Genomic DNA, 72,089 nt, shown 5'->3' on the forward strand with positions numbered 1-72,089 from the left:
ACAGAAATAGACAGATCTAATGAGGTGACAATGGAACAAGCAGAAATGAAGATATTGTGATTAAGCTGAAAATTCCTTCCATACTAATAATGCAAGATTACCTAGGAAATGTGTATGCCAGCTTTTTTATAATAATCAATAGTTGTGGCTGAGAGGGAAAATGAAACTCCAATTATCTATCCATAAATGACATAAAAATTCTGTTTTAATCAGATTTTTAGTCTGAAATATTTTGGAGTGAATTAGCTACTTAGCTTCAAATGAAACACACAGTAGTGCAATTTTGTTATGGACTTCTAATATTTTATTATATCTTGATATGAAATGTAATGAAGCTGCTATTAGGATGTTAATTTGGTACTTGGATTGGAATGTGTGCTTGATTTTCACATTGCTTCAGAGTGAACACCCCCCTCCCCTCACCTTCTCTAAAAAGAAAAAAAAAAGGACAAAACATTTTTTATCTCTCTATGACAGGGCCTGAAATGATGATTTGATCTTTCAAATATAGAAGCTTTCCTCTATGGCATTTCTTCTGCTTCCAGTGTTTGTTTTCACTCCTTAGATCCCAGAAGAGAATTTCATTTTGATGTATAGATACTCTTCTGATAGTGTTATTCAGTTGAATAGAGGTTGGGTTTTTTTTAGTTTACCCATTGACATTTATTGTATTTTCACAATTCATGAGCCAGAAGGGTAGATATTTATTTTTGAAATGGAAAAATCCATGCTGAAGTACATTTGTATGCTGAAAGATTTTGCACTGAAGATGAACAATGCCATGTGAAAAAATATTGCCAGATCATTCATTGTATGAAATGCTTTTTAGATAGCACTGATCTTTCAAAACTATAAACAAATGGGCAGCACTTTGAATTCTGGCGCACACACACACAAACACACACACAAACTTGAAATTTAGTCAATTAAGACCTACCATTTGATCTAATTTGAAAAAAAAATAAGACTAACATAGGCCTATATATAAGAAAAGAAAATGGTGTGATACAAGGGGTGTCAAACTCGCATCATCACGGTGTTGTCATGTGACATATCACAACTTTTTCCCTCTTTGCTAAACCAGGAGTGACCAGCACATCCAGCTCGCGGGCTGCAAGTTTGACAGTCCTGGTGTGGTATATTCCATTCTTTCCCATCTGTTGCCAACAGACTAGTTCTGAGTCCCAGCAGCTTATGACCCCAGAGGGCTCGATCTATCCTGGGATATGCATTTTTAGTTTTCCCAGCCATAACAAAATAAATAAAACAAAACAAAATAAAATCACTCTGTGTTTTTTTGTTTTGTTTTGTTTTAAATGATTTTAAATCTAGAGATGAAAATACATAAGGAAATCCTTGATGTCACAATCAACGTTAGCACCTCCATGGGTAGACATGATCAACCAGGCCAAGCCACTCACCAGATAGTCTTCTGCTTCTTTCCCCTCTCCTGGGTCATCATATCAACTTCCCAGTATGTAATTCACACAATATGAAGCAAGGGCAAGGGGATTAGTTTACCAGGAAAAGTTAGTTTCTTTCTAGATAACTCTGGATTTGACTGGGACATAATCCCACTTACTCTGAGTTATGTAAATGCATCATTTGGAGCAGCGTTTCTCAAAGTTGGTAATTTTCAGATGTATGGATCAGGGGTGGGTTGCTGCCGGTTTTACTACTGGTTCTCAACCCCCACAAGGGTACGTACACTCTTCAATGTAAATTATTCTGTGCACATGCGCAAAACAATTTACAGTTCACTGCACATGTGCAGTCACTGAAATCCAATATGGTGGTAACCCAGTGGCGGTGTGGGAACCGGTTTGGGGGTGTGGCAGGCCTGGGTCACTGCCAGTTCTGCAACCCAGGCCTGACTTCCACTATCGGTTCGGCTGAACCGAACCAAACTGGTAACAACCCACCTCTGGTGTGGACTTCAATTCCCAGAATTCCTCAGCCACACAAATTAAAGTTGTCAAGTTTGAGAAACACTGATTTAAATGTTTTTCCACATAAATGGGTAATGGGAATAATCAGTTTGGATTAGGGTGGGATAATCAGAAAACAAGGTAGGCCAATATATCTAATTCTACTATCATCCAGTTTGGAATTGTCAAGGAAATACAAACCTAGGCAGCATTTGGCCTGGTAGGTTATAATATGATGAACTGACTTAAGAACCAATGATGGAAGAAACGTTGGGAGGTTTCATTTAGCAGAGTTCAATGCCTTAATATTCCACTGGAACTCGACATACAATGAATAGTTTGTTAGTGTACAGAACCACTAGAGAGATACAAGTGTCTATTTTCCTTCCCAAAAATAAAACTTGAAAGAAATGGCTCTGTGGTATTATGGTCCTGGGTAGTTTATGTGCGGCAATTCAGTTTTGCAAAATAGTGAAGAACCAAATCATAGAAATCATGCTGGGGGGAAAACACACAAACACACAAATACTTTTTCTTTATATATAAAAGGATAAATAGAGCATTTATTAACACTTTTTTAGCAGCAACAAAAGTGACACAGTCCACATCTTTTCACAGCAAAAGCTATGGCCACATTTTACATCACTTTGAGGCACAAAGCAAAATATATAATTGACTTTTTTTTCCCTCCAGATAAAAGTAGGGGTAAGTTTAGTACAAGAAGAAAAGGAGGGGGAGGGTGGGAAGGAGGACAAAGGAGGAGGAGATCCTTGAGTTGTATATTGCAGTAGCAGGGCCTTAAAATACTAGCACAATACAAGGAGCAGATCAAAAAACCTGAAATGGCTTTTTAAAATACAACACTAATCATTTCATTGGAGCTGGAAATGGATACCTTTTTAGAGCATTTAAGTGGTCTAGTAGCAGAATGAAATTTTATTGTTGATTAGTCTTGCCTGTTTTGCTTTTGTAAAATGTATTAACCCAAACTGTCTCAAGGATCTACTACAAGCTCAGTAGTGACAGTAACAAAGATTAAAAGATCATGCACTTAACAGTACATGGCACTTATTGCTTGGTACACTAACATTACAATTCTGATTGAAGAACTTTCTAAGAATTACAAGGCCTTGATTGGGAGCTCCTCATCCAATGGAGCTCATTTTCTCGGGCTTCCCTAGTCACTTCAATGGGAATGGCAGGTCCACACGCACATAACAAATGCACATATTCTGACTTGCTCCTCAAATGTAGCAAATGCAAGCCTGCACATGCAAAAGCTTGGTGGGCCTCCTAGAGATCTTCCATGGTCTCTGGTTTTCTGGACAAGACACAAAACTGCAATCCATACCCCACTGAAGCCAATGCCCAACCTCCCGTGGATTTTGAGATATTAGAATTGCACTGTAAAAGTTACCCTCTTCTTCAGCTGAGCCCCCGTGGTTTGCCACTTTGGGCTCACTATGGAAATGGCTGCTCCTACTCTGTGGTCCATTATAGTTCTATTGGTTTGCAAGACAAATACATCTTATTTTAAAATTCAGAAATCTTTAAAATAGCACTATTTTCTATAATTATACAGCATCTTCAATAAACTATGATTTTATTTATAGAATTGTGGCACAACCTCTGAAAATATGAAAAACTATCCAGAAATAAAGAAATAATTATTTTCTTTTCCCTTTCTTGCATTTACTTTAAGAGCCTTTCAAATAAATACTTGTTTGTTCTAGGGCTATGTGTCTTTGGATTTCTCTGGGTGAACATAAGACTTATGGCCAGTAATTTATACAAACAATAACTATAAGAAATACTCTTTCATCTTGCTTATTTATTCTACATGGAAGGTCAGACTAAATATAATATTTTTTTAACTGGGTGACAGCTATCAGGAAGACCCTGACACAAACATCTGATGTAATGGCCTGCAAATAACAAAAATGAAAAGTTTGTGCCTAAATGCTCAATAAAAGCAACCAATTAACAAAAATAAAATAGCCTGACAGTATATAATCACAATAAACAAATATTATATTTTAGATTGCTCTGTAAAGTCCCAATTTTACTCTCTTTAAGGGACTTGAACTGGGGCTAAAATAAACGTCTTACTCAATAAGAAATCCTTGATTTTGACCAAACATACATTTCTTACATTGTACCAAGTAAACCTCCACACAATCAATGTTTTATTCTCTTTCAATACAATATGTAAGTGCATTTTTAAAATGATCAAGAAGTTTTGGCTTTCTAAACTGAACATTTGATGTCCCAACTTGGATGGTAGTTGTGCTTTTCCTTAGTTTTGAGTTTTCCACTCATTTTATACTGCAAATAACTAGTTTCCTGTGCTGTTTTGACCAGATAACCCTTAAAACTCTATAGAATGGAGACACCCAAATGGAAGTGATGAAATGTCACAAACTCATACAGATTGCACTTGAATAGTAGTATTTCTTGGTTTTTATAGTAAGACCTTCATGTCTGATATGTGTTTACATGTTTATGTCACATTTGTGTCCGTGGGTGTGGTGCACGCGAGCGTAAACAATCACAATGAATAAATCACAAACACTACAAAATATACCCAACATAGGCCTGTTATGAATAATCCTCTCCTTCCTTGTAACGATATGAGTCTTGTGCTTCTTCTTGTACAAATTCTTCTCTCTTCTCCCAGCCATCTGGCCAGCCACCATTAATCTGGGTCGTAGCACCGTAAGATTTAGTGGTACCATAATTTACATAATTCTGAGTAATGTCCCCTGTTTCTTCATCAAGTTCATCTTCGTGAATGAAGCCACATTTTTCTTCACTGGTCTGTTCAGGGTCTGCCCATGGTTGCTTTTCTCCTGAAGCAAATATTCCGTAGAATACGACTCCACAATAATGGACCAAAGCAGCAATAAGAAAGACATACTGCCATTCTTCGCGTGTCTAGGACAAAAAAGATGGGGCCATCAGAATAGCATAGAAAGTTCAGGTCACACTATCAAAATAGTTGTGAAGAATTATTTTGGCTTACAATGATTTTTAAAGGAAGTATGGAACTATATTTAACTATTGTACATAGGAAGAAGAAAATGTACTGTAAGGGGTAACAGGAAAAGCTAGCTTGAAAAACTTGAAAGTCTTAAGAGAAAATAAGGATAAAATTGTAGCTATATTTTAAAATAGAATGCCCAAGGAATGTTATCCTTATTTCTTATCTTATTCACCAGCATGGATTTTAATTAACATCATAAGGTGAAAAAGCTAGTAAGAATTCACTTTTATTGTGGAATATAACATGTGAATTTACACCATTTATTCTTGTTACATGTGATAATGAATTTGATCAGATTGCATATGAATACAATTTTTTTCAAGGCGAATAATAACCAAAAGTAATTTTGGAAACTGTAATATAGCAAAACTTACTTTGTTTTTTGTCATTGCTCCAACAATTATCGGACATACCATCCCAGACAATGTTCCAACTCCATTTGAAATCCCCATCAAGATACTGGCATATCTCGGAGCAATATCTAAATGATTGACATTGAATCCTGTAATATAAAATCATTCTTATTAACAGAGTGATAGAAAATATAATACTTCACTAAACATTTGTTTTACTTATTATTGTTAGAACAGTATTCATAGTAAACCTTGAGATAACATTAAATTCATTTGGATCCATATTCTTATGTTATATTCTTTCCAACTCAGTGAAATGTTGGAAATAAATTATATACATGAACTCAGGATCTGTATATATATATCCATAAGATAACACTGCAAAAATTAAAAGATCGGGACCAAGGCTGGCATAGTGTGAGAAGCTGGAAAAAGAAAGATAGGAAATGATAGGGATGGATCTGCAGAAAACATCTCAGAGACATGTAAATGAGAGACGTAGTCACATAGTGGCTAGAAATGCCATTATGTAAGATCCATTATAAAGCCATTTCTCCACAAGATCCAGAGTGGAATATACACGGCTCACTCTATGCTTCTTGATACAAAATATATCCAGATGCAACATGAGGTAAAACAGAAATACACAATACAGTGAGTTATTCATAAAGAAATGAAATAAAGAAATAAGGTTACTTCCATGGTTAGTATCTGTAATGTTCCATGAGTTTTCCTTAATTTGCTTTTTCTTTCTTTTTTTCCAAACCTAACAGAATTCTACAAAGTAATATGCAAAGGGATTCAGGATGTGTCAGCACAATTATTCTCTGCAGTTGAACGAATGGTTTCATATGATGGAAGAAGTTGGCCAAAGATTCATACAATGGAAGAAGTTGGCCAAAGAAAAATTTGTCTGACAAATAGTCCAGACCTGCAGAGATACTGCAGCTTGAGAATTTGGTGACTGCTCTATTCTAAGCCCACCTTATTCCTTCCTGTCAGCCACATGCACCAATATGTGCAACCCAGCACATGCCTTCCTGCAGATATAGGCACAAAGAGACACAGTGATGCATACTCAGTTACAACATATTGCCTCATCCAATTAGAACATGTTTTCCTCATGCAGAGGAAAATACAGGTATCTTCTATGACCATTGCTACCATAGTAAAAGAGTTGGAAGAATTCCAGAAGTTAAGCTTTGTATATATTATCTTGTTCGTTATAATGGACTATATTATAGATAAAGAAATTAACTTACCAGATATAGCAAAACCACTGAACCCCACAGCAAGAACAAGGAAGGAAATGGCCACACCTTTACTATGGGAATATCCAACTACTAAGAGAAGAGTTGCTTCCATTCCAAAGCCTTAAAGGGGAAAAAATGATAGTATTTATTGTTTTTTCAGAAAATTTACTACAGCTAGGAAGCAGCATCTAGCCAGACCTAGCTTATTTCAAAAAGTTAACAGAGTAAATTTGCTTAGCACTTAGAGGAGACACTTCAGTAAATAATAAAGTTGTAGAATAGATTGGAAAGTCAAAAGGTGTTGGAAGACAATGATGGTAAACTACTTCTATATTGTTGCCAGGAAAAGTATATATACAATATATACAACCATTAAAATGAACTTAAAAGGTAAAAATAGGACAGAATAGAATAGAATTCTTTATTGGCCAAGTGTAATTGGACACATAAGGAATTTGTCTTTGGTGCATATGCTCTCAGCGTACATATAGAAAAATAAAATAGAATACATTCATCAAGAATCATAAGATACTTAAAAAATAAAATAAAATGCATAGCAGTCAAAAAAAATCATAAAAACCCTACATTCTCATCAAAACTGCCAAGGCAAGCTATTGTATATAACTAGGCAGTAAACCCCACACTTGTTCACACTGATGATGTTATTTAGCTGGGTAATGAAATGTCTGCAAGCAATCAGCCAAGCTCAGAAAACCCCAAAGATCCCCACAGTTCAGCCCCTATATATATGCTCTTCTGTTAATTAGTCAGATCCATCCATCCACAAGATACCTTACTGAATACTACACTGAGCTGCATTAGATTAAATTATCTTTATGATGTCTTCTACTTCTATGATTCTGTGTCCATGAATTCACCACAAGTGGAATGTTATTTGCCTTACTCTAACCCTAACCCTAACTCTTTCTCCAGGATATTAATGAACAGCAGAGATGACTGACTTCCATGATCCAAATATCAATCAAAGATTCTTGAAACTCTTTTTCTTGTTGAGTCGCTTGGTCATGTCCATCTCTTTCCAACCCCATGGACCACAACACGCTAATCCCCACCCCCATTCTCCACTGTCTCGCAGAGTTTACCCATATTCAGGCTTTGGTTGTTTTGGTTATGCTGGTACTTCTATTTTACAACAGTTAGAAGCAAATCAATTTTGTGCTCTATCAGCTTATAGCACGGGTGTCAAACTCGATGCATCACATTGCCTTCATGTGATGTATCATAATGTTTTCCCCTTCACGGAGATGGAGTGGGTGCGGCCTGTGTGTGATGCATCTGGCCCGCGGGCTGTCAGTTTGACGCCCCTGACTTATATGAACCTGTGGTGAATTTGATATTTTATACAGTGCAGCACCTGTAGGACATTCCAACAAGCCCTTTAATAACAAGTAAACTTACCTCCACAGTTCATTATCTTCCTGACAGTTGTGGTTGAAAGAATTTGCCTGCTTCTTAGAAAGTCTGCAATTTGTCCCCCAATAGGCACAATAATGGTCATCACTAAATGTGGCACTGCAGACAGCATTCCCACCTAAAACCAGAAATTTTAATAAATGAGTTCTAATAGAATAAACTGATTGTTGGGGGTGGGGGGTGAGCAGATGAGTAAGTTTACAACAGTTCATTTAGTGACCGTTCAAAGTTACAACAGCCCTGACAAATGTGACTTACGATTATTTTACACACATATGACTGTGGCAGCATCCCCATCGTCATGTGCTCAAAATTCAACTGCTTGGCAACTGACTCATATTTATGACAGTTGCAATGTCCTTGGGTCATGCAATCAACTTTTACAACCTTATGACAAGCAAAATCAATGCAAAAGCCAGATTCATTTAACCACCGTGTTACCTACTTAACAACTGCAGTGATTCACTTAACAACTGTGTCAAGAAAGATTGTAAAATGGGGCAAAAACTCACTTAACCATTGTCTCACTTAGCAACAAAAATTTTGGACTTGGTTGTAAGTTGAGGACTACCTATACTGCTAATGTTCAAATGCCTTGGACTATATAGATCATAATTCCCAGCCCGCATGGATCCTGGCACCAGCTTGAGGAAGGCTGGCTTTATAAACTTTAAAGGTACATTATCTTGATCATTTCTAATAAAATAAATGTCACCAGTGTGGATATAAATTAGACTTTTTTGCTTCTAGTGAGTGTATCTTTGACAGTACAAAATAATATTTATAGCAACATTCCCAGCTGCACACATTTTCTTAATAAATTAGCAGCACATAATAGTGTCCTAGACCAAATATAAATTAGAACCCTTTCAGAATATCTGAGCTTGGCATTTCAATGTTGATAAGATTGCAGATTGTTATTTAGGCCTTGTATCCCTGAAGATCAATTTAGCAAAATATTTAATATTTACCTCTATCGTTGCTATTCCCAATATGTCCAAAAGATGAATTTGGTGTTGATGGAACTAAGAAAGGATTCATGATAGTAGGCAAGAAACTGAAGAAAAATATTTCTGCAGAGGAATTGGAGCAGCCTCTGTTCTGCCCCTTAGCAGACTTTAAGGCTGCAATTGCAGCATTCCAAGTAGCATTAGGTACCTGGATCTAGATAGTTGACAGTTGAGAAATAATGAGGGAAATTAAATATTCTGCAGAGGTTGAAAATGGAAGTAGGAGGAACTTCCAATTGGAATCTTGCAATTGACAAAGGTGATTATTTAAGGATAGAGTTAAAAGAGCTAAGGTTCAGGAGGATAGCAATAGTACTTAAACTTATATACTCATCACGGTGCTTTACAGCCCTCTCTAAGTAGTTCACAGAGTCAGCATATTACCCCCCAACAATCTGGGTCTTTATTTTACTGACCTCAAAAAGATGGAAAGCAGAGTCAACCTTGAGCTGGTCAGAATCAAACTGCTGGCAGTCAGCAGAATTAGTCTGCAATGCTGCATTCTACCGGGAAGCACTGCACCACCATGGCTCGGGGATCAATTATTGGTATCAGTAGAATCCAGTAATTGAGGAGCCGAGGTGGCGCAATGGTTAAATGCAGCACTGCAGGCTACTTCAGCTGACTGCAGTTCTGCAGTTCGGCTGTTCAAATCTCACTGGCTCAGGGTTGACTCAGCCTTCCATCCGTCCGAGGTGGGTAAAATGAGGACCTGGATTGTTGTTAGGGGCAATATGCCGACTCTGTAAACCTCTTAGAGAGGGCTATGAAGCGGTATATAAGTCTAACTGCTATTGCTATTGCTATTCATCAAAACAATTAAAACACCATAGTGGCATTCTTTATTGTAAGCTCTATCCTTTTCACAAGGTATAGAATAACAGAATAACTGTTGTGATCTGCCGGTGGTCTGTGGAGCTTGCAGCATCATCAAATATTAAGGAGGTTGAGGCGGGGAATATGGGTCACTCCTGGAGTCTGGGAAAGGCTTCGACGAGGGCTCTGCATTGGAGCGAGAGAGGGGGCCAAAGCCATCTATAGTAATGTGCTGTCTCTGGAGTCTGACATCAATTAGGCAGAAGAACAGTGTGAGCCTGTTCCCAGTGTGTGCATGTGCAGAGCTGCCAGAAGCCAAGAACAGTTAAGACAAAAGAGATGACTCAGGAGTAAGGCTTGGAGATGATTGCCCCCTCCCATAAGTCATAAAAGAGGAGCAAACAGACATCAGCCTTTGCAGGAAGCAATTAGTTCATTCTGGTCAGTTCAAACTCCGAGAAGCTCCATTTGACTATGTGCTCCATTTGGCCTTGCAAAACTAATTGGCAATTACGTGTCTGACAGCGTTTCAAGGGAGATAAAGGTGGGTGCTTATCAGCATTACCCTGAAAGACTGTGGCAGACATCTGCTGGACTCTTCACAGACTCTTTGTGAATCATTACGGGCTGTGAATGGCCATAATTCACAGCCATTAAAATAAAAGAGAGTTTCAGGAGACTAAGCGTGTGATTTATGCTTTATCAGGAAGCTTAGGTCAGAACAATAACAGAGTTGGAATGGACCTTGGAGTCTTCTAGTCCCAGCCCTGCTCAAATAGGATACCCTTTACCATTTCAAACAGATGGTTGTCCAATCTCTTTAAAACCTGCACTATTAGAGCATCCACAAGTTTTGGACCACCCAACCTCTATAGATTACATGACATGTGATGAGAGATAGAGCTTGAGACAACATGACTTTTATGATTTGATCATCCAACATACCAATGTATGCTTTCCTGAGTAGGCCATAAACTGAAAGGGCAAAATACATAGCTTCGTACTGATGGGTGAATACATTGCAAGCTAATGCAAAAGATGGTGCAATGTGATTTAATACTTGAAATGTATTATAGACTGGAAAAAGTCTTAGATAAATTAGGCATAAGTGTTACTTAAAAATGTAAACATCTGCTGTAAACATCTGTAAATTGATCTAATCTTACATGCTATTTCTGACCTAGTAGTGTATGTAAGAAATACCACTCTGCTTTCTACAGTATTCAGTGAGACCTGTCAGAGTAAGCTAGGCTAGAAGGCAGAATATGGAAATCCTGCAATTAATAGGCTACAATTATGAACCAGCTCAGTCTAATACAATAGAAAAGCAGGAACTGGATTTTCTACATAATTCCTAGGGACTGTAACTTTAAACTTTTGAACATGACTATATATAACATTGTAAAGAGTGTCACCTGGGCAAAAGTTATGTCACCGCTAATCCTTTGAACCATGAGTATCATCATTGCAAAAAACAAAACAAAACAACAACAAAAAAGAAGAGGGAAATCCAAAGCCCTTCATATAGTTTAAAAGTAATTTTTCAAGGATTAATCCCAAAGCTGTTATCTATGAACATAACATAACAGAAATCTAGTATTCTACTTATCAATTAAATACACATTTTTTCTTTCTTTACAGATGATATTCTTCTACTTGAAGAATAATGCTTCCAAACATTAAAGAATCATAAAAAGAGGACACATGGTTCATCAACTTTCTAATCAGCATGTAGTATCTATCTATCTATCTATCTATCTATCTATCTATCTATCTATCTATCTATCTATCTATCTATCTATCTATCTATCTATCTAACTATCTATCTATCTATCTATCTATCTATCTATCTATCTATCTATCTATCTATCTATCTATCTATCTATCTAATCAGCCACCTGGGTACATTCATCTCCATGAAGTTGCAAAGTTCTGAATTTCTATTTTAATTACTGGGATTGGATAATGCATGCTCATAATCACTCTTTGTGCTACTCTCTTTGAGGAAAGCAAAATACACACACACACACACACACACACACAACACTACACTATACTACACTACACTACACTATAGTTACCCACTTTTTTTCTAAAATTTTCTCTGGCTTCTATGAGAATCAGAAATACTGTTACAAATACAGATCATGCTTAAGGATAATACTTTGCTTCACAGAAAGCTGGCTTCTTGCTTATTTATTTTTACTTATAAGAATCTTTTTTTAATGATGGGCTAGGAAGCTTGGTGCGTATTAAGGAAGGTCCATATATTTTATGTTGAGACTCCAAAAACCTTTACAATAATCCAGTTCAAGTTTCTTTTAAAATAACATAGATTACCTTACTTATTTCAAATCCAAACACCTCTTCAAAGTAAGCAGGTTGACTAATAAGGAGCAAATAAAAAGTCCAACTTCTACAGAAGTTTGCAACAATGATTGCATAGACAGGCATAGAAGTAAAAAATTTTCTCCATGGAGTCTTGAATTTCTGTAAATAAAAACAGCAGCTGGTTATTTCTTGGACATATTGGAGACTTCAAATAAGACGGTGTGCTTATTCTGCGTTCTTATTCTGCACACTTCCACATTTCTGCTTTCTCACTAGCATGTGTGAAAAACAAACAGAAACTGAAAATTTCGAGAGACAAGGGATTACAGCACCTTGAACTACAAGCAATATGATACTTCTTGAAAAATTATGTTCCAATTACTTCCCACTCTTTAAAACTAGATTTCATGGTTTATTGCCTATATTTTTTGTCATTATTGTTCTTCAGCGCAATCACATATGTATGTACACAGCACAAACACACTGTTGTGTTATTGTTAATATAATTTTTATTTTCATTTATGTATTAAATATGTGAAGGAAAACACAATGAAAAACAAAAGAAAACCAGGGAAAGAAATAGAATACATATTCTTCTGACTTATTTTGCTGGCCTTTGACAATAATAAAGATTTGAGTTGAGTTGAGTTGAGTTGAGTTGAGTTGAGTTGATATATATGTATATGTATATGTATATGTATATGTATATGTATATGTATATGTATATGTATATGTATATGTATACAAATACATAGATATGCATACACATACATACATATGTATATACATACACACACACACACATATATATATATATATATACATATACATATACATACATACATACATACATACATACAATCACATAAATAGCAACAGAATTCCTCACTTATCTATGTTATTATTTACTTTTAACATTATTCTTGGTGTTACATGAACTTTATCCTGAATTGAGGACTTGAGTGAAAATCCAAAAGATGAGATTTAATATAGCAATTGAATTTAAAAAAAAACCTATAACAAGATTAAGTGCTACATAGATCAGAGGAAACCTTCTTCATTTTTAGTATAGTCCCTGATTTAGCTGGCAGCTTATTGTTTTTCTTGAGATCTGCACAGAAACACACACAGTAGTAAAATCCTTACTTCCATTGCTCCTAGAAGATTAGCACTCTCTCCAATACTTTCTTCTATGTATCTGCGCTCCTCATCTGTAATTGTAGGATGCGTTGCAGGGCTCTCATATGACACCAAAAACCAAAACATATACCAGACAATACCAAAACTTCCTGTTGGACATAATAAGATGACAAATTGAAATGGGATTGAAATGGAAACCTCCTACACAAGAAGCAAATATTGGCTTTTTAAAAAATCACCTGCTTGAAGTTACCTTTTTATCTAAACAGACACTCTCTAAACCACCCTCTAAGTTTACAAATATGGTTTAATTCTATTTCAAATGTATTTAAACCCCAAGGGACTAAGAAAATATGCAATCCCCAGTTATCCTACTACTCTGCTAGAATCACGTATGGGGTACAGTTGCCAAATCTGATGTAACCCTATAAAAGCAGGGATGTAAATTCTTCCTGATCACACCTTCTCCCACCCCCCCAAAAACCACCCTCTTCTTCTGTTAAGTTAAGCAAATGTGTCATATGTTCATTTCTTTACCATCACTTCCCAACATAAGCTGAATAGTTTTAGGCCTTTTTAGAAGATTCCATGAAATGTAATTGGTTCAAGCCACAGCAGCCCAGCTGAACAATACCACCTTAAAAAACTGAATAAAAATTCCTATCCAATTTGATGGATTCCTTGCACAAAATGAAAAAGAATGCATAGAATGAAGGACAATGGGATGAGCGCTATCTTTCAGGTCTTATCTATTTTGGCCTGACACTTGAATCTTATAGTGGAAATGGAGAAGAATCATAACTGTGGCAGAACCATGGGAGAAAAAGAAAATCAATCTGATCCTTGACATATCATCTACATATGGAAGGAATTAGTTGTGGAGCATTTTTTCATCTCTAGTTTCCTTCTTCAAATCCACATGTTTCATATAATTGCCCCTTTTAAAACAATGTTAATTTAAAAATGGTCAAAACTTTGCAAAATGCTAACATCTCTGAAAACACTTGGAAAATTACTGGAAATATCTCTCCAGAGAACTTAGGAAATATTGCATGAATGAAATTTGAGACATTTGGGAGGGAATGTTCAATTATCATATAACATTTTATGCCTTCCAAAGATGGATTATTCTTTATCCGGAGTTAACTCGAATTTGTAATAGTTACTGACTATAGAAGAAATGTCCTACCTACGATTCTTTTCCCTAAATGCAATTACTATCACAATTTTTCAGTTAAAAACCCACTTGATAGAAAACAGAAAAAGGACATTACAGAAAGGTCTTTTCTGCTCCCCTACAGTTTGTTACTGAGAATTTTCTATGCCTTTTACAATAATTAATTTCATTTCCATAAAAATTATTCTAACTGAAGATCAGGTTCATGGATGGCAATTCAACCTGCCCTGCTTTACACTGAATTAAGCACAACATGATTGAGTCACTGTCCTCATTTAGGCCAAATTTGACATTCTGAATAATTCCACTGTTTGGGGAATTGTATTTCTAGGCAATCTAATTTGTTCATTTTGAATGTTCTTTCTGTCTAAATTCCCCAGAGCTTTTCTCCTCTTGATTCTACTATATTTATATATAGTATTAGAACGCATCCATATTCTGAGTCATAATCTGGGATCCCAAAATTGGCTTTGAGCTGTCAAGCCCATGACCTCCACCCACACTTTCCAGTTTGTTCCAGGGAAAAATCAGAGCAGCATTGAGGATGATGGACCCATAAGCAAGGAGTTACCAAAAATCACCTTTCCTTGTTTCCCTGAATTTCAGAACATTATTAGGTAGAGTGACATGGTTGGATACAATCCTGAATGGATACTTTATCCTTCTTCTAAGACTGCTAGATTATATTTATGGTTCTAACTTTCCCCCATTTCTTTTCTAAAGCAAGATGAGAAGAGAAGATCATACCATACACGTAGAACACAGAAGACCATCCTGTATATTGCACTAAAATCCCAGCCAATGGCATTGCAATGACTGCACCTGCATAGGATCCTAGACAATAATAATAATAATAATAATAATAATAATAATAATAATAACAACAACAACAACAACAACAACAACCACAAGTAAATTATAAACATCTGTTGAAATGACATCAAGTCTGAAATTTAATTCCCATTGGCACCTTGGGCATCTGTAGGGGGTAGTGGCATTTAACATCTCATAATATCATTATGCCAAGCCATGAATTATGTGATGGGAACTTCTTTGTGATGCCTATTGGGTGCCTTTGAAAGACATTTTTTTCTAGTTTCTAAGAAAACTGTTCACTAATATCTTCTGGTTAAAATGACCATATCAATTATTTAAGTCATTCTTTCCTAATCAGTTTTCTTTAAGAAGTTGTACAAGAATTTGAAAATAGATGAAATAACCTCTACAAATAATCTCACAATCTTATTTTAATTTTACCAGATGATTAGTTTATATAACCATCCTATAACTCCAGAAAAAAGTGTACACAATAAACAATAGCCTGGCATACAATTATTTTGGATCCACCTGTCTTTATTTATTGAGCTAGAAAGTTGATGTAGTATTTTAATTATTACTGTTGTTATCAGCCTGAACCCCATCCATTGCTGAATGAAGGTCTCTTGACTGAAGCTGATAGACCATAATCTAACATGGCTGCCCAGTGTAAATTGATAAGTAAATATTTTTTTCCATTTCTCAATCTAGGGCTGGGAGCAATGGCCTCAAAACACTCAGTTGTTTCTATGACTAAAGGAAGAATATAATCTGCATCTTTCTGCATCTTAGCTACATTCCACACTATCTTCAATGTATTAATATTGTGATTTATATGTTATGCTTAGATCCTTTAATTTAATCTCACAGCTACAATGGCTTAACTTAATGTTATTTCCAGACCTGTAAATTAATACACAAAAATGGGGTGAACATATTATTCTTCCACAATTATTAATGCAGACTGATAAATCCAAAATGTGCTTGCCTGAATAAGATGTCTAACATTCAAGAATAAGTTTTCAAGTTCTTAACTTTTGTTCACACAAACAGAACTAGTCTACTCTAAATTGTTCTCTGTGAAAACAAAACTTACTCTAATCAGTGTGTCTGAATATTGATGATGAGTTGCAGAAAATTTATTTCAGTGTATGTTAGAAAAAGGAGAATACTAAACAAGTGAAATAATGGAGATGTCACTTACCACAGAAAGATGTGGTTACTAGTCTACTTCTTTCTAAAGGAGGAGCCCACTTGCTCCATATTCCATGGCAAGCTGGATAAGTTACACCCTGTAAAGAAGGTTATTTGCTTTACAGTTGCTTCAACTGACATACAAATAAAAGGATAAAACAAAAGGGGGGAATGTCTTTATTGATTATTTCTTTATTTAACTTCTACGCCACCCATCTCGCCAAGGTGACTCTTAAGTGGCTTACAATCATTCAATAAAAAACATTGAATAAAACTTTAAAATAATAAAAACCATAAATGTAAAATTCAGTTAATATTCAGTTGACCAAAGTGGAGAAGGGAGCAAAGTGTGAATGGGGAGCAGGTGAGGTCTGTCTAATCTATTAACCACCCCTTGAAGACTCAGCTCTTCAAGCTGTTTTTCAAGGACCAAAGGGTGAGTGCAGAAACGATAAGGCATAACATCTGAGAATATTTGTAGGTAGGTCATACACTGAAAAAGATGGAAGAATGAGGAATGTTGATTATGTGTGACATCCTGGAAATGTATTCATCCTTTTTCAGTGATTTTTCCGGAACTTGAGTCAATGCACTTTGGGAGTTTTTCTCTTCTAATTCATTAATTTTATGTATTCCTCTGCCAACTGTTCAATGGTGGGTTGCAGGCGGTACGCCCTAGTATGGGCATACCGGATCCTGCCTGAAGCACCGAATATTGTTTCAGTATGGTGCTCTGGATGGCTCACCTGCCTTCCCGTGCTCCTTACTGGTGCTTTATTCTGTTGGCGCTTCCGCGCATACACATGTTGTGTACAGCGCCTGCGTGACCTTCCGTGGAGCAGCTGGAGCATCACGGAGGCTTGTGGAAGTGACATTTGATGCTAGAACACATGCGTGCATCATGTGTTTGTGCGTGCGCACCACACACGTGCATGTGGGTAACTCTGGGGCTGTTCCATACCGGTTGGAACGGATTCTGGAACCCACCACTGCAACTGTTATAATAACATGTTTAACTTTGATTCCTCTTTTTTATCTTCTTAATTAGTCAAGTGGATAAGGACAGTCAAACAAAAACAATGTACAAAATTAGATTATGAATGCATGGTGATGTGCAAGATGTTCCTCTTCTCTCTTCATTTCTTCACACTGGGAAGAAAGAAGAAGAGAGCAAAAAACAGGAAGAGAGCAGTCAGCAATGGTAGCTGGCGGAATCAACAGGACCTCTGACACCTCCACTTCCAGTGCAGTGGGCCACTGCATCTTTTTCGCAGAGAGGACGAGTGATCAGAAATAAAGAGTTCACCTTGCTTCGGTACTGCTGTTCCACTACAGCTCTTCTTGAGGCCTCATGCCTTGGCTACCATATTTTGATGGCAAAATCCAGATGTTCTCTAGACATGGCAGCAGGGGTTCTGACAGGTTTTGGAGAACCGGTAGCTGAAATTTTGAGTAGTTCGGAAAACTGGCAAATACCACCTCTGTGGCCCCAGGAGTGGGGTGGGAATGGAGATTTTGCAGTATCCTTCCCCTGCCACACCCACAGAATTGGTAGGGGAAAAAAAGAATTTCACCACTGCATGGCAGCAAATTGCTATACAAAATTCCAACTCTTTGCTGCTATCTAGTGGTCATACAGATTTTTGCAGTCCAAATATGGCTGCCTCACCGTATGTGACCATAGAATTAAAGAGTAGGCATAGCAATAGCATTTAGACTTACAGAACGCTTCACAGTGCTTTCACAGTGCTCTCTAAGTGGTTTACCGAGTCAGCATATTGCCCCAACAATCTGGGTCCTCATGGACCTTAAAAGACATATAATCCAGTCTGAATATTACATTGGCATCTTAACTGCCAGTTCCCAGTGTAGGAATGCCTTTTTGTTGCTTTTTGCTGTATTTTCTTGTAATCATTTACTATTTCCCTTTTTTCTCCTGTCTCCAGATTTTAAACAAACAAAAAGTCTTAAAAGAGATTCTGTATTTGCAGCATCCCATTTATGCATCAGATATCTCACCATTTATGCCGGTTAAATGCTTTCTATAACTTATGGGATATTTAAACTTTGGAAAAGCATGCTTGGGGTCATTTTCCAATGTGAGTAAGGCTACAACCTAAAGCAAGTGGGGGCTGTGGCCAAAGTAAGTTGACTTGTGCTTGTTCAGGTAGATCATCACATCCCACAGAAGCAGCATACATGGAGAGGCATTGCACACTCCAAAATACCACTATTTTGGGCACTTAATTTGAAGCTGCCCCTTTAAGATACTTGAAGATGCCAAGCTGTATAGGAAAGGCAAACAGAAGACAAGAGATGAAGATAGTGGTGAATTGAAGGCATTCTGGAACCGATTGCCCAGTACAACTGGGCTTCCTTTTCCTCTGAAGTGACTATAGACATGGGTTTCATTCATTCTTTTTATGCCATTAATAACCTCTCCCCACATAAGATCTCACAGGCTGGGCCTCCTTCGGGTACTGTCAACCGGGCAATGCTGGTTGGCAACTACTCGGGGGAGGTCTTTCTCTGTAGCTGCCCCGGCCCTGTAGAATGATCTACCCGCAGAGATCCGGACCCTTTCCACTCTCTCGGCCTTCCATAAAGCCACTAAAACCTGGCTATTCTGGCAGGCCTGGGGCTGTTGACCCAAAAATACGGTCCAGCCCCATTTAGAACAGAGTGTATGGTGTGTTTTTTAAATCTATTTTTTCTTTCCTTCTATTCTTTTTTGATTTATTTGTATTGTAAGCCGCCCGGAGTCCTATGGGATTGGGCGGCATCTAAATGTTATTAAACTTTTAACTTTAAAACTTTAAACACTTCAATAGGCAAGATGTTGAAACAATGTATCACACTGGAAGGGGGGCATAATAAAGAGAACTGGCAAATCAAGCTGTCCATAGAACCATTTGCAGTTTAGTTCCATACCTCAACCAAACCTTGCAAGATTCTAACAAAGATGACGCATCCGAAATGCACCCGAGCAGCAGATGGTATTAGCATGTTGAGGGTAGATGTCAGTAGTATCGCTGCACCAAAGACCCTGAAAGAAATTAATGGTGTTATTGAGAACTATGCCCGAATGCTAGTAATCATGTTTAAGTTGTGTATAGTTCTAATACAGGTAGTCCTCGACTTATGACCACAATTGAGTCTAACATTTCTGTTGCTAAGCGAGTGAATTTTGCTCCATTTTATTATTTTCCTTGGCACAGTTGTAAAGTGAATTTCTGCAGTTGTTAAGTTAGCTGTTAAGTGAATCTGGCTTCCCCATTTGTGTGTCGGAAGGTCACAAAAGGTGATCACTTGACTCCAGGACACTGCAACCATCATAAATATGAGTCAATTGCCAAGCATCTGAATTTTGATCAAATGACTGTGGCGATGCTGCAATAGTCTTAAGTTTGAAAAATGTGTCATAAGTCACATTTTTCAGTGCTGTTATAAATTTGAATGGTCACTAAGCAAACTGTTGCAAGTCCAGGACTTCCTGTAGTTCAGTGTTTCTCAACCTTGGCGACTTTAAGTCCTGTGGACTTCAACTCCCAGAATCCCCCAGCCAGCACAGCTTAAAGTCGCCAAGGTTGAGAAACACTGCTGTAGTTGATTTATGTTTGTATTCTATGTAAAACATAGATGTTGGAACTGATCCAGATTCAGTTCCAGACTTATCTCTGGAATCTAGGTGGGTTTCTCAGCCCAATTTACTTCACAACTTATTTGTGGATAAAATTAAAAATATGTTCTCCTGTGCACCAGGAGAAAAGACAGAATTTAAATTGCAAGCTTCAAATTCATGTTATTTGCAGAATAATTTGATATTAAATATTTAATATTTTCTGATGATCCCAAATCCATCTGTATATGAAACAAGTATCTTCATGATTTAAAAACCCCATTGCAATACAATTTTGAGTAGTAAGATCAATTACGGTACTAATGATAAGTTTGATTTCCTCTCCGTGAGGACATATAGATTACTTACAATAGCTTTGTAATATTTTCTAGATTTATAATACAGTCATATACACAACTGCTACAAAAGCCCTATTATCAGTTGGATTTCCCGTACAGTCCAAAGCTATGCCTTCTGGACCCCTACAAACAAATCAGCACCCTCTTAACGCTTTCCAAAAATTATACACACGAAATATATCTTCAGAGTGACTAAAAGATTTTCAAAGCATTCCTTTTAGACATCAGCCTCTGCTGATAGATTAGACTCTCTATAGAAAAAATATTTGCTAATCATTACCTTGATCAAATATCCTGAAGTATTTTAAAGTCATTAGTTATACAAAGGATGATAATTTATAATAATATTTTGGAAGCATGCATTTAATCACTCATCATATCATTGTTCACCTGAGATTTATAGCTGAACATATAAAATTAAGATATATTGTATTTATGTCATCTGGTAGAAAAGTGTTGTCTATAGTTGCTTGATTTCTAATGCTGGCTTTGTATGTGGATGTTATCACCTAATCTTATTAGGCAATGAAAATCTGAATGTGAAAATACCTTTCAAAATGTGAATTAGAAAAAAAATAGACTTAAAGGCACCTTGTGGACATTTTGATTTGGAACAGGAAGCCATTTATTTCAATTTTATTTTCCAGTTGAGAAATTTAAAAAGTTGTAATAAATAGTAGCAGTAAAATTAGCTGCTCTAATAAATGAATAAAAAAAGAAAAATATTTTGCCTTCAGTAAAGGTAAAGGTTCCCTTCACACATATGTGCTAGTAATTCCCAATTCTGGGAGGCAGTGCTCATCTCCGGTTCAAAACTGAAGAGCCAGTGTTGTCCGAAGACGTCTCTGTGGTCATGTGGCTGGCATGACTAAACGCCAAGGCACATGGAATACTGTTACCTTCCTATCAAAGGAATTTCTTATTTTTCTACTTGCATTTTTACATGCTTTCAAACTGCTAGGTTGGCAGAAGCTGGGATAAGTAATGGGAGCTCACTCCGTTACGTGGCACTAGGGATTCAAACCGCCAAACTGCCGACTTTTCTGCTCGACCAGCTTCCACATCTTAGCCACTGAGCCACCACATCCCTATTTGCCTTCAATAGGAAACACTAATCAGAGGATGCTGGCCACCATTGCTGCTTTGAGACTAAAATGTGGGTTTGTTTTAAATGATTAAGATTAAGGCAGAAAATAAGGACACATCACTAAGCTTAGGGCACACCTTCAGCACATGGCTTCCATGTATCCATTATGTACGTGAGAGGAGAGAGAATTGTCTGATCTGAAAATAGAATTGATATTGTTTGAAAAAGACAGACAAATAATTCAAGGCAGCTGTGCAGGAAAAGGTCAGTTGGTCTATGGAGGATGCCCCACTCGGATGGAACTCCATTTTACTCTCTTATTATTAATACATCCCAGCAAGCCTCTTTCTATATAAACAATCTCTCTTCCTCCCTCCCCCCCTCATCTCTCTCTTTCTCTCTTTCTGCCATTAGAGAAAGAAAAAGGAAAGGGAAAAAACATACACAATAGAGTGTATGACAGACTGCATATATCTATGTTTAACAATTCCTCCTCAAATGTTTCCTGCATTTTTCCCCCTAGCCTGGCCTCAATACAATGTTTACTTTAATATATAGATCATATTTCCTGGACAATAAACTCTCCCCAAAATACACGAGTGGCTGGTTTCCAAATATTCTATTTTTAATACATTCATTCCAAATTCTTAAGAATCAAGGAAACTGTCTTTGCATAAAAAACTATAGATATCACAATAAGTCTGACTGTTAAAACATACACAGGCATGCAGATAGGCAAACACACCACTTATGTTAATAAACAATTGTATAGTTATAAAGGGAACATCAAAATACAGTCAAGGATACTTAAAATATCCATTTTTATTTTATTTTACCTGTTCCAGTTACTTTGGGGTGGGGGAGACATTTGTGTTTGCTTCATGCTTGCTTGTTGCTTTTGCTACCATGATTCAGTCTTTTTTAAAAAAAAAACACTTTCATTTCATTTTCTTTCACTTTTCCATTTCACAGGTTTTTCGCCTAAGAATCTGCCTAAACCTAAACCTGCTTTAGTTCAGATTTCAACTCAGTGATTTAGAAAAACAGCCTGTTCAAACTGGTTTTGGACCCCCACATTTCATTTTATTCAAGAGCCAAGTCCAAAACTTCTGATATGCATATTGATTTCTGTAATTATTTAAAAGATTTACCATATTTTTCATACTATAAGACACACTCCCTCCCCCCACACAAAAAAAGTGGATGGAAATGTCTGTGCATCTTATAGAGCAAATATTGCTGAAGCCCCACCAATCCTCCAGTTCCTACCCTTTGGCCTCTGCCTTCTAGCAATTTGCCTCCTTGCAACAAACAGCAAACAGCCTGGTCAGGTTCACAGCCTGATTTAGTATGAGCAATTGATTGGTGATTGGATCGGCTTCCCGGAATATTGATGATCAGTTGTTCCAGGATGTGGGGATTGCCGCTGCCACCTATCACTGCCTCTGCGCACCCCATTATTGGGGTCTGCGTGTCCTATTTTCAGCCCATTTCAGGTGGTGGGGATTGCCATTGATCACTGCCATGGCAGTGATAGGTGGTGGCGGTGGCAATCCCTGACCCCTGGAACAGCTGATTGTCGGAATTCTGGGAGGGCGATCCAATCACCAATCAGCTGCTCATGCTAAATCAGGCTGTGCTGAAGCTCTTTGCCGTTTGCTGCAAGGAGGCAAATTGCTGGGAGGCAGAGGTATATTTTTTTTTCTTGTTTTTCTCCCCAAAAGCTAGGTATATCTTATAGTCCAGAGAGTCTTATAGTCTGAAAAATACAGTATATGTCCCTTCCCATTTAAAACAACCTCAAGCAGTTTACAACAGTGGTAAAATCTAAGAACTATAAAACTATAAAAAAAAATTAAAAAGCCAGCAATTGATTTAAAAAAACCCTCAAAAAAACGGTGCCTTTTTATGGTGTTTGTTGTGTCTTGTTTGTTTGTGTCTATTCAAACCCCCCCCCCCAACAAAAATAGTGCCTTAAATTTCCCTCCAGGAAATTTCTAATCAAATCCAAAGAATGGAAATACAATCCCTATAAAACATCATAAAGCAAAACTCCCCACTACTGACCACCATGTGCTGAAAATGAGTAACGTAAAATTTAAATCAACTCCAAAAAGGAAAAAACGTTTTTAAATTATTTTAGTAATTATTGTATAATTGCACTTGGTTTTCTTTTTTTTTTCATTGACTTTCTTAGGTTTGTTTTGTTTGGGGAGTTCTTCAACAAATAACAAAAAAAATTCTTGCTACAACCATTTTCACCCAGAGGGGAAGGGGGAATTCACTCTGAATTATAACCTTTGCACCAACCATTTACAAGTCTCTCTGCAACCATTTTCATTTTTCTCAAAATGACTCACAAGGATTTCAACAAGACAATCCTCATATTAAAGCAAGATTAAACCTCATTAGATTCAGTGTTGGCTTATTCTTATTAGTATGCCTGCAATCAATGCAGTTGTGGGACAGAATACAAAAAAGAACATCTGTAGCATTTAGAAAGCATCAGAAAAATTCGACATCTTGGGAAGATTTAAAGAGCCTTGCATAAATTATTGGTCAGCAGATGGAGCACTTGTTTAACTAAATTCAACTTTAAGAATATTTCCCTATCCTAGCTAACTAAAAGATTTACTTATACTAAGCAAAGAACACTTTTAATTTAACTATCAAGTGGAATTTCCAACAGAAAATGTATTTTTCCTATTATAAAAGAATAATCAAGAATAATTAATATAAAATGATAATAACATTCATTTGAATACAGATAGTTCTTGATTTACAACCACAATAAAACCCAAAAATTCTGTTGCTAAGTGAGACATTTATTGAGTTTTTCCCCATTTAACAGCCTTTCTTCCCACAGTTGTTAAGTGAATTACTGAAGTTGTTAAATTAGTAAGTTAAGTGAATCTGGCTTCTCCATTGACTTTGCTTGTCAGAAGGTCGCAAAAGGTAATCACATGACCCAGGACACCGCAACCGTCGTTAATATAAGTCAGTTGTCAAACATCTGAATTTTAATCACATGACCATGCGAATGCCACAATGGTCATAAGTATGAACATTGGTCATAACTAGCTTTTTTTCAGTGCAGTTCACTCACACTGATGATATTGTGTCTACCCTAGTTGGGTTATGAAAAATTTGCAGTCAAACAGCCTAGTTCAGAGATCAGCAAGGACTCCACAGCTTCAATCTTGACCTACATTTATCCCCTAATATTTACTTAGGATACAATGCACAATAACAAAATTCCCTCAGTACTTTACCTGGTAACTAAGATCCCTATGCTGACCTAATAATTTTAGAACCTGCTCACAACTACCCATCATTTTTCTAAATGCATTAAAGGGCAGCCAAAAAGTTTTAGAAATGGATGTTTTGGGACTGACCATTAATTTCATATATGGATAAATTCACACACACACACCCAAACACACACACACACACACAATTTTATAGGTATAAAATATATTGTCTGTCTATCTACCTTATCTACTCTATCTATCTATCTATCTATCTATCTATCTATCTATCTATCTAATTTATAGTAGGTATTCATTCTATTCTTTTCTATTTATCTAGAGGGCTGTGGCTATAACTCAGAGATAAATCATTGCAGATGAATAGAGAATCTCTCTCCCTTTTTTTCCATTACACATTTTTATGAAGAAGAAAACCACTTTCTACATGCCACCAGGGAGGGATGGAGGCATCTGGGTACCCGTTCCTCTGATTAAAGCTTCTTTTAAACCGTTTTTCAAAGGATTAATACGGATAAACTGATTCCCTGGCTCTTGCTTTTAATCTAATAAAGGCTTGAATACATTATTAATTTTTGCAACACATCTGAGGCCTGCTTTTGTCAAACAAATCCCCCTCCCTCCTAATCCCATAGTGCATCATTAAGCTGTGAAAATGACTTCATCACCCATGACAGAAAATGGAAAGCCCCCCCACTGGCCATATGGCAAGTGAGAGTTCAGCCCCCTCTGCCAGGAAGCTGAGGCACTGCTGGACCCAGGAACATGCTTTGGGCTTCACTTCTACAGCACTAGCCAAGGGCTGTGAAAAACCAAGCAACATATTTTGAAATCACCTCCCAAGCCATGTCTGCCAACACCAGCCAAGCAGGGGCTTCACAAGCTAATTTCCATTCCTATGTACCACTAGCACCCTATCAGGTGATATGGGCATCTCAAATGTGAACTGACCTATTGGAGCCAAGGAAGTGATGGACAGGTTTTTCTAACTACATTGCCATTGGCTTTGTTTATTCTAATTTCCAATTACAGCCAACACAAATAGCATTGGTGTTTCTATCTCCATGGATTGAATGCCAGGGAAAGAGAGGGGGTGGATTTCTGTATAGGGCAGAAGAAGGCATTGCAATTCTCAGTCTAATCTCTCTCGCCTAATTCCAAAACCCTCCAGACAATTCTGGAACAGAATTGAATCTAATAATTTTAATTCTATTTATTTTTGACACATTTTATATTTAGGGAAGGTGGAGCAGTTGTTAGAATGCAGTATTACACTCTAACTCTGTCTACTGCCAGGAGTTTAATCCTGACCAGTTCAAGGTTGACTCAGCCTTCCATCCTTCTAAGATTAATAAAATGAGAACACAGATTGTTGGGGGAAATATGCTGACTCTATAAAGCACTTATAGAGGTCTATAAAGTACTGTGAAGCAGTATATAATTCTAAGTGCTATTGCTATGCTATTGCTAACCAAAAGTTTAACCTTCAAAATCTTATGCAGTTCAATGTTCTGGTAGGGACCATCTCAGCTGGAGGCTAATATTGCTGCATTGTTATGCTAGCATAGCAGTACAGAATCAATGTCATAAAAAAACGTAGCAGATATAAAGGTTAATTTTGCAATCCTAGCTACAGCAATGCAACCATCACTTTCTGCTTGCCCTTTTATGATACCTTGCCATTACCCACACAAAGGAGGCAGTAGTCAATACACTGGGACAACAAAAGGAACATATAATGTCACTCAGAACAAGGCACACATCACTCTATTTACAGCCAGACAATAACAAAGAGCCCATAATGCAAAGGGTGCCAAGCCAGCAGAGAGGCTAACAACTGCTGTAACTTGAATATCCCAATCTTTATGCATTATTTCATCTAACTTGTTTCTGTACTAAATGGTCCCAAGAAGTTGGTACAAAGCAATTTACAATACTAGTAACAATCAAATCATCATCATCAATATATCTTAGTAACACTATTCACTCATAATAAAGCATGCAAACAAGAATACAAAACAACATATAAAAGTGTGGTATCAATATTGGAGGGTCAAAACAGCAAATCAGAACTTCATGTGGGAAAGCTAAAATACAGGGAAAATATTTTTAAAGCAATATTTATTGAGGAAGCTGATAGAACGTCTGGGAAAGAAAAAATGTGTTGGATCGAGAGTTCTTTAATTTGGAAATGTTCTCACTCTTTGTGTCTTGAAGTTAGCTTATTAAAACTATTACATATTGTGCCCTGGGGCTATGGCTACAATTCCCACTGTGACTCCACAAAGCCAACACCATCATCTTTGAATTCCTAAAAATAGCATCATTGCTTTAGCGGGAGGGAGGGGGATGACCTAGAAAATGCCAGGGGTCCTGCTCTAGAAACAACATGAAAATTCCATAGCTACAAAGAAAAAAATACAGTGACACAAATTAAGTGACACAAGCCCCTTTGCTTCCTTTCCGCCTCCTATTGACTATAGGACAATTCAGAACCACTTCCTAGCTGAACACTGCAAATTCCTGTGCATAAATTGGTTTGTTTATAAGATATAAATGAATGCCAGCTTCTCAAAGTGGATCAGACTAGAACACCAATGTCTTCTGGATCAGAACTGTTTTCACTGTAAAGCTATAGTAACAAAATCTTGCAAGATTGAATATAACCTTTCCTACCTCCCACCCCCAACATGTGAAATAGGACGGGGCTTTTTGAAATATTTACACTATTTTCTTGGCCTTAGCTCAGCTCCTTTAATCTGACCTACACCTTCATACTTGCCTCTTCACAGGCCTTGAAAACTCTGTCCTTCAAGGCTGTCCTCTCTGTCTTTTATACCAAATCAGCATCAATAGAATTAAATTCTCAAGACAAAATCAAGCATTACATAAACAGTTAAAAGCTTTGTGGAAGAATGCCTTTACTCACTTGCTAAATAAATGGAAGAATAAGAAACAAGGGGTCAGGCCCAAACTCAGAGATGAGACATTGAGATTCAATTGAGTTCAATGCTTTATTAGCTTACACCTAATGAATAGAATCTTGCCAAACTAAAGGTGTAACTTTCTAACCTACCTGATATATCCTGAGAAATTCTAAACTTATTCTGCCCCCTCTCCCAGCTCCATCCAGCTCAGGACTGGGCACTCTCTTAATCTGGGCCTCTTTCTGGGAAAACTCTGTAGCCAAAGTCTCCTCCACTGCTCCTGCAGATGCACACTCAATCAAACAAGGGCAGTTTCCTAGGAGAGAGCCTCTCACAGCCTAAGAGAATACTGTCTCTCACATATTAGAAAGCTTAAACTCTTGTAGCACGTAGATCCACAGATGGTCCTCTCTTGTTCTCCTGAGTAAACAGAAATATCCATAGCTGTAAAGGCAAGCCTGCAGATGATCAGTGGTGAAATTTGTTTTGTTTTTTTACATCAGTTCTATGGGCAGGACTTGGTGTGCGTAACAGGAAAAGAATACTGCAAAATCTAAGTATTGATTTATACTTAGTATCTAATTACTAAGTATAGCCTACTCAGCAAGGGTCAATTTGCACACTGACATTCCTTGCCAAAGCCAGCTTTTGCAAATCTAATGACATATGGGTTTTCAGGAATACTGTGAACCTGTTCCTCGAGACACATTAAAGGTTACTCACCTAGATGTTGAACTATAGTACACCATATATTGGGTACCTTCTGGCTGCAAGAACCAGAATTATTTCAAAACAGTGTCCTCAAAGACTAGTCCCATCAGATCTAGAACAGGGGTGTCAAACCCATCGGCATCAGGCATGCACACACCCAGTTTAGCGAAGGGGGGAAAGTCGCAATACGTCATGATGATAATGTGATGTTGTGGGTTTGACACCCCTGGTCAAGAAGAACACCATGCCAAGGATACTGAGAACCACAGAAAGTTTCAAGAGAATTAGCAGGGCCACACTGCCTATTACTAGCTTCCAATTTAGACCAGGCAGTCTCAGTACCAGAGCTCTGGGAAAGCCCTGATCAAAATGGGTCCAGAAAAAATCTATTTCTTTCAGTCTGAGTCTTGACTTCAATTATTCATTTCTGTTACTCGATCCTATATAGAAGTAACAGTGCATAACTACATTCACATTCATTTCAAAACAAGCAGTCTAACCAATATATTATAACTTATGATAAAGTTGGAAGATGTTGGGATTTGGTTTTTTAAAAAGTTGTTCCAACATTTAAAAACACATGCAAAGTATTTCAGTGGAAAGGGAACCTTAAGAAGACAATGAGCAGCTGAAGCACCAAACCTCTATACAACAGCAGTTTCCCACTTCATATAGTTTTTGAGACTCTGATTCAAAAGTATGATAAATTCCAACTTGATCCTAAAAGATGCCAGAAATATCAGAAACTGTTAAGCAGAGACTTTCACTAAAAACATATTTTTCAGTATATTGTTTTTAAAATGTATTATATTGATCCCAGAGTAGTGAAAGGAGTAATCAGTGTACTAAAGTGTTGGCAAACACATTACAAGGACAATTTGGATATCAATAACAAATAATAATACAGTAAAAGATTAATCCAACAGAAAATGAAATGTCCAAGCTACTGTAAATCACAAATGTCAAATTTAAAAAACAAACCCAAAGTAGAACATCCTCTTCCTTAATGATTTTTAACCAGAGGTGGGTCTCACATAATATTACCACCAGTTTGCCGTGCACCAAAATTGTGAGCATGCACACGTGCATGCTCACTTCATGAGCGCATGCACCATCTGCACATGTGCTTTGCTCGCACGCACAGCTTGCACACATGCACGCAGCTTAGAAAACATGGCTAAATAGGAAGACATAGAGCCAGGGCGAGTGGGTGCCCACCCCCACCCGCAGGTCACCACTACCGGTTCGCCCAAACCAGTCTGAACTGGTTGAATACCACCATTGCTTTTAACTGACCTTTAAAAGCCCTTTAATTTGCCTTTATCTATATTCCTTAAATCCATTAATAAAATATCTAACAATGTTTTGTGTATTCTGACTAGGAAAGTGTAATGGTCCTATTTTATAAACCATTTTTGTCAGTTTCTTCCAAAAAAATTGCCCAGAAACAATAACTGAAGACATTGCTGCTTCAAGAAACAAAAGCAGAATAAACAGGGACCTGAAACTTTATCAGTGCTTGTCCACATTCTTGCTTAAGCTAATTCATGCTGCCAGCCCAAGCTGCAGGTTTAATGCAAGTTGTAAATTGACCCAAATTTGTATCAGCTGTATTATTCTTTTCTTGAACTCTGCCAGACAGATGAGAGAGCCACTGACACTTGTTCAGAAGGAAAGCCAAATATCTCAATTAACTTCATCTGATTCACATAAAACCACATCCCTTATTCAAATGATGTAATTTCTATTCTCCCAGTGAAAGATTTTTTTCCAGGTTTGTTCATTCTTTTTCTGTTTATCTACATCACTTTCTTTGACAGGCTCAGTGCAGTGCTGTATAAGCAACATGATTGGAGGAGAGATTGGAAATGCACAATAGGTTCAAATTGCACCAATTCTGAACCTCCATTGTTATTTGGAGTTCTCTTCTTTGTCTGTATTGGAAATATTCACATTTTCATCCTCTTACCCATCTCCTGGTATATAAAGATTGCCACTGCAATAAATGGTTCATACTTCTGGTGCTCATTAGGGATCTCTGAGAAAGTAAAATAAAGCTATTTCTGGTTATTCTTTCTTTCGTCTAGTCTATTTCTAGAGTTCTCATTCTTTCATTACTAGTCTATTTGGAGAGTCAATGTAGTTCATTCAGCTGGGTGATCATTAGGGATCTCTGAAAAGATATCTAGGAGAGGGAATGTAGTCAAACACAATACTCATTTATACAGAGTTGCTGTGGAGTTTTTCCTTCCATTAGTTCAGTCACAAGTATATTACTCTTTATTTTGAAAGGTCATGATTTTTAAGCAACAATGACAATGAGTTAAGCCAAGATCCAGAAAACCACTCATTAAAATGATTACAGATTACAGTTTAACAGAGTTGGAAGGGACCTTGCAGGTCAACTAGCCCAATCCCCCACCCAAACAGAAGACCCTACACTATTTCTGACAAATGGCAGTCCAAACTCTTCTTGAAAGTCTGAAATGATGAAGCTCCCACAACTTCTGAAGGCAAGCTGTTTCATTGGTTGGTTGTTCTCACTATCAGAAAGTTCCTCCTTATTTCTAGTTTGAACCTCTCCTTGGTCAGTTTCCATCCATTATTCCTTGTCTGGCCTTCAGGTGCTTTGGAAACTAACTTGACCCCCTCCTCTCTGTGACAGCCCCTCAAATATTGGAACACTGCTATCCTGTCTCCCCTTTTCTCTAGACTAGCCATGCCCAATTCCTGTAACTGTTCTTCATATATTTTAGTCTCCAGTCCCCTGATCAACCTGGTTGCTGTTCTCTACATATTTTCTACAGTCGCAACATCTTTTTTATAGTGTGGTGATCAAAACTAGATGCAGTACTCTAGCTGTGGTCTCTTACTAGGCTTTATAGAGTGGTATTAGTACCTCACTTGATCTTGATTGTATCCCTCTGTTAATAAGGCCCCCACATCATATTTTCTGATGCAGCATGTGACTAACTACACTTCAGGTTTATGTTATGAGCCAACAAGGTCCTTTCTCTAGACCAGGGTGTCAAACTTGCGACGACACGTTGTTGCTGTCATGTGATGTGTCACAACGTTTCCCCCTTTCACTAAAACTGGAGTGGGCATGGCCAGTGCGTGACACATCTGGCCCATGGATCACGAGTTGACACCCCTGGTCTATGCTATCCACTTACTCCATTACCTTCAACTATGGACATTTTTCTGATAATAAAACAGAAGTTAAACAGTTTTTTTTAATTCTAAGAACAAGGAAAGAATTTGTGTGACTTTCTCAATATTGTCTGTTCAGCATCTCTACTTCTTTTGTAGAGCAGGTGATTAACAGATGGAAGAGATGCAAGGGTGTTTTTTTGTTTTTTTGTTTTTTGCTTTGCATAATGGTTTTGCTGCCCTAATGAGGAACAAGTCACCTGTGTAGAAGGCTTTGTTCTTGCAATTGTAGCCATGGAGTTTCTTGAAAATATCGACGTCTGGAGACCTAAAGGATATCCGCAATAACTCTAAGAAGAGAAGTGCTAATCTGTACATCATTTTTACTGCCTTATTGACTGATATACACATACATGAGAAAATTAAATTGCCCATCAATGGTGCTTTTATCATCAAATCCCAGCTTGTTTTTTTTCCACATAGCTTAACATTGGTGATCCATATACCTTGGCTAAGGATTATATACATCTGCAAATCACCATAAATTAACTGTAAAGTTAGTTTGAATTCTATTCTCTACTAAAGTAGTAGAAATTCAGAAGAGACTGGAATTTCTCACAGGACTGCTTTAAATTTTACTATTTCTTTTTGAATTTTGGCATATTATTTTTGGTAAGTAAAATATTGCCTCAAGAGACCATTTCTTTCCTCATATGTCCCCAATCCCATTCAATTCTCCCAACAGCACCAGGACTGGCTGCATAAGAAAATAATCGTGTTAATAATTATCTGCACAATAATGCTATTGTATTTCATAGATATTCCATTAGTACTTTTAGGTCTTTCTTAACTTTTTTTTTAAGAATAGAAACCTATACATACAATAATTTTTATTTTTAATAGGGTTTATGCAGCCATTAAACTCACAAACTGTGACTCTAAGCAGCTAAAGTAGGATTAAAACCAGGAACAAAGAGGGTTGAAACCAAATACTCATACATATATTAAACTCATTAAAATAACTGGAAACCAAGTTGGTAAATGACCTTGGAAAAGGTATGCAGAGAATCTCTGCAAAAGTCTGAGGAGTTTTGTGAGGGGGCGGGAATTAAACTTGCTCTGCCTTAACTTTCTTTGGCATCTGAAGGAGGGAAGGGGAAATGGTCTCAGACTTTCAAAATTTGTTTAGGCCAATAAAGTAATGTTCTAATAGTTCTAATAGTAAAGTGATTTTACTATGATTCCAATAAATATAGGTTCCCTGAGGAACTCCAGCATGAGTTTGGTGACCAGCCCAGATTGGATTTTGCAATATTATCCTGGGACATGAATATTTGCCTTTATTTGTGTGATCTCATTATGTCTGATTCCTGACCTGACCTGACCTACCTTGAATGTGACAGTAGGTCACTGCAGGAGAAAGTTCCTAGCCGACCTTAGTTGATTTCAAAAAATTAAACAGATCACCTGGTTGATCCTCAGTTAAGAAGCTATTAGGGACTTCTAGGACTATAAGCTGTAGGTAACCCACAACAAGAAAACAAGATACCAATATATATTTTTATAAAAACTATATGGCTGTGTCCACCTATACCAGTAATCAAATTCAGTTTGAGAAGCCTTTTCCTTCAAGCTAGCTTCATCAAAATCTCATTTACATCTGAAAACCTACTTCTGAGATCCACACAAGAAAAAAATGTAATTTGTAAAACTAAATTATAGAGAAATTAGAGTCATATATAAGCACAGCACAAAGATTTGAGATGTTTTTAAAGATATGCTTTATGTGCAAGCAATATTATTAGGAACTAATATTAAATTTTCCATTCCATTCCAACAGTATGAATGATTCATGGCCAATCATTCATACTGTTGTTCATAAAACACAATTACATATTCTGTAGTGGTGCTGATAATACAAAAGGATAGGTATTTTACTTGGCAGTAAGAGTTGTTTTTACCCTCTTAAATAGTTTACCTTTATACTCAAAGGATGTTTAGGTGATAGAAGTAGGTAAGGGGGCAGATCATCTTAAAAAATGTATTTTTAAAATATATGAGCAGTACATTTTATGGAGTCTCCCCTTTGTCCTTTGTCTACTATATATCTAACTGAACCTGTAAATTGTACTATGATTTGCCATCATACTAGAGCCAAATTATCCATATCTTTAAATTTTGATGTTGAAAATTCCCTGGATAGTCTGCAAATATTTAAATATTTACTAAATAGTCCATATTTGTACTTAATAGCTACTATTACTAATTTTAAGATGGCTTTCAAAAACTGGGATTATAGAATTATCAAACATATATTTCTCATGTCATAGTATGTAATTTTTGGCATGGAATGGCATTTAATGTTTGACTGTATTTGCAAATGATATGTTGCAACTGACATCCAACGGCTTACAATATAGTTTAGGTTTCAAACACATCATAAACTAAGAAAATCCAAAGCTCTTAAATATCATCCAAACTAAATAAAAAGACCAAACTAATAGGATATAAGACATTTTTAATAGACTTTTATATATGATTTAGGTTTTTCCAGCTCTAAGCAGGGACATCTAATATTGTATTCCCGTCTCAACAACATTCTTTTTAAGGTTTGTAATTCAAGATTGCAGAACTTTTTGCTGCCTTTTAAAAATGAAGGAAAATTATTTGGCTGGAATTTGTTAAGCATTACATTCCATCTTTCATTCAAGAAACCAAAGTGACATAAATATTTCTCCCCCTCCTCCTTTTTTTTGGCACAATAACCCTATGAGACACATTTGGCTGAAAGAGGCCCAATGTCAACAAGGAAGCTTTCATGAATGTGGGTATCTATTTGTTTTCAATGCATGTATGGTTCTATTGCACACTACTGGATAAATAGTTACTAGGTTCTAGATGTTGAGATCTATTTAATTACAAATCTCAACAGAGATATGGCAAAGGAGCATTCAGGTAATCTTGGGATTTGTTATACCTTACAGTTTGTTTGTTGTTAAGTTTGAGCTCAATGACCTTTCTTTGTATTACAAACATATTCTCTGAACATATTGAATAAGGTGCAAAGGAACATAGACTAGACCCTTACGTGGTTCACTTATACTTGCAGAGATCTTTCTGTCTAAGGTTTTAGCTTATGAATCCAATCTAAATCAAAGTGAGTGGCATCACTGACAAATTGCTATGAGCAAGAACAGAGGTGGGTTCCTACCAGTTCGCACCTATTTGGTAGAACCGGTTCGTCAAATCTACCGAACCGGTTAGAAGAGGTTCCACCAGTGGACCCGGAAAGCAGGCCACACCTACAGAAGAGGTTCCAAAAATTTTTGAAACCCACCACTGGTCCTTGGATATGATTATTCTACACTATCATGCTCATATTTATAAAACTCAGTGCTTCTGTGAAAGGTAAGGATGACTACTGCGTTTGTGGTGCAATCAGAACATTGTGTGTGTTGAAGTTGTTTTAACGCAAACCAAAGATGCCTTTTAAAAAACAAGTTTACATCATATCCTTATGCATGCCAGTGCTGTGTGTGAGGTAATTTAAGGTGGTTCTGACAAGTGTCGTAGGCATCTTCCTATCCGGTCACATGGGTGGCAAGCCTTTCCCTCCAGTCACATGGGTGGCAAGCCACTCCCACAAAGGAGGCCACACCCACAGAGTAGGTTTGAACAATTTTTGAAACCCACCACAGAGCAAGAACTAGGGATGCACATTTACTTCCTTTTTCTAATAGAAATGATAACCTATTGAACCAATAACCAATGTCATTGTATTTAAGTACAATGACAATAAAGATTGTACTTATACTTGAAGACTCTTCCATGGTAATGCAAAGCAATGGGATAAATAGCACTTCAAAATGGGAATTCACATATGGCTCCACTCTGTCTTTTCAGATACAGCTTTTCTCTACCTGCATGAAACTGCTGGGAAAGATCATCAGAAGACCTGAACAGCACAGTATTATTGTATGCTATCCAAACCATGAGTCTATAACATCTTCAGGTAATCATATGATTCCATGGATGTGGACTTGCAGTCAGCAAAGGATAATAATGTCTTATTAAGGGATGATAAATAGAAAGTAAGTTCAAATAAAATTGAGTTGCTTATTCTGAAGGTCACATACAGAGAGATCTATTCGTTGTGAATGGGATCATGGTCATGAAGGAGCAGGTACATATCCAAATCTTCAGCTTTTCCAAATGGAACTTTGATTGATTGGCCAACATTAACCCGTCTTGGAAGAAACCAGTCTTAAAACCATAATACATTCATTATAAACCACTACAAAGAGCCTACATATGGAACTGACCTTGTGCTAAATTTGGAAATGTATTTAATGAAAAACTTAACATCCCAGTGGGTTGTATCGGCTGACAACATCTTTTCAGATAGAAATAGAAATGCCTTCTTATTTTTAGAGCTTACTACAATACCTTTTCTACTCTCCATCCTGTGCACTGAAATAATTTGAGAAGGAAAGGTTGTGTCTACTTTCCATTCTTTTGGGGAAAAAATTCCCAGTTGAGTTGGGAAGTATAATTTTTTTATTAAGTTTCTAAGGCTGCTAAAACCATACTTTGCTTTTTTAAAAAAAAGCTTTATAGAAGTAAGTTCAAACTTGAAATGGAGAATGTCCTGACTGTGTGAGCTATTAAGCAATGGAAGAGCCTATCTCCAGGATTCATGGATGATCAGTCACTGGAGTTTTTCCAGCAAACCTGAAAGGATTAAAAAGTAAATAGCAAAAATAATATAAATTATCCCCCTGAAGCATATTTATCAGAAGGTCCCATCCCTAAAGGAACTAATTTTACAATATAGGAAATTTTCAGAAAATGGATGAATCAGAGAAAAATCACCTTCTACAAACATGCTTCCAAACATACAGTGGTAGGATTTCTATGCATGACAATTGTAAATCAACAACACGGGAGATGATTTTCATGTCAGTTAGGATATGACTATGAAATACAATCTTATGAAAAGTTAAAAGAACGGATACTTAATTTCCAAAAGCTGCTTACCAGTCAATAACGTAGGTCAAACTAAATGCTCTCCAAACTATGGATTAGAGTAAGGAAAGCCTTGATGAAAAGTGACCTTGCTGAGCTTATCTGCTAGATCAGGGGTGTCAAATTCAATTTCATTGAGGGCCGCATCAGGGTTGTGTTTGACCTCGGGGTGGTTGGGTAGGGCATGGCCATGGTGGGTGTTGTCAGCTTGACATCCACTCATTGAAGCTCCATTTTGGGCTGCGATGGCCTACTGCAGCCCTATGGCAGTGAAAACAGAGATCAAGGAAGCCATGCCCAGCCTGCCCGGGCTCCATTTTTGGCCATGATGGCCTTCTGTGTGCAGCCTCCCAGGCTCCATTTTGCTGGCAGAGGGCTGCAGGAGGCCGTTGCGGTCAAAAACGCAGTCAGCATGCAGTCCTCCCTAGCTCCTTTTTCACTAGTAGAGGCACTGCAGGCCGATCCTTTGCTGCTTACAGGGCGGGTCTGCTGACCAGATCTAAGCACCCCATGGGCTGTATCCAGCCCACGGGCCTTGAGTTTGACACCCTGTAGTAGATGAATTATATACTTCAATAAAATATACTAATATTTTTAAAAATCTATCTTGAACAATGCTTAGTTTGAAAGGAAAGGCGTTAATTTCATTCTTGCGGACAAATGCAATCCTTGGTGAACAAACAGGAGTTCTTACATTTGCATAGATGTGAATACATTCCAACAAGCCTTATTTTATTAAATAATTAATCCTTATTTTAATGAGATGTTAATGAAAGAACAGTACTTGATATACGACAATATGAGGTCTCTAAAATATATACATTTCTAAAAAAAATTGTAGCCCCAAAATATAATTTTATTTATTTATTTATATATATATATATATATATATATATATATATATATATATATATATATATATATATATATATATATATATATATATATATATATATATATATATATAATGTCGCATAATAGTTCTCTTCTTTCAAGTGTACAATTATTCATGAGGGAAAGCTTTTGTAAATCGGTATGCCTCAAGTTGGTGCAATTTATGTACATATGTTGCAACCATCCACTGATCATTGTGTCAGCTGACCATACATCTGTGTTGTGAACATTAAAAAGAACAATGGGGCAACAAGATAGACAGTGATTCTCAGAAAGCAGGAAGATAAAAAGAATGTTCTATCATGCAGGGTATCCCAAGCATTGGTAGCAGGGATGGGTTCCTGCCAATTCTAACCTCTTCTATAGAAGAGGTTCCACAAATCTACAATGCCATTTAGAACCGGTTCCAGCTCCTTCCCCCTGCCCGTCTGCATATCATCAAGATGAAGAGAGAGAGAAGGAATTCTGGGAGTTGAAGTCCACAAGTCTTAAAGCTGTCAAGTTTGAACACCCCTGGGGTTTTGTTTCTAAAGGTTTAGGGGTGCAAGGGTCTTGTAACTTGACAGCTTTAAGACTTGCACACTTCAAATACCAAAGTTTCTGAGCCAACATTTTGGTTGCTAAGCAAGAGAGTTGTTAAGTGAGTTTCACCACATTTTACAAGTTGGCTACGCCTACCCAGTCACATGACTGCCAAACCACTCCCACTTGGTCACATGGCTGGCAAGCCACTCCCACTCGGTCACATGGCCAGCAAGCCACTTCCACAAAGTAGGTCACACCTACAGAAGAGGTTCTAAAAAATTTTGAAACCCATCACTGATCGGTAACATGTGTCAAAATGAAAGCACAGTCTAGTGAACCCTTCTATAAAACATACAAAATAATACAGAATCTGTTGCTAGCTTTGGAATTATAGAATTAGACTTTTCTAGAACTGGAAAGAAAAGTAATTCAAAGAATAGTGCAATTTTATTTAGAATGACAGAATATTGACCAGGTCACAATGCTTTAAGGGCCTAGATTAGCTCTTCCACAAACAACAGACATTTGTGGATGGAAGGTATTAGTATTAATGACAGCTCTTATAGGAAAAAGAGGGAAATCATTTTCACCAATTTCTTTTTCCTGCAGTCAACCAGACCCCCTTTCATGTTCTAGAAAGTTCCCTAACTCACAGAAACAACAGAGAGTTACAGGGACACAAAAGAAGAAATAGAATAAGTTTTTGTTTCTTTTTCTCCCCATAACCCATTGAAGAATGATGATTTGCAAAGTGCTCCTCTCAAAATTATTTATATCCTGGCTTATACTTTGTGTTGCAGGCATCAGCTTGATGTCATTTTCCCACTAGCAATTTATGTCATCTGCTAGAATCATCTTATCATTATCATCCCAAAATATATCTTTAGGACAGTCTTCAATTGTATTGAAAACAGGGTTTATTTCACCTCAGTCTCAGATGGATTATGCTATGAAGATTCTCTATCATTTATGAGGGGAGAAAAATAGTCTGAGACAAAGAAAGACACCTTTCTCTCTGTAAATATATCTATTGGGGATACTTCAGCAGAGTAGATACAATTGTACTGGGAGCTGAAGGCTACAAAAGGGAGAAATCAGTGCCAATAGAAGAAAATATTTGTAGCCTCGGGGCTGAACTGTGGAATCTTTGGTGCTCTCTGAACTTGGCTATTTTCTTGCAGTCGTTTCATTACTAAACTAGATGATCAGGGGTGGGTTCCAGATTCTTTTACTGCTGGTTGGCTCAGGGATGCATTTTGGGGGTGCTTTGCGTGTGCTTGGCTTGTGCATGCTTGAGGTGCACTACGCGTGCATGTGCAGTAGTGAAAAAATTGCGCATGCAGAAGCCTATGGCGCCACTGATAGAACCAGTTTGGGGCGTGGGTTGTCTGAGTTAGTAGTTCCTATATTGATGTATTGTTAGTGTTAATCTTGGTGTGAATCTCTGATCATCTGGATATTGATTACTGCTGAGGAGACATGGTATTTTTGTTTCCTTTTTGGCTTTTGGACTGTCTCTTTTGAATGATATGCAGATGTTGTTTACCTCTATGGACCTGTTGATGGCTGATTAATCTACATGGCAGGGTTCCAGAAATCCTCTAGTGCTTGCCTTGCCTTGGCTTGGTAGAGGTTGCTCACAGTTTTCCAGCTGAAACTATAGCTAAGTCTGTCCATGTGTTGTGAAATTAAGGAGTTTTCATCATTATCCTGTGACTGCTAGTTGGTGTTCATGGATGTGCTCTGCTAGCCTTTTGCTCATTTGTCCAACCTATGGCTGTTTCAGTCCTTACTTTGTATGTTGTAGATGACCCTATTTTTCCTTCTGGGCTGCTGGATCTTTTAATTTGCTTAGGATGTTTGGGGGGGGCTTTAGTTAATTTGTGTAATGGTGATGACATATGGTTGTAAATGTCTTTGGTGTATGGTAGCATTATTCTTTTCACAGCTTGGATGGTTGTATTGAAGTGGGCTTAGTCATCAAGCATTTTTTGATGAAGTTGTATAAAATGGGTATCCATTTTATTGAAAGATGTTGTATGATCAGTTTCCTTTCCCTGGTGTCCAGGGTTTCTGCAATTCGTTTGTGCTCATCTAAATAGTTTGGTAATGAAACAGCTGCAAGAAAACAACTCATCTCAGAGAGCACCAAGCAGCTTTCAGAAAAATCAGTGAAAATGACAACCTATATCCTCCTTCCACAGAGGGGATCTCTATTCTCTCTAATGAAATAAATTAATCCATCAATTGAGAGCCAACTCTGGATCCAATTCACTGCATGATTCATAGTGTTATTTAATTATTACATTCCACACTCTTCTCAAGGATTCTCAAGACTTCTTATTGCCCTGTGCCCATTTTATGATCTGAGATGAACCAGTGAGGTTTATAATGAAAAAGAGATCTTAAACTGAGTAACAGAGCCTTCCTGTAACACTTTTGCTACTCATTGAGTTTGATTCATACTCCTGTTTTGTAAAATGTGTAGCTGCTCTGAATGTTATTTCTAAGTAAGATATAAATACAAAGTCTGAGCATCTGTCATGATAATTCTTCAAAGTTGCAGAGTGCTTTTTCTATTTTAGACTTTTATAAGCCATCGTTTTAAATTAAAGCAATGTACATTTAATATGGTAGCTATAATTACACAGAACTAATAGTAATAGCAGAACAGCCATCTTAAACATAGGGGTTAGGCAAAAAACAAGTACACATCTTACTGTTATTAAATGTAAACTATATATCAGCTTAAAATAAGAGAACCTTGCAATAATGCAATGGAAATACACAATGAACTTTAAGAGGTTTAACAGATGTATAATTTTGCACAATTTCTGAAACTGGAGTTTTGTTTTTGAAACTATTCTCACTTCTTGTTCAACACTCATTTTGGATCAGCACATGGCTTGAATGCTCATGCTTATAGTGTGGGTGTTCCATGCACCTTGGCATATAGTCATGCTAGCTACCTGACCATGAAAATTTCTTCAGACAATGATGGCTCCTTTGCTAACAAAAGGAGATGAGTATCTATCTCCTAGATTCAGAAATGACTGGACAGGAGAAACCTTTATCTAGTGTGATTAAATACAGTGATCACACTGTAATTCCATGCTCCTGACTCTCCTATTTGCTTATCCAAGCAGAGTAGGAGTTTGTTCTGACAGCGTTATCCAAGTGTAATGATTTTGGCATGCAAACCAGGATCACTATCAAAACTTGTTTGTGACTTTCTGTCTTGTTTGGATAAGCTAGCTATTATAAGAATTTACAAATGGATTTACAAATGGGTAAATGATGATAAAGCAAAAGTAGAAACCTGGATATTAATAGTTGGGAACATATCTGCAAGAAGAAAATTCAGACATTCAAAATGCACCTTATGATTTCATCTATCCACAATAATCTGGCCCTAATTTCATTTTAAATGGTACAATGGAGGTTTCTGATTGCTTTCTAAAGCTGTTAAGTCTGCAACCCTTTGAATATTCCTCCCTATCTTGACTTTATTTATTACTTGCAATAAATATTGACAGGGTGGGTTGGCATTCCAATTTGTACAGCCAGGAAATGGTGATGGATGTATATAACAGCAATTACTATACAGAAGTCAAGTAGAGTAAAATGTTTTGAGAAGGGGATTCAGGAGTTCTAAAATATGAAATGAACATTGTCATTTCTGCAAGGCTTAAAGCATCAATTTTGCTTTTTAATGCCTTCTTAAACTCAAAAAAAAGGCAAAAAACCATATTTTTTTAATCCTATCCACTCTGATGACCCAAATGGATATTGTGCGTGGCCCCAATCTCTCCTTTAGCCTGTCTCCAATAAAAGCACTAAGCTTAAGGAGAGGAGTATTGGTATGTGCTGTGGCATCCAAGCTTTACTTCTCCTGAGAAATGACATCTTTATTATTTGTTCAAACTCCCACTTTGAAGGAACAATCTTCCTTCCTCCCTCTCTAACCAGATACCATAGAAAGTTTTCAAGCTACAATATGTTCTTTTTCATCAAGACAGGTTTCCTATTGACTCCTTCCATTCCATACTGTCATGTATCATATGCAACCAAACGCTTCAGACAAGTGGCAAACTTGTACATGGTTCCAGAAGTTTATCCTTTTATTGCTACATCCATGATGGGTGGAGGGAAGGATTCAAAAGAGGCATTGAGAAAAATGAGCATGCAATTAGTTTTGAAAATGGGGGTGGGATAAATGGATTGAACATTACCCTATCAGATTAATGTTATTGCTCTGCCTGGACAAATACCTATCTAGGCAGAATGTTCTAGGCAGTGGTTCTGGCAAAGATTCTGATTTGCACATGCAAACCCTCTTGCCCATTAAATTTGCTTGTGAATGCAGGAATTACAATCCAGTTTCAGAAACTTTACAACAGCCTTCCCCAACTTTTCCTACTTTTCTTGGAAGTATGAAAAATGTATATCTAATCTAATTATCTATCTATCTTTGTCATCTCTATCTATCTAACTATCTAGCTAACTATCTAGCTATCTGCCTGTCTAGCTATCTATTCCTATTTCTTAACTGCCCATTTTACTTAGAGAGGGCTCTGGACAGTGTACAACATTTTGTTTGTTTGTTAAATGTATTGGCTGCCCATACAATAGTATCACAGGATAAAAATATAGATGCACTATTCCAGCAATAGCACACATTAACTTCTCTATGTTGGGTCTGAGATTTGCCTCTTCATGGGAATAAACATAGGAATCAATGCAATTGAGTCTACATTCTGCAGTGTAAGTGCATTACTAGAAAATAATTCAAAATAAGAGAACTGGAATGGCCTTGAAAATTACCTAGCCCAGCTGTCTGGGCAGCATCCAGATCTCAATTGTCAAAATTCCCCAAACTGTACAATCTGTGTTATGAGCTTTGCCATGCAGCTGGAAATTGAATAAGGCTGATCTACTCCAACACGGTGGTGAGGCTGGAACTAATCATAATACTAGATATGTGCAATGTCTACAGTGCCAAATAATCTATCTGTTAAGAGGGGGGGCTTCCAGGTATGACCTGACAAGGCTATTAAAACAACATATAATACAAAAGACTTTTTATTGCTAGAAATTTTCACCTGGAATGCAGCCCTTCTTTCCATAAACTGTAAACTCTGGTAGATCGATTCATATGGGATTGTAATAGTGAGGAACAAAAAATAATAATACTTATTTTCTTTAAAAGTATTTTATGCTGTAATCTAAAATATATATTAAAATGTGGATGCTTGGGAATTTTGCTAGGAAAATTTGGTGGACCTCTTCCTTTTCCTTATTGTTACTCCATTTATCCACATCACATGGATAAATGTATCTTACATACTAAAATGCTTCCTATTTACCTAGTCTTCTTATATGGCACAATCAGAGAGTGTAGAAAGTCATTTTATATGACTGAAAAGAAAGAAAATTTATAGTATTCCCAGGAAATGTATGTTTGAAGGCATAGAACATATGCTTTTAGGAGTCAAATAATTGCCAAGGAAAACTACAGAAATGAAATATTAGGACTGGTGAGTATTTCATCAAGGAAAGGTTGATCTCCAGGTTGTCATCTTTCAAGAATTTACTTGCTCAGAAAGAAGCTATTGAATTAAATTATATTCTTGTAATTGCACAATGAAAAACCTCTCATCTGGCCTTAATGCATTTATACAATGTCATAAATGTGCTCCTCCAATAATATGTCTTTTTGCACCTTGCAATAAATGTCTGTAGAATATAAGGAAACCCTTTTTAGATGACATATGGGGAGACCCCTATTTTATTTCTGGCTCTAGGATTTGTAGCATAATAATAAAATGTGTAAGTGTACAGGACAAAATAAAAACTTTTTAAGAATAACACTCTTGGAAGCTGAAAAATGGATTGCCATAGATTTAGGACTGCATCCTAAAATATCTAAGAAGAGAATGTTGTACTCTAAAGTTGTCCTTAAAAGTATGTGTCATGATGATCAATAAATCTACTTTCCAGGAACGATATTTAAGTCTGGCAACACTGTGGCATTTTAGTACATGAAATAGTTGTTACTTTCAGATTCTATTGGGCATTCAAAGAGCTTTGATATTTAGGCATCATTCCATTATTCCATTCCATTCAAGCCATTATTCCATTTTGCAGCACTTATATTTGAAAACAAGCTCCATTAATGCAGAAGCAGGATCTATTTCTCAAAGGCCATAGAACACTCCCTCAGGGAAATCTTTCTTTTTGTTTATTTGAAGAGTGACAGGTAAATTTGAATCAGTATAGACTTAAAACCAGATCTGAGATTGCAAATAAAGTAATTACTATAGAACACTAGTCATAGATAGATAGATAGATAGATAGATAGATAGATAGATAGATAGATAGATAGATAGATAGATAGATAGATAGATAGATAGATAGATGGAGGTAGAGAGATAGATATAAATATATAAATATAATTTATGCCTGGCTATAGTATAGCTTTGTTACTTTGGATCCAGAATTCAAACAATGTTATGGAAGCCTTCTTTTGAGGGTATTATGAAATATACATAATAATCTGGGAAATATAATTTTCTGTACAAAAAACAATGTGATTATAAAATAAAGCAAATAAAATGTGTATTAAATATGTAAATATATTATTTAAAATTCATGGATTCCTGTTTTTTTTAAAAAAGTAAATAAATACATTAAATAATTAAAATAAATTAAATAAAAGATATTGCAATGACCAGCTTTAATCATGTGAATCCCATTCTAGCTGTCAAATGCATTATTTAGCTGTATTAGCTGTCATTTTCTGGTTATTTATGTAGCAGCTGCTCCATGCTTTTCATTGATTCCCCCAATCCCTAGTATTTACACATTCACACCATGGATCAGCCCCTTCCTTTAGTAGTTCAAAAACATACTGCATGTTTGGCATGCAAATTGATCCCAATATCTTCACTAGAATTAAGCATCAACATGGTTGGAAATCTCTAGCAAGCAAGAATGCGGTCTGGCCAATGATTTTACATATGGCAGCTATCAGCCTACGGTGAGCTCTCTGGGAGAGTACAGTGCAATTACAGAGATGGGTCAATCCATAACACCAATGTTAATGCCTGAGTGCTGCTCCCAAATAACCATGTGATATACAGTGAAAATTTATCCTTGGAACTGTTGCTTAAAGAACACAAAAACAGCAGCACTAGGCATCAGATCTACAAGGACGAGCAAATCAAGATTTTGCATCTGTTCAACACAGGCTACAACTCAGCCATAATAGGACAGAAACATAACAGGATTGTGAGCTGTGTGTCTGGATGCACAAACTCCCCATAGAATTCCTTCCTCTTTATCTCCAAACTCTGATTTAATACCATCATACAGGAAATACAAAACATCTGATATGGTTTTCATATTCAGTTGCAAATATTAGCCAAACACAGTGATGCTAGAGATGTAGTGCTGAGAAACATGCATTAGAATCAGCAAAACAGGAAGAGCTGAAGACTTTTCTAAAATAAACCCACATATCCAAAAATATTGCTATTTTCCCACTTGAAAGCTGTTCCATATGCTCAGAATATCTCCATGTTAAATGACCAAACAAGCTTAAGGCGATTTCAGGTTTATAAATCGCCCTGTTGCATCGGAGCAATGCCTTATCACGTCCACTATTCTATTCTCACCAAATTCCTTTTTGCAAGCCTAGAATCAATACAAGACATTCTGTTCTTCTGCTTATATGTTCCAATAACTGACTTGAGAGCATCTTGCTTCAAGTACTGGGTGTAATATATACTGTATGTTTTGCAGTAGCCTTATTATCTTGCATTGATTTGTCTCTTTTAAAGCTATCCACATTAGGGTGCCCAAGTCAATCATCACTTATTCATTCTTCCAGAGAGCCCGATCAGTGCAAGACACTCTGGGAGATTTGATTTTGCATCTTTGATCTTGGAGCAAGAACAACAAATTTAAAAATTGCCATTTTGGGGTAGAAAGCAGTATCACCCACACACCAGAGATGGGTTGCACCTGATTCGACCTGGATTGGGCAAACCAGTAGTAGCAGCAGAGGGAGGCTCTGCCCATCCACCTAGATGCTTCTGCACATGCGCAGAAGTGTTGTGCAAGCGCATGAGCGTACACATGTGAACCAGTAGTAAAAAACCCACCATTGCCACACACATGCCTTTAAACCTCCTTTTCACTTAACCCGTGTATGAGGAGAAGTGGAACTTTATCTTTGCTGCAGATGTCAATTTAAGTACTTAACTATCTGACTATCTATCTTGGAGATAATTGGACATAAATCTAATCCTCATAGGGTTTGTTGGCTGGGCAATGTTATCACTTCTGTTGACATGAGATTCTTTCCCTGATCGGTAACTCTTGGCTCACACCCCTTAAGCATATATGATAAGTGAAGTTATATTTGCTGTTGTTTTTCTAATACTTGAGAATGTTTCACATGTCAAATACTTACTACATTGAGCTACATTTTCTATTCAACCATCATTGCCTTAATTTGGAAGTAGCTATTTATATTTATAATGACTAAATATCATGGAGTCTTTGGCTGATGTATTTATTGCACTGCCCATCCATAAGTATTTATTATTGTGAAGAAGCATAAAAGCCCAGTCCATATGATGATCCTGGACTGGGGTGGCTGAGGTGGTGGTGTTGAGGGATTATGTTGTTGACTATTTTCCTTTGTAAGAATTTTGCTTTTATTATCCCTTTTTAAAAGCAAAAACAACAAACAAAGAACACTTGTTGAATCAGGGTTTGTGCATGTGGCTGCAGTGAAGCTAATCTAGCAAAGATTAAAGTTGCAGGTGTGGGGTCCCACATTATGGTCACCAATTGTTCTTGTAATAATAATTTTTACGTAAATATTGCATTTCCTTTGCATCTGAATACAAAACATGTACTGGAAGAATATACATCCAGTTTGAAACTCTTCCGTTTCTGTCTCAATGAACAAATTTAAAACCTACATGTAATCATAGCTAAGTGCCACATTACTATGCAGTGGTTTGCTCTCTATAGCTTTCAGATCTTTATTCACTCATCAGCGATCTTCACAGAACTCCATGTAAATGTATTTGGGCATGCCAACAAGACATTTTTCACATGCACAACATTAATATAAAATTACAAAGTTTTTATATTGACATGATTTATTTCTAATAATGTATTTAGGCAGGATAAGAATGGACTTATTAAAATTTAAAGATTACTACGAGTGTCCATAATTAAACGGATCGTTCACATTTAATACAATACATATTCTGTAATAGTAGTTCTAGCATAAATACTCATCTATGTATAACTCATATATGAATAACATTTAATTACCATCACGATCACTATATAACCCTTTTCACTAAAACTGAGTCACAAGGGCACGACAACAGCTCATTAATAGCATAATTGATTTCAAATGACATAACTGATTTATTGATGCATTGTAATTAAATATTTGCATTTCTAATCAGGTTTAAATTTAAGCTGCCCATTGTGATAAAGTATTTATTATTTTAAGAGAAACTTGGCTTACATAACTTTCAGCTTTCTATAATGTAGTTATTTTTTTTAATTCAGTCAAACCTGTTATATAGTATTTTTTTTAAAAAAATCTAGATGCTTTGACCTTTTTTGGATATTGTCCATTTCATTCAATTTCTATCAACTACTATATTATTTAAAAGGTTTGAAATCTATGAATTATGGTGCTGAGCCTGAGATCTTGAGTGACACTGGATTTAAATATTTTGCAATCCTTACAAATAAAAGGTCTATCCTCTTTTCCTGTTTAATGAGAAAAAAACACCATTCAAATTGTGTATGTTCTTTACTTGGGTGTGCACATTAAAAAACATACATCAGATGTAAAACTGCTCTGATTCTCCCCAAACTGATGTAAGAGCAGCATTAGCCAACAATGAGAGTCTTAAATGACTGCTAGTATTTTATTGCCTCAAATAATTATCATTATTTTCCTATTAACCCGAGACTGAACAGGCTAATAAGACAGGTTCCGGAATGTATCTTACCCCATTGTGTTAGGTAAATAACATGGCATTATCCAAAAAGGCTGCAATTAGAGTAGAATTAAAAACCCTTTTGCTGTGTTTTTCTAGCAATGCAAACCAGCTCTTTTGAAAAGCCATAGGAAGAAAATAGCCACGCCAGTCTGGCTTTGTCTGAAGCAGCGCTGCCAGCCGACTCCCTCCCGAATGGATCATTTCTCTACTTCACTCTCATTTGCCTTGCCCAGTGAAGGCCTCTGGCCTTTGACATTGCACACTGCACATTGTAGAGCAAAGGTATCACTATGGTTCTTTGTTCGTTGCACATCTACCTGAAATGGCCCTTAGAAAAAATACCCCAGTGACTCCATTATTTTTGCTCTGTAGGTACCTTGTTTCCCTGAAAATAAGACCTCCCCAAATAATAAGCCCAATCAGGCTTTTGAGCACATGGACTAAAATAAGCCCTCCCTGAAAATATTGCAACACAGCAGCAGCCATAAGGTAACCATACTTGCCACCTCCTACACCTCAAAAATAATAAGACCTCCCCGAAAATAAGGCCAAGCTTATTTTGGGGATCAAAAGAAAATAAGACACTGTCTTATTTTCAGGAAAACATGGTAGTCCTCAACTTACGACCATAACAGAACCCCAAATTTATGTTGCTAAGTGGGACATTTGTTAAGTGAATTTTGCCTCCTTTTACAAACTTTCTTGCCAAAGATGTTAAGTGAATCATTACGGTTGTGGAGTTAGTAACATCGTTGTTAAGCGAATCTGGTTTCCCCATTGACTTTGCTTGTCAAAAGATCACAAAAGCTGATCACATGACCCTGGGACACTGCGACTGTCATCAATATGTGTCAGTTGCCCAAACATCACGTGACCAAGGGAATTCTGCAATGGTTGGTCATAAGCATGAAAAATGGTCATAAGTCACTTTTTTCCAGTCCTGTTGTATCTTTGGTTGTTAAATGAACAGTTGTAAGTCAAGGACTACCTGTACAAAGTTCCTACTATTTAAAAGGGCAGTCATCTCTACCAACTACACACCGGTAGTCTTTGATTTACAACAGTTTGCTTAGTGACCATTCAAAGTTACAACAGCACTGAAAAAAGTGGACTGATGACCATTTTTCACACTTATGACCAACCGTTGCAGAATTACCTTGGTCACATGATGTTTGGGCAACTGACACATACTGATGACAGTTGCAGTGTCCCTGGAGTCATATTAATCCCCTTTTGCGACCTTGTGACAAGCAAGGTCAATGGGGAAAACCAATTTAACAACTGTAATCCTTCACTTAACAAATTTAGCAAGAAAATGGGGCATAACTCAACATATTTCCCACTTGGCATCATCAATTTTGGGCGCAATCGTGGTCGTTAGTTGAGGGCTGCCTGTATCAATTCGCTTATCCCAGCCCCATTGGTCTCTGGCTTACAGCTGCCTATTCAGCCGGCATACGCTGTTCTTACTACTGCTCTTCCGTCCGTGTCCCACCCTCCCCCGTTGCAGACTTAGGCGAAAGAGGAGAATTACACATTAAAAAAAAGCCAGGCCACCTGGGATGCCCCGCTTTAAGCTTTCCTGAACCAGGCAAGAACGCGGTCGATTAAAAGCCCATCCTAGAAACAACATACACATATACTGCTGCCACCCGGAGGAACGTCGATACGGTACGATTCTCAACTACCCCCCAGCGTCTTAGTAGGACTGCTGGGCAGCTCCTTTCCCCTCGCCTCGCTTCCCCACGTCCGTACTGCGCCACCAAAAGGCAGCCGGGGCAACGCTCCCTCACTGATCGCGTGCCAATCACGCAGGCTTCGCCCCTAAAGTTTTTAGTTTCTCCTCAGAGGAGCGAAGGGACCATCCGACTGGACAACCCACCAATAGGACAAGACCTTTCCCGGCCCAACTGCCTCCGAGGGAAGGCGGCAAATAAGACGTTCTCCTTAGCAAACAGACAATCGGAGGTGGTGGTGGGAGGGGCTCATTTGGACGGCGAAATAGACTGCAGCACCGATCAACCAAGAATGCTTTAGGTACAGCGACAGGCGATGCTGTTATGTCTGAACTACAAATATATCCTGATTTTTTTTTATTATTGTTGTTTACAGTGCGGTATAGGGAAATAGCTCAGATCTGGGGACATAATTAAACTATAGAGCAGTTAACTCGATACACGCTTGTCTTTTGAATACAGTATCTTTCTTAATGTGGAAGGCCAGGCTGTTGAATGACGGCTCTCGTTGGGGAAATTAATGGAGAAAAATTCTATTCTCAAATCAAGATTTCCCGTATAGAAGTTCGTCCGGGCACCTGGGGCTTTCTCGCTGAAACAAAGGGTTCGAACTATAAACATAGTCACATCCACGCTTAGAAAGACACCCATGAGTTATTTTAGATAATATGCCTGTCCACCATAAGAAATAGCAAGAAATAAGTCCGTCTGTCTTAAAACTTCAGTCGGATCATTGGGTCGCGTTAGCAAAAGAACTTAATTGTGATTTCTGAATAGCTTGCAAGAATTTCTGCTATCAGCCTTTCAGGCAGATATATTGTAACCTTTCAGTTAGCACTGAAAACCTGAAAGTTTGTTTCCTTATCGTCACTTGGAGATTCACACTTACGTCAGACTTCAGATACAAAGGACAGATTGTTTGCTCTGGAAACGTTATCGCTCCATGGCTGAGGAGATTCTCAATCATCCAGGTCATGATTGTCTCCAGGGTGTTGTTTTCCCCCTCTCAAAAATCAATTGGATTTTCTTGATGTTTTCTTTGAAAACGTTTCGCTTCTCATCCAAGAACTGAAGAAGCTTCTTGGATCGGAAGCAAAACGTCTTCAAACAAAAAACCAAGAAATTCCACTTGCCTTTTGGGGGGGAAATGTCTTTGAGTGATCACTGCACGCCGCAATGCATCCGTTTCTACCTGGTTACATCGCCTCCTTCGCCATGCCAAATCAACTTGTCGCGTTTTCCGTTGGAATTAAAAATTTGCACCACTCCTAGGCTGTGTCCTCATAACACGCTTCCCTTCTAAGTTTGCTTGATTAGGATTTTTTCACCTACCCAATTTTCTAGGCTGGCGCGATATACCGAACGATGGGATGCATCACGAGTTTAGTCTGTGAGTCAGGGCGTCGTGATAACGCCCCGTATGAACCTCCCACCCGAATGTGTGTGACCTTAGCAGACGTACCCATGGAAAGGGGTAAAAAAACGACCAGCAGGCGAAAGCTTCTTCGGCGTGGGCGCCAAGGAAACCACGACAGGCTCAGCTGACAATCGTGGGTTTCGCTTAACAGTTGAAGTGGTTTCCTTGTTAATGAAGCTCTCGGGTCTCAAGAGGGACTCCTGCCTGCAGTCTTAAGGGAGGACACTTTTTTTTCTTTAGGAAAAGCTCGGTCCCCCGTGGCAGAGCCTTTTAGAAGCTCCCACTTGGCCTCCTCAAGAGCCGCCCTTCTCTGTCGGGCCCGAAGCTGGCGAAAGAGCGGCGCTAGGACCTTTGACTTTCCCCCTCCTTAATGAGCAGCGGGCAAGCGCGGCTCGGCAGCGTCTGAGCACGTTCTGAGCCCAGAATCCTCGCAGGATCTAATTAACAGGTAGCTTCGCTCCCTGGGTGCCTGAAACCTCTTGCCAGACACCATAGAAACGAAGCCTTAAGACCCCCGCGCCATCTGCGCGCTTTCCTTTCTTTCTGCAAAAAAAGAAAAACCCTCGGAAGTCACTTTCTCTTCCTCCTGGCTCGTACAGAAGGCGGCTCATTCACTCTATTCGTTTAGCCATCAATAATACTGTAGCTGCTTTTTGATGGGGGAGAGAGAGAGAGAGAGAGGGAGAGAAAGAGCCTCTTTTGTTCTTGTTGTTTTGAAAGCGGAGTTAATTAAGAATAAAAACACTCGAGCCAGCTTCAGTGATAGCCAGAAAGATCTACTAGGGTAATAAACCTGTGATAATAAAATAAAATAAAATAGAAGCACCGCTCTCTAAGCAACTTCTCATCAAGAGAAAATCCAGGTAGAGAGAGACAGGTGAAATGGTCCAACAAGCAAAGATGCTTTAAACATAAAGCCCTATTTGATAATCAGCCGCAAAAGCAGCGATAATATGTCATGTAGAACCAAACGGGGATGAATTGATTTTTATATTTGGATTATACATCTCTATTCGACTAATAGTAACAGTAGCAACATTTAAGAAGAGCAGCAACCCCGGTCGTTTGAAAACGAGGCAAACCAAGCCAGCCCATTCTGGGCCGGCCTCTAGAGACGGTCGATACCGCGGTATTTTAAGCCACGCCTTCTCCCTCTCTAAATAAATAAATAAAAAACCTTTCCCAACAATATAAATCGTTGGTCTGAAGCGGATTAGAGAACATGGCACAGAAAACCCCTGGATTAAAATGCGGGAATACCGTAAAGGTGACCTTTCGAGAATGAAACTAAAGGCCGCCCGGTGACTTGAAGCAGAGCCAAACTAACGGGTTCAGGCAGTGGTGTATTAATCATTAAGCAGACTAAGCACGTGCTTAGGGCACCAGGCCCAAAGGGGGCACCACAAAATTGAGAAAGAAAAAAAAAACAGTGAAGATTTGTGCAATATGTACAAAGGAGGGGGGCACCAAGATTTGTCAGTGCTTAGGGCACCAGTGAGCCTTAATCCGCCCTGGGCTCAGGAGTGGAAACGTACAGCGTATAGCTTACTTGGGAACGATCCCATCGAATAAAATGGTACATTTAGGCCACCCGCCATTAAAGACCAGAGAACAGGATACCTGCGCTTTGAATTGTTCAACAGAAGAGGGAATTTCAAACAGCGGCCGACTAGCCTGAGCAATTTAAATACTATTTTTTCTTTATATACTTTATTCATTAAACATGAAACTCAGCCAACTGAACATTCAAAAATGCATTACAAATACCATTGACGGGTGCTAATGGTTGATACGATTTGCTGCCAGGGTCCTAGGAATCAACCAAGTACCTTCTTAAAATATAAGATGTTCCTATTATTATTATTATTATTATTATTATTATTATTATTATTATTATTATTATTATTATTATTATTATTATTATTCAGAGGGGAGAAATCCCGTCCTCGTTTTGTACTGGTTTCCCGATTTCTCTTGACAGCGTACAGTTAGGGAGAAGCGAAGGTCCTTCAGGAAAACAGCGGAGACTCAACTTGTTTGCTTCTTTCTTCTCGCAAGGAACGCTGCGAGACATTTTGCCCCTCCCCCTGTGCGCAAAGTAGAACCGGCGAAGAAGCCCAAGTATGCACCCTGCGAGGTTGCGCACCAGTCGACTCGTGGGGAGGGGGGATTATTAGCTCCCTCCTCCTCTTTCCCCCCCCCAAACCACACAGTGTGTTGCGAGCAAGGCTACCTTGACTTCCACGTCACAGCCGGAGAAGAGGTAGATGTTGGCTGCTGCGCTTACCTGTTAGCTGCCAGCCTAGATGAAATATAGCCCCCGGGGATCTGCGTGACTATATATCCCCAGAAAAAAGAGCCGTGGATCATGCCAACTGTTTCTGGGTCCCAGTTGAACTTCGCTTTCTTCCAAAGCGATAAAGGAGAGAGAGAGAGAGCGAGGGAAGAGAGAAAGAGAGAGGGGATTGGTGGTGGTAAAGACAAACCAACGCGCTAAATCAAAACATTTCTAAAGAGAAGTTGGGGCGAGGCGGGAATCCACGGAATTACACTGTCCGTGGCTCTCTGTCGTAACCCCATGGCAGTTGTTGTCCCTTTATTCTGCTATACTCAACAAGTATCCCAAGTAATTTGTCTCTTTTTAATGATCGGGTTTCACCAGAAATAGAGTTAGGATAGGGTACTAAGAGCCCGCTCCCCGTGATTTTAATTGTAATTGATTCCTGTCTGTTGATTTATTTATTTGGTAACCTGCGGGGGACGAAGGCATGGGTCTTTGTGACACATCCAATTCTGACTAGGCTGGCCGATAAACAAGACAAAAAAAACAACAACCCCAAAGCGGTTGTGATCCTACGCTGGAAGGAAAGATCACACAAGGTTAGTTACATCAGCTGAGCAATCGCTCAGGTCTGAGCCAAAACCTTACGGCAGAGACTTGTCTTGCCATTTATTGACTCGGTTCTATTCTTGATGGATCGGGAGAGATCATTGGCGAATTTCAGCTATTACTCAACGTAATTATTCCCTGGAGAAAATGCTCGCTTGCATCAAGATTGCACCTTGATATTCCACACCTCAATCCCTGGGCTTCTCCTTCTACCACCCCAACGCTCTGAGGTTAGGAACCTCTTGCTATAGGTTATCTAGATTTCCCCATATCTTAATGAAGGTTCCCTCCCCGTCCGCCCCCCATTCGCTTTTTGTATGTATGTATGTATGTATGTATGTATGTATGTATGTATGTATGTATGTATGTATGTATAGAACTCTAAGGTTTCCCAACATTTTCCAGGCCTTTCGATGTTTCGTTTTTTTGGTGAATGAGTTTTCGTAATCATTATTTATTATCGACCTGAAAGAGTAGATGGGCCGGGGTAATAGCTACATCTTGTCCCACATCGATTTTAGAGGGGCGGGTCCCTAAGAGATTCAGGTGTCAGGTTTAGCCCCTAGGAAGGCTCTAATTCAAGTAAACGCGGGGGGAGGGGTGATTGCTAGCAGGGCCGCCCCTTTTACAAGGGTACGGTCTGTCTTTCAATCCACAGGCGGTGCGATTCTGAGAAGTACAAAATATAAAAAAATAAAAACTGGGTGGAAGTAGCATTTTAACCACTGGAACTTCAATCAGCACTCCTAAATGGGGGAAGGAGCTGCAGTCTCATTTTACGGGAACAGACCGAGGTCTCCTTTGGATCGCGCTCGACCCTTGATGGCTTCATGGACCCGGCCATGCAGTTGAATGGCAATGGCCGAGTTGCGATTTATCATTTCCTTCTTCCAGACGTTTCGGTTGCCTTTTGTAATCTAGCCTATAGTCCTAGGGTTTCCTCATCTCCCCCCCCCCCCACTAAACACCCGCGGTTCCATTTTCCGATACCGTCCAAGCTTGGAAAGTGGATCTCTGTCCTTGAAGAAGAGAAAGGGCAAACCACCTTTATATCATTGCCAAAACAACGTGTCCACGAGGTCATCAGAAGCCGACCTGAGTTCGAGGGCGTTTTCCCTTTTCCCTTTTTCTTTTGGTCTTCTGCAGTAGAATTTGGAGGTTTAGTTGAGTATCTGGGAACGAAGACGGGGTTCTCAACAGTGACTTAAAAGATTGGGGTGTTCTGGGCTGAAGTCCAAACAGTCGCCTGGGAGGCTTTGTGGAAATAATAGGAAAAGGGGAGGGCTCCTACATTTGGTGCTTTTCGAGAGGAGAAAGAAGGGCGAGGTGATCAAAGGGGGGATGTGTTTATTTAATTCGGATCCGGGATCAGTCTGTCATTAACAGGTCAATCAACAAAAGCGAGCCAATGTAAGGAAATGTCACTCACTGCTGTGGGAAATGGCGGAGAGAGAGGGGGGAGGGAGGAAGGGAGGGAGGAAGGGAGGGAGGAAGGGAGGGAGGGAGGGAGGGAAGGAGGGGCAACGGGTGAGTGGGAAGTAAAAGCAGGAAGAAGGAAATATCCCTTTCCCTCGCCACTCCGTAGGCACCCTTGTTTGACCTCTACTTTGCAACGCTTTGCATCTTGTTCTAAAGACCGGCCTCTTTTCCTCCAACATGGGAACAATTCAAACCACAACCTAAGGGGCGATAGGTAACAGCCTTGGCTTCCCAACATGGATGTCGGGAAAGACATTCGGGAATCATCTGTGCGCAGAGGGGAGGATTGTTCCTGGAACTCGCTCACCTCTTTGATGATTTTCCCTCCTCGGTGGATGGTGCTGTTGTTGACCATGTCCACAATAGCTACTCCAAGGTTACAGCGGATTCCAAAGGAAATGCAGAAACCCAGTCCGCTCATGATGGCGATGATATATCGCCGAGGTAACCCGAAGCAGGTGCAGTCGCACAAAGGCGGTTTTTTCGCGGGCACGTCCAGGGGCTTCCCATCTTCCGTCAACTCGATGTTGTCCTCGGGCTTCTGCTTTTTCTCAAGGACTCTGTCAAATCAGAGGAGAGAACTCAGTCAAGGGATCTACTTGCTTACCGGGAGGAGGTGGCGACTTAAATATACTATCTTTGAATTGTGTGCGGGTATGTTGTGTGCTGGGGATTTACAGTTTGACGCAAAAAAAAAAAATAGTCCTAATAACTATTGGTAATTCTAGGGTTTTTTTTAAAGGGTGGGAGCACCCAAACATGTACAAAGAGTATTTTCTTACTTGATCGAGAAGCAATTAGTCCCTACATCCTAGAAATGTAATGAAGTGGGATTAAAATAAATCCTATTTTCTGTACTACTTCTTGAAGGGCATGGGAGTGGGTGGGAGAAAATGCGAATCCTGGCTAAGATTTCCCAAATAATTGGTAGCATTTCCAAGGAAGAAATTAAGGGCCTTAGAGGAGCAGGACAGCCACGTTTTCTGTCCTCAAAAGCTAGGCTAACTGGATACTTTCCCCATCAGTTAGGAAGTCCAGAATTGTACCTATCTAACTGTGTACACTTCAAAGAAAACCAGTCAATGGCCTTTTACACATTTAATTCCAATTTACTATTTCACGTTGTAAGGAGGCGCTAAGACGCACCTCCTTCTTCCACAGCTATAGAGATGGTCTTTGTTACCAAGCTCCAAGAAGACTTGGTCTTGCAGCTTCAATCGGTCTATAAATTGCATGGCAAACAGGAGAAGGAAGGATGAAAGCTTAGGTAAGGGTATTCCCGGGAGAGAATCTTACTTGGGAGGGAGCTAATCTATATAATTGGCAGGTGTGTGGTTCTTTCAGATCTCAAAATGGCTGTCCGCCACTTTTCCATTGGAGAAAATCTTGCACCTGTGCATTTTCTGCAAATTAGTCTATCTGCCATTAGAATAAGATAGAAACCTATCCTGTCTATTAATAATGAAAGCTTCATCCCTTGAGTGAGTCTACTTGGCAATAATCCCCTTTGAGTTGAGTGAGACTTCCTCCAGGTGAGGGTATATTTATAGGATTGCAGCCTTAAGCAGGGTGGATTTTGTTTCCTCTCCATATTAGTGCTAAAATAAAAATAAATGGATGCTTTTAAAATTTTCTGGCTTTGATATGCAAAGTACTTTACACTGTATACATGGCAGTGACCCAAACACACAGTTGACACCCTTTCAAGTTGCGTGCCTTTAAAATTTTTGTTATCTTCCCAACAAAGGCAACCAATACACTTTCAAGAAGAGAGAAACCATGGCTATTTGTTGGAAGCATTTCTCCCGACCCCTCTTTCGTTTTGTGTAACTGACCATCTATGGCTGACATCAGTGTCTTTTAATAATTCAGAATAAGAGAGTAACAGCAATTCCTGGGAGAATTAGGACACTGAAGTTACCGTGGACAGAACAGAAGTTGTGAGCTTTTCTTAACAGCTTTTCTCTCAGCTAAGATTCACAGTCAATAGTAGCAGAAGAATCCCCCCTCTCCCCCGATCCTGAATCTATGATGAGAATCGAATTTCACAAAGTGTTCTGCTCTGGATTACAGTAGTAGAACTCAATAATCAAATAAACCATTCTATTTTAACCTGGCAAGCACAAACATCGGACAATGTTCGGGTTTTTGCAACAACTAAAACCTCTCCCAGTTGAGTTCTTGTGGGAGGAAATAACACAAAAATCTGTTCAAATAAAGAGCCTTATTAAAATCTCCTTTTTTAAAGATGAATAATTTCTATTCCAAATATGAAATTAAATATTCCATGATAGTTTCATTTGATTTACTGCTGGGTAATCAGACACTATATACATTGCCAAAAAGAGTCATATTTGTATAGGTGTGCCATTTAAAAATGTATACAGAGTTCATCCATGTTAAAATGACAACGAAATACTAAAATTGAATAATAATATTAATATAAACAAAACTTATTATCCTATTTATTTAAAGCAACTTAAATCATTGGTTACAGATGGAATATGTCTGTGATCTAGACCTTTCTTCCTTGCTGGACTGATAGTAGATTCAGCTCCCACACAGAAATTGTTACGTGCCTCTTGGATATTTATACCATTTAAACTCTGGATATATAATAAGAATATTTTCAGTGCTGTAAAGGGTTAGAATTGCCGCAATGGAAGCTTTGCTAATTAAATGCTAACAGCTGACCTTTCTCTGCAGGTTTACCCCACCCTTTTGACCATCAAGAACTTTAAAAAAAAAATCCTATGGAAAGATTAAGATCATAATAAGGTATATTCACATACACTGTAACTATATGACATTATGTTGAAATTACATTGATTTCTTTAATAGTCATAGATATCATTAATTGCTCTACAAAAGATTGGCCTCCTCTGCAGATAGATTTACATGTATGCATCACTATTTTGAGGACATTTTTCCTAGTCTCTCTTTTGAGCATGTTTAAATTAGAGAAAAGGCATTCATTTATCAATTATTTATGATCTGCATGTTTTTTGCTCATATAAAAAGATCATTCATGGGGGACTGATCAGTGCAGATCAAAACTCGTATTTATTCATTTTTTTATGGGAGAAGAGGAAAAGATGGGGGAAAGGTTTTCCTATTAGTGCTCAGTTGTATAAATGAAACTATTCCATTTCAAAGCATAAATTACCCTTCCCCCATATACATTTGTCTGAATAACAGTCTGGCATCTCAGAATTGAATTACCCGATTTTTAGGATTGGGATTCTTAAGGACACATCTCTGACTGAAAACCAAATTTATCCTCTTACAAACAAGTAGCAAGGTGTCACATATCCAAAGCATCCCTTCCTTCCTTCCTTCCTTCCTTCCTTCCTTCCTTCCTTCCTTCCTCCTTTCTTCTGAATTTAGAGTCCTCATTAACAATATCGAAGCATCACAATGAAAATAAACACATAGCTTTAGACATAGATCACGAATACAATAATTATCCTCTATGATAAGAAGTGGAAAAAAGAACCTCACTGTGGAAGCATCACATTATTCTCATTTTTTAAAAAAGAAAACACACAAAATTTTCTTACCTATAGATCTGACCGAGTGATTTCCCAGCAAGATTTTTCAGTTTCTCCTTCCCAGGAGTCAGAATCCTTTGTTTTACAGACTCCATTCCTGTAAAGATTTCAACTGTCTTTCACCAGGTTAACAAGGATGCCCTTACAAGCCTCGAAGATGGATCATATTGGTTCCATATTAAACTTTTTTCCATAAAAGAATGTTGCACATCCAGATAAAAGGACGAGTCAAAGTCTTCGTGCGGGTGTGTGTCTGAATGTGTGTAAGAGAAAGTGTGTGTGTGTGACAGAGGAGAGAGACACTGTAGATGTATATCTGTGGGTGAGGCGGAAAGAAACAGAGCCAGGAAGGGGGGAAAAGGAAAAGATTGAGTGTCTACCTGAAGCCCATGGGTTTCTTAAAAGAACAGAAGTTGTGAGACTGAACTAAAAGGTCCTCTTAAAGATGAAGAATCCATTAGCAAAACGACAAGCAAAACCATTGGTATTTTGAAGGAGCTTTGATTGAAAGTCTAATGTAAGTATAATCCTCTACTGGTGTGGATTATTTTGCTGTGGTTGTGTATATAGAGGTAGAGATCGTCAAAGACAATAAATCCCATATGCATAGAATCCTTACCAGTGCTCACCTCACACCAGTTTGGGTGAATCCCTGATAACTGCGCTACATGCTCTGGCACAAAGGCAGCACTAGCATTTCATTATTTGTTTGCAATACATCAGCTACTTCCTCCAGGGCTGGAAAGAGTAAATTAAAGTCAATGTGGGAGGATCACACGTAGCGCAAATGGGTGACTCTTCTCTACTGTACGTCCTCTTCAATGTTCCCCCCTTGCCCTTAGAGATTTCAGCACCATCAACAGCGCCGTGTCAATACAATGTCCTCTAGATTGTTTTCAGCACCACGGAGAGCGCAATCGGAAGCTTTCCTCCACCATCAACGTTCTAGGGGAATTGGGCGGACTCATTACAGTGAAGTCAATGAAGAGTGGGTGCCATGGAAACCAAAAGGAGCCAGTCAAGACTCGCCATCTCCAGGTTTTCCAAGAGCAACACACTTTGCAAAGAAAATAGGGTTTTACGAGATGCTGGCAATTAATTTTAGGATTTCCATGTCTGACTCCATTTTTTTTTTGACGCATAGACTGACCCAGTTGCGCAGTGCAAACACCACCTAGCATTCCCATAGCTTTTGCTGCAGTAAAACAAAACTGTCAGAACACTTCTTGCCAAGAGAATATGCCCTTTTAGTTATGAAGCTGGACATCTAGGCAATCAAATCAGCAAATTAACCAAAGCTTAGCAAATGGGGCTGCATCAATTTCTTTGGAAAGTGCCACAATATAGACTTTATACTATACAAAATGATGTTAAATGATATGTGCTTATTGCTGGAGATACAGAGTCCACAGCTGTGCGAAATCTATTTCAGACAGTTAGGAAAGGAATATAATCTGGGGAAGGTGTGAAGAGCATGGTGATTTGTCAGGCAGGAAATAAAAACCTATGTATTATTAATGCAGTTTGGTTGTCAATGGAACACAGTTTAAAATTATTAAATGTGAACTTTTGGTTAACACCTGTTTATTTCTTCACACAGCTTATCAGCTTGAATAACTGGCAGGTTTGTATTAAACATCTTACACTCTTATCTTCACATTTGTTTTCTGGTATTAAAATGTAGCCTGTTAAAATATTTTATAATTAATAAAAATCTCATCATTCCTCTTAATTTGTTGAATTCAAAGATGAGTAAAATAAAAATCTACTCACAATGACAGTTATACTCCTGAAGGCTCAGCTTTATTTCTTATTCATCCAACCATGGTTTTCTCTAATGTTTTCTTATAACAGTGATATAAGGGATTCGGCCTATCAGTTGGAAAATTTTGATATTGGAGCTAATAAAGAAAGGGGTGTAATAAATGTAATTGGCCTTGTTGATGAGGTCTAAAGATACAGATTTTTTTCTGTGACAGAAAGATTTTACTAAGGATGCCCTCTGGTGGAAGGACAATGGTGTTTGGCAACTTTCTCTCTGATTAATTTACAAAGATGCCTTTAATTCTGACAATTTTACCCTGTCTTTCTAAAATGGCATACACAATTACACTGAAACTGGAACTGTTTTATCAAAAGCAGTGGGAAAAGCTTTAAAGTTTTATGGATTATAGTTTGAAAGCAAATGATTTGTTTAATCTTATTTATTATCAGATGATTGTGACTTCAGATATTTCCTTAATTTGTATTTCCATCTTCCTCACTTAATTTGTAGTTAAGTGCCTGAATTTGGGGCTCTTTTGCCAAACTTAAAAATAATAAATCTCTGGATGCTGGAGAACATAATGTAGATTTTTTGTTTAAATTTTTTATTGTAGTGCAATTGCTCAGTCAAAAGAATATAAACTACTGCAATAGAACACAGTGGTTGAGAAAACAGAGTACTTCATGTCACTTGGTGATGCCAGCAAAATTATTTTTAAATGATTATATTAAAAAAAGATTGAAGCATTATCAGAATTGCCTTATGATTAATTGAGTCGCTATTAAGATTTTACAAAAAAATAATAAATTGCTACACAACCACCGACCCAATGGGTCATCCTTTCAGAAATATTTCCTAACCTAAACAGAGAAAGAATGACCACAGGTGCATTGCTATTGTTTTGGTCTTAAGATTAGAAAAAAGGAAAGGCCATTTTATTAAAGAAAGAACATGCACAGCAAGACAAATATAAATGCTTTTCATTTAACAAAAAACATTTTGATAACATCATTGGTGGTTGATCTGCCATTCTTTAAAATACTCTAATGCATGGTTGTCAAACCTGCAGTGTCATTGCCATCCTTTGACATTTTGCAATGGTTTTCTCTTTGTGGAGCTAGGGTGGCCTGAACATGACGCATCCCGCCCGCGGGCCACCAGTGTGACATTCTTGCACTAATATTTCATCTCTTTTTCCTCAGCTTAAAGTGACCATGCTGGAATTCCTGTTACTCCAGATAGCACATTTTCCATGATTTGTCCTTGCACTTTATGTATAGTGGGAGCAAAGCATATCTGTCTGCTGAAGATGGACATCTTCATCCTATGGTAAATTGAGTGTAAATCATGAAATCATGCCAATGTCATTTTTGAATGCAGTAATGTTTATCATCTGTGCACTGCTGTCACCTCTAGCCAATCCTATTTAGTCAGCAATCATCCCATTCTTCCACTTCCCACATATTATATGCTTGCATCATTACCTCCTCCTCCTCCTCCTCCTCCTCCTCCTTGGCTGACCTGCGGAACTGCCTGCACTTTGTTATGGGGAGGGGAAACTATGGACCACAAGGAAAACTGCACCTCCACTTCCCATTCTGCCATGTTATCATTCTCTCTTCAGGGACAAACATAGCTCATATGTTGACTGACGGCACCCTCTGACACCAGCAGTAATTCAAGTTGCTCCCTCACTTGAAAAACGAAATAGGATGGGCAAGGACTAAATTACAATGGCCAGTATATTTGACCGACATCAGAGATTAATTTCTTTGTACACCTTAAGGTTGTTGCTTCTTCCTTGTTGCTGGGTAAGGGCGGAGCAAGGGATTGTGGGACTGACTGAGAAACTATCACAGAAGGTTGAAAATGAAGATCATATGACGCAGCGGCAGCAGTGCAACAGAGTCAGTAGCATGGAAGCAACTACAATTCCCCACATTTTATTCCCTTGGGAGTCATGGTTGCTGGACTTTGGACACTTTCTGTAAGGAGTCCATTTGAGATACCTTGGTTCAAAAATTGAGTCAATCTAGTTCAGGGGTGTCAAACTGGTGGCCTGTGAGCTGGATGCATCCCACGCAGGCCACACCAACCCCAATTCCGCAAAGGGGAAAAACATCGCAAAACATCACAAGATAATGAGACACTGTGAATTTGACACCTGTGATCTATTTGATTACATATATACAGTACTCCTATATATTTTATATCTTGGAATATTGTCTCTCTACTCTCTTTTATTATTTATTTAATATTGAAATATTTGGGACATGTTATTTTATAAGTTACTATAAATAAACAGATGCTTCAATTTAATTGGAAGAGGAAGAGGAGTAGACAACAGATATCACTGACAGGCATCGTCTGAACATCTTTGATTCTAGTCATTCAAAATGTAATAATAAAAACCATTTGTTTCTCAATGTCTAGGGTTGCTTGTACTGCTAGTGTCCTTGGCCTTCTGTCAACAACACTCTAATTCTGACTGCAGAAGCAATGATGCAAAATCCCCATCCATGATAAGAATAACTATGAGATCTCAGATAACATGATTCCAGATTCTGCTGAATCCATGGACTTTTTTTGGAAGCAATTAAGCTGGGGGAGAAGGGAGAAGGAGAGAGATTTCAGAGAATAAGAGCCATTGAATGTGGTTGTTCCTATTTCTGAAATAGGACGGATGTAGAAGGAATTTTCCCATATGTTAATTAAGCAAGCTACTATTTTTGCTGACTCATTGTTACCAATAGCCCTGTCCCTCTACTTCTAGCAAAAGTCCAATTTTTGAAGTATGTGGGGGTAGTCTATGGTTGTTTGCTTATATACATAATAATTCAAAATGTGTCACTTATTCCATGACACGTTCCATGGAAAAGAATAGGTATAATAGATAAGTACTCTGTTGCATAGAAAATGCAACACCAAGGCTCAATTTCTGGAAAGGTAAGTCTTCACAAGGACAAACACTTCAATTAATTCAGCCAACGATGCACCCCATTTCCTTCTTTAGGATTTTGTTTTAATGATCTGATTTTGTAATCCAGTAATTTCTCTGTGTGATGCTTAGTCATGGAAGAACTTTGAAGTTGCTTTTTCACTAACCTTTTCAAGAAGCCAAGTCATCTCTATTCAGAAATGCAGCTTATCATCCACACCTGGTGAAGAGAATTCTTTGTCCCTTCACCACTAAAAAAATAAAATTATGATAAATGGTTCTCATGCTGCAGGACTAATTTATTTTTCTAGCCTGCTCATCAGTATTGTTTACTCATTCAACTTGAATGCAAAAACTGAAGAATCTTGAGATGTTAAATATGTACATGGGATTTACTAATTGTTGTGGGTGGAGTACTAAGAAAAACAACCTTATTTTTTTTTAAATAAAATATTTAAATCTGCTACCCTGCACCCAACAGTGAAGTTTCTGATTGTGCTTCAAAGAAGATGCAACAGTTTTCCTAGATTCCATCATGGTAATTTTCAGTGAATATGGTAGATCTCACTTAAGTCCTTTAACCAATTCAATTCAGAATAAAGCTGGAAGGGATCTTGGAGGTTTTGTAGTCCAATTCACCAACTCAAGCAGGAGACGCTAAACTATTTCAGACAAGTGGCTGTCCAATCTCTTGTTAAAAACCTCCAGAGATGAACCATCCACATCTTCTGCAGACAAGCCATTCCATTGGTTAATTGTTCTTATTGTTAGGAAATTTCTCCTTCATTCCAAGTTGCTTCTCTCCTTGATTAATTTCCCTCCATTGTTTCCTGCCTTGCCTTCTGGTGCTTTGGATTCTCCTCTTCTTTGTGGCAGCCCCTCAAATACTGGAATACTGCTATCATGTCACCCCAGTCCTTCTTTTCTTTAGACTAGCCGTGCCAATTCCTGCAATCATTTTTCATATTTTAGTCTCCAGGCTGTTAATCATCTTAGTTGCTCTTCTCTGAACTTTTTCAAGTCTCAACACCTTTTTTGTAATGTGGTAACCAAAACTGGCTGCAGTATTCCAGGTGTGGTCTTACTAAGGTTTTATAAAGTGGTATTAATACTTCACATGATTATGATTCAATGCCTCTGTTTATACTACCATGCCCAAATAAGAGTGGTCTTAACAGTAAAAAATAACAGTGGATTTTGGATTTCATGTTTTTTTTTTAATGAAAAAGATAATTACCAGCCACTAAAAAAAAAAAAAACATTTGGTGCCTGTTTTATCTTATCATTAGATGAAACTTAAAAATTTAGAATTCATGCCCTCCATATAATTGGAAAATATGCCTTATTCACAACTCCAACTTTTTTTTCTTGGTGAATCAGTGTTAAAGTGGGTCAATGCTAAAGCATATTTCTAGAGAAAAGATTTCATACATCCAAAGAAACACAATGAGTCACACTATAAAGCAATAAAAATGATGTTTTAAATGGCTTGGATAGAGTTTGCATTTAATTGATTATGTATGCTGCTTTCTTGCATATGTACCTACCCAGTATTGTTTCCTCTTCTCTTCCCAAGGACAGGGTTAAAACATTGCATTGATAAATGTAGTTTGAAGAGTGTTCTTGTTTTTGTAGGTCATCAGTAATGAATGCAGCAAGGTTTTGTATAATAGTACAAAATACCAGGGTGCCAGAGATTTGCCAGTTTCTAGATATGAAGGGCAGAGCAAACTGAATGACAAGAAGAGCTGAACCACCAATTCAAGTGGCCCAATCAATGATCAGATTACTATCTATTAACTTGTTCTATCTGGAATGGGGGATTTTGAAGTCTGTGTCAGAGCTTAAGACAATGCACAAGGCAAATGTATCAGCTGAATCATGAAATGATAATTATTCAGATTTTGTCAAGGGGCTTCATAGGAAGGAGAGTTGGGAAAGAAAGAAACAAGTGGATTCTTTTATTTTCTTTTGAACTGTCTCCATATTGAGAATCTGGGTTTTTGAAAAAAGGCAACAGATCTTTTGCCTGATATCGTCAATCAACAGATCAATTTGTTCAGATTTCATAAGATATGGCATAGCAATATACCTACTTTATGCTCATTTACTAATTTTGACTGCCGTTTGCAGTTTTTTGATCGCATTAGCTCTACTAGAAGCAATAAATCATTATCGTCACATCAGCTCCTAGCAATTATATTCCAAGAATCAAATATTCCTCCTCATCACTTAGCTCCATGGTAACAGCAAATTTGTTGGCTAGAATAGAGGTAGAGACAGACTCGCAGCCAACCAGATATCGTGTAAAGGACGTTTCAAGGCCAAATCCAGTATGTGACAATAACCCTTCTTACATGTTTTACATCTATAAAGTCATTGCCATTCTGGCTTTGGGGGGTTGTAAATCCATTAGAGAATTCTTACAGGCTTGCTTGCTTTAAATAGTTTTTTTGTGGATAAAATATATCATAATTTGGGTATCTGGGAGACACAACCAATGCATAGTCAGTTATGTGGGTATCTAATGACCTTGCTTGTGTAGTTGATTAATACTGATGATTACCTGCTGTTAAGTTGGTGTCTTCTCTTAGAAGCTATAGACAGTTCTCAGGATGGTCTTTCCCATCTGGTCCTTCCAGTCAGGCACTCATAATTGCTATACTTGCATCATTCAACCTGCTATTGTCTGTTTTCTTTCCACCTTTTCAAGCATTATAGACTATTCAAAGGCTTGTATAGTTAGAGTGGATGGATTTTAGTTTGTGACACCCAAGTTGTGGACAAATTCCTTGAAATCTCTCTCTCTCTCTCTCTCTCTCACACACACACACACACACACACACACACACCTCTTACATAAATACATACAATCTTGTGGATTCTTACCCTATTTTACTTGTAGCCTCTATCCAGGAGATTATTAGAGATACCTCAATTATCATCATTAATCTGTCTTGAGAGAGGATACAAACATCTCCTTGCTTAAAGATGCCTTTATTGGATCTCTCAGTTATAGGCAATAGATTATATGTCATTGTGCAATCTTCTGTAATTATTTTATATCTTTAGCTAAAATATTTAACCAGAAGCATTTATTGCCTATGAAGTATGGTGCCAAGCTTCCCTTGAGGCATTCTTGGACTTTTATATATAATTATCTTTAAATCTTTATCTAGAGCTAAAAGTATTTTTCATTCTTTGTACAAAACAAAGAGTTATTACAGGTTAAAAGAGTCTAATATAGCTAAAAAAAAACTGCCATATCTTCTGCTATTCAACACTTTTGTGATGTTCCTACCTATCCCCTCATTTAACCCCTCTCTGCACTTATAATTCACTTGCTCTTCTCAGGCCATGATGCACATGTCCAGTCACATTCCCTCACCCCCAAACAATACCCTGACAAGCAGTCTCCTTCTCTCCATCCCCCCGTTCCACAAGTGATCCAACTCTGGCCATACCCATCCAAACACTTGGTGGCATCAAATCAAAGTCAGGTTCAAAAACAGAAAGAAAGCCTCAAAATTCAATGAACCAACTTTTCACATTGAAATCTGTGAATCAAGGCAGACTAAGGATGAATTCTGCATGCAAATGTTCCAACAATTGGACAGAATAACACTGATTAACCAAAATAATTAAATGACAATGCTCAACTTTAAAAATGAAGCCTCTACTTTCTTCATTACAACACCTTGTAATGTAACAGTGATTGTTGCACTCTAGAATAAAGTTCTCAGTTGTTTGTCTCTGCCATATTGAATTACATATTCCAGGCTCCTAGTTAATCTTCCAGATCTGTAAATACTTTTGATAAAGCATTTCATTAAACACTTTCATTAAAAACATTTTGCTTTCTAACTCTTTGGACTAGTTTACAATGTCAATGAGATGGTTTGCACTCAAACCTTTTAAATAACATGACCAGAATAAAAAAGGATTGAGGGGAAAAGACAAAAAAATAATAGTTAATGTTACACTAGCTTGAATTGGACTAGCAAAAAAGCATCTTATACTAAAAGGAACTTTTTCTACATCTTTTCCCAGGTGGTTTTATTCATCACTTATTCAAAACATTGTTTTCCTTCATGAAGGCACTTCTAGGAAGATGACATGTTGCAAAATAAGCAAACACATGTAATTTCTGAACTGCATGTAATGTACATATTGAGATTATTTAAACAATAAAAACCCAGCACACTATTTATGCATCTCTGAAAAAAAATAACATTGCTCTTGTATTTTAGTTTGGGCACCAAAATTAGTATTTGTGAGAACTCTTTCAGGCATTGTTTGTCAGACTTCCATTTGTCTTCTTCCCACAAACTGAAATGACATCCATATGTGGAAAGCAGATTCACATTTTATGCAGCTGTTACGTCTACTGCAACTATGTACTGCAGATACATAACACACAGAATTTCTAAACAGCCAGTGGATACGTGCAGTGTGTGTGGGTGTGGGGGAGAGTCTCTTAGCTTACTCAGAGCTGCTTGCAGTTAAAGAAGCCACATCACCTGAAAAAGACAAGTCCACAATAACACTGCAGAAAACCCCCACCTCTCTTTGGTTGATAATGATAAAAACAGAGGTAGATGTCTCTTCCTTCTCTTTCAAACACTTCTGTTCCAGCAACCATTTTCATTATTGCCATCATTCATTGTAGATGAAGCAGGATGAGAAACTAGATAGCAACAGGTAGATTTGATAGAATCAATAGATGGGTCTGAAGATCAAAAACAACTTATGAGGGAATGGGTAAGAAATAAATAGGATTGTAATTCTGTGGCGTCACTTCTTCCATTGTGATAGATCCAGAATTTGGGTTTAAGACAGAAATGGAATCAAGAAATAACACAGCCTTAATCATATATTGTAAAAATTCTATTACAGTTATAAGTAGACAATAAAAAACACAATCCAGAAATAGCTTCTTCCACAAAGTGAACAGAATTCACTTCTGCACCATGCAAAATTTTACTGCTTTGCTGCAAGTTAGACTTGTAGTTCTCATTAACCACAATATATCTAATTTCTTTCCCTAATTGGGGGACCATTAGGTTAATTTGTCTAATATTTATTCATTAACTCCTAAAGTGTATCAACTTCACCTACATGTCTTGCATATTTCTTTGGAGAATTTCATTAACATACATTACTGTGCAGTACTATAAAATCCCTCTTATGTATTTTGTATTTTCTTCTGGTATTTTTAGAATCATGGAATCTTAAACAACCAGATCCCTGCTGCGTTTATATTTTTGGATGCTGAGAAGGCCTTTGATCGAGTTAACTGGCAATTTCTGCTGAAGATACTGCAAAAAATGCAGATAGGAGATAATTTTTTACAGTCAATTAAAGCAATATACCAACAGCAAACAGCACAAATCATAGTCAATGGAAGTTTAACAGACTCTTTTCAAATTGGAAAAGGTACAAGACAGGGCTGTCCTTTGTCCCCATTATTGTTTATTATAACTTTGGAAGTATTGTTGAATAAAATACGGGGCTTGGATGGTTTAAAAGGGATCAAGATTAGGCAGCAAGAATATAGAGTCCGCGCTTTTGCGGATGATTTGGTCATAATATTGGAACAACCGCAGGAATCCAGTATGGTTTTAATGAATACGATTAATCAATATGGTCAAGTGTCGGGCTTTAAAATAAACTTAGGAAAAACCAAAATATTAGCTATAAATATGAATATTAAACAAAAGGAAGAATTAGGAGTGATGCTAGGATGTGAGGTAGTTAAAAAAGTCAAATATCTTGGAGTTAACATTTTAACTTCAAATGGGAAATTATATAAGCATAATTATGAACCACTTTGGCATAGCATACAGACAGAGATGAAAAAATGGGAGAAATTGCACTTATCTTTGCTGGGTAGGATAGCGGCAGTGAAAATGAACATTTTACCAAAATTTTTATTTCTTTTCCAAATGTTACCTATACTTAAAAAAGATGCGAACCTTTTAGAATGGCAGAAGGGTATCAACAAATTTGTGTGGGCAGGAAAGAAGCCGAGGGTAAAGATGAAAATAATGCAAGATGTACGTGAGAGAGGAGGATTGAAACTACCTAATTTAAAACTATATTATGATGCAGTGGCATTATCTGTAATTAGTGATTGGACTCATTTAACCAATGATAGAATATTGAATATTGAGGGACACGATCTGGTATTTGGTTGGCATGCTTACCTGTTATTCAACAAAAAATTGGATAAGAATTTTAAAAGTCATATTTTAAGAAATGCTTTATTGCGGGTTTGGAAGAAATACCAATATAAATTAAATGACAAGATACCCATGTGGGCAATTCCTAGACACGCAATTGAAAATATGAATACAGCACAAAAACAGGACAGAATTACTTACAGACAGCTTCTTACCTCGGAAAGGGGGGTATTACAATTAAAATCTTTAGAGGTATTAAAAGAGGAGAAGGTAGTTCAAACATGGTTCCAGTATGGGCAATTACAGGCTAGCTGGAAAATAGACCAAAAAATTGGTTTTATCCAAGTTGAGGATAATCTGTTTAAACAAATAAGAGATCAAAGCTTAATGCATATAAAGAGGATATATAATGTATTAATACAGATGGATTCGGAAACAGAATTAGTTAAAGATTGTATGATAAAATGGGCTCAAAATATTGAGGAACCAATAATGTTGGATACATGGGAAAGAATCTGGGTAAGAAATGTGAAATTTACACAAGCTCAAAATCTGAGAGAAAATTTTTACAAGATGTTCTATAGATGGCATTTAGATCCTAAAAAGTTGGCTTCTATGTATCCGAATGTACAGCCTAAATGTTGGAGGTGTGGTTCTCTCGACGCTACATATTATCATATATGGTGGACCTGCCAAAAGGTTAAGGCATTTTGGATAAAAATATGGTGGGTCATGCAAAATGTTTTTAAAAGAAGGATAAAGTTTATTCCTCAGTTATTTTTACTAGGTATATGTACTGACTTTACAGTGGTAGAGACCAATTTGATTCTGCACCTGATAACTGCAGCAAGACTGTTGGTGGCGCAATATTGGAAGAAGGAAGACTTGCCTACAATCCAAGAATGGACATTGAAAGTAACAAACTTAGCCGAAATGGCTAAAATATCAGCATATCTCAAAGATCATTCAAATGAGATATATAAACGAGACTGGAAAAAATGGATTGACTATATACAAAATAAATACGGGACTAATAAATTCCAGTTAGCCTATGCTTAAGATCAGAAATGATTTAAACTGTTAAAAGTCAGTTCAGTAAGAGGAAGCTAAGGTCAATCTAGAATGTCATTAATTTCTTTATTTCTTTTTTCTCAATAGATTTTAGACTGTGTTAGTTAAAAATCCATACCGTGTAAGGGTTCTGGGAAGTCGGGGGGGGGAAGGAGGAGGGGGGGTGGGGGGGTGGAGGGAGGGAGGGGTGCACACAACAAAAAAAATTGTACTTCAATGTCTTAATGATTGACAAATGATGACATATTTGTGGTTTTTTTTAAAGAAAAATAAAAAAGTTCTGTTTAAAAAAAAAAGAAATAAATAGGATTGTAATTCTGTGGCGTCACTTCTTCCATTGTGATAGATCCAGAATTTGGGTTTAAGACAGAAATGGAATCAAGAAATAACACAGCCTTAATCATATATTGTAAAAATTCTATTACAGTTATAAGTAGACAATAAAAAACACAATCCAGAAATAGCTTCTTCCACAAAGTGAACAGAATTCACTTCTGCACCATGCAAAATTTTACTGCTTTGCTGCAAGTTAGACTTGTAGTTCTCATTAACCACAATATATCTAATTTCTTTCCCTAATTGGGGGACCATTAGGTTAATTTGTCTAATATTTATTCATTAACTCCTAAAGTGTATCAACTTCACCTACATGTCTTGCATATTTCTTTGGAGAATTTCATTAACATACATTACTGTGCAGTACTATAAAATCCCTCTTATGTATTTTGTATTTTCTTCTGGTATTTTTAGAATCATGGAATCTTAATATGTCTTACTATGTGTTAAATCAGTATTCATAGGAATCTAATATTCTCCATGTAGTTATATGTACATAAACAATTACTGTTACTTTACTGAAAGAGATTAGCACTGAGCAATCTTTCAAGAGATGCTTTGTTCATGCTCTTTTATGTTGTAAAAGTTTTTTTGAAGGATTTGCACAACTTTCATCCATA

At 37.7% G+C, this 72,089-nt stretch overlaps 1 protein-coding gene across 1 annotated transcript; it reads right to left on the reverse strand.

The window, feature by feature from the left end:
- Positions 1-4,526: 4,526 nt before the first annotated feature.
- Positions 4,527-59,272, reverse strand: SLC17A6 (solute carrier family 17 member 6). The gene is made up of 12 exons (XM_032226501.1): positions 59,187-59,272; positions 55,934-56,186; positions 53,545-53,663; positions 19,427-19,541; positions 16,506-16,593; positions 15,233-15,319; positions 13,315-13,457; positions 12,178-12,327; positions 7,997-8,129; positions 6,587-6,697; positions 5,346-5,473; positions 4,527-4,862 (listed from the first exon to the last, which is right to left on the reverse strand). Exons 1-12 carry the CDS (start codon positions 59,270-59,272, stop codon positions 4,527-4,529), a joined length of 1,749 nt encoding a protein of 582 aa, XP_032082392.1.
- Positions 59,273-72,089: the final 12,817 nt, after the last annotated feature.

The sequence above is a fragment of the Thamnophis elegans genome, chromosome 1 (assembly GCF_009769535.1).
Source record: "Thamnophis elegans isolate rThaEle1 chromosome 1, rThaEle1.pri, whole genome shotgun sequence".
NCBI classification, from domain to species: domain Eukaryota; kingdom Metazoa; phylum Chordata; class Lepidosauria; order Squamata; family Colubridae; genus Thamnophis; species Thamnophis elegans.

Coding starts and splice junctions, on each gene's coding strand:
- SLC17A6 (XM_032226501.1), bottom strand. CDS start 59,272: ATGGAGTCTGTAAAACAAAGGATTCTGACTCCTGGGAAGGAGAAACTG. Junction 13,458..15,232: donor TTCTGTGTTCTACGTGTATG/GTATGATCTTCT, acceptor TATGTCCAACAG/GAAGTTTTGGTATTGTCTGG. Junction 4,863..5,345: donor GAGCAATGACAAAAAACAAA/GTAAGTTTTGCT, acceptor TTTTTGTCCTAG/ACACGCGAAGAATGGCAGTA.